Here is a 72,089-nt window from a genome sequence, read left to right as displayed (position 1 = left end):
GAACAAAATAAACAGAGACGGATGGGAGCAGAGGGTTTCCAGTGGAATCATTTTGCAAAGCTGCCTTTTTCTGCAAGCTGCCCCTCTTAGGAGCTTCAAAGAGAAACCTGCTTCCAAGCAGGATCATTTGCCTGAGCCAAAAGCCATTTATCTGGAATATTAATATGCCAGCAGCTGCCTGTGACCGTGCCTGCTGCTGATCACACACTCCCAGCGATGATCCCTCCTGGGAATGCTCCGGGAGGCTCCAGGAAGCTAATGGGCCCCCTGTGGCACATTCTAGTTACCTTTTGTTTGGCTTTCCCAGAGCTTCCTGCAGACTGCCAGCCAAGCGTGCCTCAGACCTTAGATAGGGGCCTCTGGGGTAGGAGGGAGCAACTGACAGCCCAGCCATGTCCACCCACCACAGGGGACTGACCCTCCTTACTCAGGCCATGATGCTTGGAAGAGAAAACGATGAAGACCTTCAAGATCTAACCCACACACCACATCGAGCAGCAGAATCACGCTGGGGACTCAGCCACATCTTGATAAAGGGCATCGAATTTAGGGGAGGAGACCCAGGTTCCAGAAGTAGCTCAGCCACAATGCTGTACAACCTGGAGACAACGCAGGCCCCCTTAGACCTCAATCTTCTCTCTGTAGATCAGTCTGGTTGGGTTTGATGCTCTTCAAGCGTCCTCCAGATGGGACACACAACAGTAATACAGTAGGAACACCGCACAGAGAGTCTGAGGCCTTGGTTCAAGTACTGACTCCGCCATAAGACAATCTTTGTCAATTTGCTGAGGCTCTTATGTCAGCAGATTTGTTGGGACACAAACTGAAATTAGATCATTGCTACAAGCGCCTTGTCTGTGGATCCAAAGAGCATTTGCTGAATTTGAGATTTCATTCGCTACCTGAGGCCAATGCAGAAAATCCAGCTAGAGATGGTCCTACTTCCTCTAAGCTCCTCCTCTCACAAGGCTGGTGGTTCACAATTAATCACCATAAACCGTACTAAAAAAGATGTTTCTTGGAATGTCGCAGGGCAGAACATCCTCTTGCTCAGGAATGTCTTGTGTGCTTTAAGGTCAGAGATCACATGTCACAATGTTATGACACCAACATGCCCTCTCCTGCCCAACCTTAGCCCAACCCCATCACATCGTAGGTCAATACCTGTTACCCTACTCTACCCATACAGTGGAAATTTAGAGAACAATTCGATAATGACAATAATAACTACTTACTGGTAATTAACACCTCACAGTTACTGTTCCAGGTGCCTCATATATTTTAATTCACTTAGTGTTTGGGATAACCTCATGAGATGGGTACTAACTCATGGAGAGAGTTTTAAAAACTCGCCCAAGATCACCAAGGTGTTAAGCAGAAGAGCTGAAATGTGGCTTGAGTTTGTTTCCTAACCACCCGGTTCTCAAACTTAACCGTCCATCAGAACCACCTGTTGGATGGTTGAAACGCAGAGTGCTAGACCCTAGCCCTGGGGTATCTGATTCACTGGGAGTGAGTGGGGCCTGAGAATTTGCATTTCCCAAAAGTTGCCAGGTGATACCAGTCTGGGGACATGCTCTGAGAGCTGCTGCTGTAGGCCTTATTTCCTCAGAGTTAAAGGGAAAATGAACTCCTTATGAAACCCAAGGTCCCTTCAGAATCCTGGATCCCAGTCAGTCCCAAAGGGTGATCCACAGGAAGTACTCCCACAGATTGCTGAATGACATTATATGATAAAAGGGGGATGAAGTCCACAGTCAAGTGTGTCTGAGAAATTTGAGTTTGTTGGATTTAAACTGGTTTCTTTACTGGTTTTCTGCTTTGTGTTTGTTTATGCAATGTTCAAATGTACTCTATGACATGATCTGGCAAGTGTTCTAAGTATCTTTTTTTTTTTTTTTCACAAGTATCTTTATTTCACAAAGTAACTCATGGAAAAAATGCTCCCTAGAACACCCTCAGAGAAACAATGGCCCAGGTCAGGGCTCTCTATCCCATTGTGGGAAGGCCATAGAGGCTTTCTGTGGGTAGCCTAGAGTCCAAACTCACTCTTTTGGGTTTACTAAGACAGCCTCTCATGGTAGACTACAAGACGTGTGTCAGAACCCATATGGGTTGCACAAAACAAAGATTCTATCTATCTTCTCCAGCCCAATGGATCACAGATCACACCTTCTGCCATTCCCTGAAGCAAATGCTGTAATAGCAAAAGAATTCAGGCAAGATATTAGGTATATTTAGGTATAACCCCATCCCAACTTCCAACTATTCCAGTACATATGTCTTGAGGTCCCTCAGTGGGCACACCAGTACCTTCTCTATGAAAGGGGAAGGCCAGTGTTTAATCAAGCCACCAAGGAAAAAAGATGAGTTCTAACTCACAAGTCTCCAACCCGCATTTGTGCTGCTCCAGACACTGGGATAACAAGGGAGAGTGAAGTATTATCACTGACTTCAAGGTGCTCACGGTGCAGTGGAGGAGGCCACTCCAGGCCCAAATAACCTATGTCAAGGTAGGATGTTATTAGAGACAATGAACATTTGCAGGACAGGGGAGTCACCTCTCTCCAGGGTCAAGGAATTGTCAAGAGATAGATGGTATTCTGGGAAGGAAATGGCTTCTCTCCACATCTAATCCAACCACAGTTCCTTTTCCAGAGGTCACGAGTGCTGGGGTCAGTGAGAAGCAGATCTGCCAATTGTGAGCAATCCCCCCAGTCTGACAGAGAATGCAGAATTTCATTTCCTTTCTGATCCTGGCAAGAGTTGGGGTCTCAGCAGCTGAGGGCACCAAGGACATCAGAACAATAAAGAATTCTGGAGAGATCTCAGCCTTGGAGAAACCAGGAGAAGAACCTCATACATAGGCCAGGTGTATTCCTGAGACAATCACTTGGTGTTCCTGGCCACATGATCAGGTTGGCTGAACAGGTAGGTTGGGTCCTCACCATCCTTGTAGCCAAGGAGGTAATGAGAAGATGAAGATGTTTCATCTGGGTGTCTCAACATGGGGTCTGACAATGTGACAGCTGTAGTCATCTGAAGATCTGACTGGAACCAATTGGAGACCTGCTTCCAAGATGACTCACTCCCATGGCTGATGGTATGAGGCCTCCACTTCTAACCACACAGATGTCTCCATAGAGCTGTTCGAGTGCTCTGAATATGGTAACTTGCTTCTTACATAGCTAGTTATCCAAAAAAGACAGCAAGAAGGAAGCCACAGTGCTTTTTATGGCCTAGTCTCAGAAGCCACATGTTGTTGCTTCTACATTCTACTTGTTGGAAGCACATCCAGCCACACACAGGGGAGAGAATGAAGCACTACCTCATGAAGAAAGGAGTAGTGAAGAATTTTTGGACTTATTATAAAACCACCACACAATCCTAGGACAGCAATAAAGGAAGGATTCAGACCATAAAATTGAATCAGAACAGAGACTGTGGAATACAGGAAAAAAGAAGAAGAGAGAAAGAGAGGAACAGCAGTGAGTAATTAACCTATATATAGTTAAACTTAAGTGGATAATTATAGAGTTCCTTGGAATGTGTAATGAAAGTGCTAAATAATGATCTTAAAATAGAAATGACACAATATTATAGGAAAACCTAATAACAGTCTGAAACTAATTATAATAAAACTATCTTGGGAAAAACTGGGATTTGGGTGGGGGGCAAAGGAAGAGAAGTAAAAATAAAAGGGTTCTAAAGGTCTCATCTAGAATAAGAGTGGGGAATTTAAAAGGATTTTAAAGGCCATACAATTTTGAAGTGAGGGGGGGAGCAGTAGAAAAAATATTTGGCATTTTTTTTCCATAGGAGAGTGAAGCATGTATTTAATTATGAGTGTGGGGAAACAGAAGGAAGATATTAGTGTAATAAAAAAATTGAGTCAAAATTATGAATACAAAGAAGAAAGAAGAATAACAAAAACTGTCAAATAAAGCAGAGGAAAAGAAGAAACAAAATAAAATAAAGAGTAAGTATAAAGACAACTGAAGAAATAAAACTGTGTAAAAGTGTTGCTACACTAAATGTAAATGGATTAAATTTTCCTATTAAAATATAGGGACTCTCCATTTGGTTTTAAAAAATTAACGGAAGGAAACAAAAAGGTTCTATGAAAAGACTATGACAGAAAGACTGAATAAAGGTAAAAATAAAGGAAGAGGTGGGGGGAGCCTCTATGACACATTTTGGACCTGAAATCCTGTCACTCCTTTTGTTAGTACTGCCCTTTCAGTGGTTTCTGGTCCCATTGCTGCCATTAGTATCAAAAGTGAACAAGTAACTGGGAAAGAATTCTAACCACTCAAATGAATGTTCACGGTTATTAAATACACTCCCAGAAATCATTACCACAGAAGAGGTGCAGAGAAGTGCTTATTTCATCTCTTTTAATCACAGCTTCAGAGAGCCTAGTGAATATTCTCTTTGAGCTTCACTGCTGTGTAACTTGCTAAGCTTGATGTATCTCTTCAACTGGGAGAGAGTCTGAACTAGGAGTCTCCTCTGGACACCAAACAGTTGCCATAAAATTCATCTTGTATTATCCCTTTTCTATAGCCCAGCAGTAGAGGGAGTGATGGTTGTTTTCAGGGACATGACATGCTGGCATTTGATATCATGACAGGGTACAGGTCATATTTCAAGCATTATCTTGAGAAATAAACTCCTGAAGTTGAGCATTGTCTCATTTCCAAGTTTTCTAGCTCAACAAAAAGAAGTGGAAGTTCAATATCACAGAGTATATTTATTCATTCAGATATTAACTTTGCAACTGCACATTCTAAGTTCTATACCAGGCTCTATGGACACAGAAGTCAACAAAACAGAGAAAGCCACTTCCTTTGTGAAGCTTATGGTATAATGGAGGCAACAGATAACAAGTAATAATATAATAATGAAATACTGTTATTTGTCAGTGCTATAAAGAAAAGTAAAGCAGGGCAGCAGGCCAGGAACTGTGTGTTATTTTAACCCAACAGACCGTAGGCTCATTAAGGGTACAGTCGATGGTTGGTTCATCTCTGTGCCTTTAGGGCCTCCATCCAGACACGGATGGTATGTGATAATTGTGCAGAAACGCAAATGCAGATAAAGAGCAAAGATAGTTGTAGATGTGCACTTCTTCTTTATGTGGAAGATACCAGGTAATGGGAATCAATAAAGGTGTTGAACTGATGGGACCAAATTTGTCTTTTCAAGAGGTTTGATTCAACCTTGGTGTATAAGACGAGTGATAGAGGAATGGGGTGGGGGGTGGGGGTGGAGATCCACAGCAGAAGTAGGGACACCAGCCTTCTTGAGCAGTTTTTTATAGAAAGTTACATCTCTGCTGTCTCTCATATGTGCGTGTGTGTGTGTGTGTGTGTGTGTGTGTGTACATGAAGGGAGAGAAAGAGAGGGTGTGTGTTAAAAAGTCCATGGTCTTTGACATAATAAGTCACTTTCTTTAAATACATCCTGAAGAGAGGTTCCTGGGTGACTCAGTGGGTTAAGCACCTGACTCTTGATTTCAGCTCAGGTCACTTTCTCACAGTTGGTGGGTTCATGCCCTCCATCAGGCTCTGTGCAGACAGAGTGGATCCTGCTTGGGATTCTCTCTCTCTCTCCCCCCCTCTCTCTCTCTCTCTGCTCCTTGCTCTCTAGCTCTCTCTCTCTCTCTCTGTCACAAAAATAAATAGATACACATTATATAGATAGGTAGATACAGATACAGATATAGATATAGATATAGATATAGATATAGATATAGATATAGATACAGATATAGATATAGAGACATATATATGTACGTATATATCCAGAAGAAACAACTGGAAATTTGGGCAAGCATGTAAGCAAAACGATATGTATTAAAATATTATTCATGGTAGCGAAGTTAGATACAAACTAAATTACCTCAACACAGAAAGCCTCACCCATGGATTCGAATACATACACTAATAAGATGGTGATATCAAATACTCTTTAATAAAGTGCTTGCAGTCTATTACTGCTAATTATACAGCTCCACGCACTGACAAAAAACTGAAAAGAAAACCTTCCGATTGCTAGCGGTGGTTATCATGAGGTGATGTGATTATAATTCATGTTTTATTTTATCTTGCATCTTTTTATATTTTTCAAGTTCTCGGTGATGAGCTTGCATTGTTTTCTTTTGTAGTGAAGTAGCGGGGGTGGGAAAAAATTATTTTTAAAAGAGAAAAGGCTACATTTGATTTTTAGCACGACATTCTTTTTGAAAGAAATAGCATGACCCAGAGCTCCCAGATCTTGACATCAGGGAGAAGGCGACTTTCCTGAGCTACAGACCAAGGGGTCTGAAAATCTCTGTGGGCCACAGAGGTTCACAAATGTATTGAGGCGGGCATCCTGGCATGTCATGGCACTTCCCTCCCTCCTCGGGGCTGGGCTAGCCACCGGGCCTTCCAGGCAGGGAGCTGTCCACAGGCCCCTGGGCGGGCTAAGGGGGCGCGTGAGTGATGCTGGGAGCCAGGCGCCAATCTCTGAGTGCCCATTTCCACCTTTCTTCAGCCACCGCCCCCTTGGACTTCCTGTCCTTGTGCCTCACTCTCCTGATCTCCCTCCACCTCTTGCCCCATCTCTCAGTCTCTGCCCCCCTCTAACTCTGCCTCTCCCCAGGCAGCCTCTGCCTCCCTACTCTCCACCCCCTCCTGCCGAGGGCTGCTGCTGAACTTGGCAGGGTGCTGAAGGTTCTGGGCTGGGGCCTGTCGAAGGCCCGGGAGCTGTTACTATTACTAGGAGCTGCTTCTGTCAAAAGAACGTTCTCACATGTCATGCATCAGAAGAGAGTGTCTTTGCTTCCTTCTGCCTGATCTCAACAAATTCCACATATAGTCCCCCGCACCGCTCCCCCCACCCGTTCCCAAGTGCAAGGAGCAAGGCAGGAGGCATTCTGAAAGCTGTCCTCGAACATGTAAAGTCACCGAGGGGGCAGAGTGGGGAAGTCACGCTCTGAATGCTGATGAGTGGAGAGGTCTGCCCTCACCCACTCCTCGCCCACCCCTGCAGAGACGTCTGCACGTCTGCACGGAGCATTCCAGGCTGAAAACATCTCGCCTCCGGCCAAGAACAGCCGGCCTTGGTCTGGAAGCTGAGACACCCGCTAAGCACTACCCAGAAGGCCCGAAACTGGGAAGAAAGCTGCCGGGGCACAGGGCACAGGGCTTGGAGGGAGAGGGACCGCACCTCCGGACTCGGCTGCCTCCTCTCCTGCTGGTATAAACCCAAAGCCACCTAACCACCTAGGACCCCCCAGGAACACGCCTACAGCTCCCCTGCTCCCCCCAGCAGCAGGCTGGCAGAGGCCAGGGTGAAGCCCCCAAGGCTGTAGTTGGCAACTCTGAAAAAGGAGAAAGTCTGTGAAACAGGGGAGGGGCTGGTTCAGGGAGGCGGCCCAGCCAGGAGACCCAGGCCCAGGAATGATGCTCAGGGCTAACAGAGACGCCAGGTGGAGTCCGTGTCTTCGGTGCCAACACCAGGGATCTTCAGAGAATGGCTGCCCGGTGGAATGCAGTGTCACATTCTCTTTTGTGGGGCTTTATTTTGCTTTTTCTTTCCCGCACTATCCCCCCAACCCTCCCTCTTGCCCAAGACTTGCTACGACCCTGGACAAAGAGCTCCCTTCCTCTGGACCCTTTAGTTTCCCCACCTGTAAGGTGACAGAGGGGTAGCTTTCTAGTCCCCACCGCAGGGGTGAGGGCACTTCCCTGCCCCAGCCCCCAGCCTTGTGCTGTGCTTCCGCTCTACCGGGCTTCTGCACTTTGTTGAGGAAACTCCACCGCTGGAGTATCCAACGCGAGGGTTCCTCAGCCTCCACAGCTTCACCTCGCCTTTCTTCTGCTGGGTGTCCTTGTGTCTCGCCACAAGAGCGTCCTGGGGGCAAAGGACCCGCTCTCTGGAAATGGCTGTCATCTGCTTTAACCTTTGTTACTTCAGCTGTGAAAGGAAAGCGGCTGGGCTAAAGGATGGAAGTGGGACCAAAGCTGAGGGTTTACCCCAAAGGCCGGAGGTCAGGGAATGGTGGTCCATTAGCGTTAAAAAGCATGGCGGTCAGAGAGGGCTCAGTTTCCCCCACAAACAAGAGAGTGGTCCTGAAGGTGGGTGGGGGCCACACAAAACACGCAACAGGTGACTCCTTTGGAGGGCTGAGAAGCGAAATGAGATGGGCAAAACCAGCATTTAAGTTATTAAGTGGGTACTTTAAACACTTACTCCTCGGAGACCTGAGTGCAATAGATAGCAGACCCAGAGAAGTCATTTGTTGGAGGGACTGAATGAATGAAACAAGCAGTGAATCAGTGAATGCACAAGCAGTGGGAGGCATGGGGCTATTACCTCAGACCATCCAGGGCTCAGCACGAATTTTGAGGTGTTAGAACATCTGGATGTGGCCCAACACAATTCCCCTTTCACACACCAGCAGCCTGTGGCTACATGAAGTGAAACCCCTCGTCCAGGGGCTAAACACCTAGCAGATACCAGCACTCAAATATGAGGCCAGTGGCTGCTCTCCTCCCTGCCGTCTTCTGAAGACAGCACGTCGACCAAACTCGTTGTGTTGAATTTTTCCACATTTGCCTTACAAGTGCCAGGACAAATGTCTGGGAGACAGTCTTATGCCCCAGGAAGTTAATAGCACCCTGGCATGGGATAGAGGGTTCTAGAAGTGTTCTCTGGTCACTTAGACTCACAGAACCCATCAACAAGGTCTTTGGAACCAGACCCCTCGGGTGAGTCTAGGCATTAGCCCTTAGAAACTGTGTGACTACGGAGAGGTTCAGAAACCCGAGTCTCCAATTTCTTATCCAAAAATGGAGAAAAATGGTTCACTGAGCTGTTGTGAAGATTAGCTAATGGGATGTGAAACACCTAGAATAGTCCCTGAGCTGGGGAAGTCCTCAATTAGTATTGGCCGCTGGTAGTGATCTTGCTCTAAACTCTCACAGTGGACTCTTGTGTGGAGCCCTCAATGTTAGTATGCTCAGAATCACCTGGGGAGCATGTTCAAATCAGCTCCCTAGGTCTCTGCAGGGAAAGATGGGGCCAAGCTTCTGGATTTTTAATAAACACCTGTGTCTAGGTGTCTAAACATCTCGTGTCTAACACAAATTTAATGTAGGCAGTTCTCTAATCACATCTGAAAAATTCAGGTCCACACTTAACACTTTGTACTGTTATGCGTGTTGCCTTTCTTGCAAGCCCGGCTGACAGGAGGGCAGGGGCCACGTGCCTGGCTAAATGGCTCCCACAGTACGTGATGCTGCTACATTATATGATCAGCAGTCAGTTGAAGGGCAAAATTTGATTCTAAGAGCTGTCACTAATTTCGGGGACCAGAGCTCCCGGACAAAGTTTTCAGCTTTCAGAATCAAGAAGGATAGGGGCACCTGGCTGGCTCAGTCAGAAAAGCATGCGACTCTTGGGAAGCCTGGGTGGCTCCGTGGGTTGAGCGTCCAACTTCGGCTCAGGTCAAGATCTTGCAGTTCTTGAGTTCGAGCCCTGCACTGGGCTCTGTGCTGATGGCTCGAGACTGGAGCCTGCTTCGGGTTCTGCGTGTGTGTGTCTCTCGCTCTGCCCCTCCCCTGTTCATGCTCTGTGTCTCTCTGTCTCTCAAAAAATGAACAAACGTTAAAAAAATTTTTTTTTTTTAAAAGAGAAAGAAAAACACCATGCACCTCTTGGTCTCGGGGTTGTGAGTTTGAGTCCCATAGTGGGTGTAGAGATTACTTAAATAAACAAAAACTAAAGAAAAAAGAAAAAAAAGAAAAAAAGAAGAGGCATATAAAATCCTGAGCTCTTTCTGCATCTTCTTTTTTTTTTTTTTTAACGTTTTTATATTTATTTTTGAGACAGAGAGAGACAGAGCATGAACGGGGGAGGGTCAGAGAGAGGGAGACACAGAATCTGAAACAGGCTCCAGGCTCTGAGCTGTCAGCGCGGAGCCCGACGCGGGCTCGAACTCACGGACCGCGAGATCATGACCTGAGCCGAAGTCGGCCGCTTAACCGACTGAGCCACCCAGGCGCCCCTCTGCATCTTCTTCAAACTGGCTTTTATGACATTGTCAGTGTGCGATGACTGTTCTCTAGAAAAGATGCCACATAATTCATCTTACAGGTTCAGGGCTAGAAAAATGTCATTCCTCCTGACAAATGTATAGGCTTCCTTTTATCCTGTTGTAGCAGATTATTTTCCAGGCATGATCACAACAATACCCCTCATTCCACATGCTCTTCTGCAAGGTGACCTTGTCCTCCACCTCAGTCAGGAGTGGGCGTCTATTTCTCCAGCACCTCAAATGCCGGCAGACGCTCTAACTGCTTCGATCGAGAGAATCTGGTGGAATTGATGCTGTGCCAGTTCTGAGCATGGACCTTAACTTGTCTTACAGAGTCTATTCCTATCTCTGAGAAACCAGTTGCCATGTAAAAAGTGCAAATATTGTAAGACCATCATGCGGTAAGAAATCCGAGCCCCGGGGAGAGGCCCTGGAGGATGAGGTGCTGCCCGGGGAGAGAAGCCAAGAGCAGGTATGCACCAGATATAAGACTATAGCAGCCATTCTCGGAAATCATTCCTGCACACCAGAGATAAACTGCCCAACCAGCTCTCTCCAAATCCCTAATCCATAAAATCTTGAGCAAAAGAAAATGATTATTTCAAGCCACTAACTTTTGAGACAGCTTGTTATGCAGCGATAGGTACTCAAAACACATACTATGAGAATATGTAAGCATCATGTTTTCCTTTTTTCCTTTGCTGCCAGGAAACTCAGAGCTAGACTTCTGACTTAAATGGAGTAACCTTCTTTAACTTATCCCTTCTCCCTTGCTTTATGTATATAACATTTGATCTTTTAATCCCATGTTAAGGAGATTAGATCTGTGTCTTTTGTTACAAACTTTCCCACATTCTTTTGATAAAGAAAGAGGGGGACGTTGGGAATCTGATTTCTTCCTCTACCCTTTGTGTACAACTAAAACTTCCCATGTGTCAAAGTTCTACTTAACTTCCAGAGCTGGCTCTGGGTGTAGAACTAGTATCATTGCCCTATGGGTCACATGTTCTCCTCGATGACTCGATGTCTTGCTCTTCTCTGGTCCTGGTTTATGAGTACTTCTCACTCTCAATTCTCACTCAATGGATTTTCAACTTTCATCTTTACAAGTGATCTCTCAATGACCAAAAAAGCTTGAAATATCTAAAGAAGTGGATTTCTATGGGAGGAAGTTCAAGTTGAACATCAAGGAGATATCTTTGGTCAAGGTCATAGTTGTGGAGTAAATAACACGTGAGGACAGTCTCATATGCAAGCAAGTCTCTGGGTGTCCTTGGGAAACCCCCTGAAGCAGAACTGACAATAGTTCTCAGGTACTGAGTAGTCAACATGGCCAGGTACTCTACGGTCTACAATCTTTGTGGGACATCTTCGGAGCCATGAGTATTTTGGAAATCAAACCATTCTAGACTTTAGAAAGGTAATATGGTGCATACAGCATGTGGCTTGTGTTACCTAACACTCCTGGTGGATACTGAGGTATTACCCTATAATCAAACACATCAATATTTCTGCATCAAAACACATGGAGAGTCACAAAAACAGTTCTGAATAATTCTATGTGAGTTCAAGTCAGATTTTGTTGCCAAGTGAGTTCAAGTAAGATCAGATTTTACTGCCAAATGAGTTATGAAAAATGCTTTCAGTTTTCAGAACTTCTTAATCTGGAGTAGTGGATGGGGTTTGTCATCCCATACTAAATACCTTGTTTGTACCTATCTCACTATGTCATAAAATTGCCACGTGATTAATACTACTGTTGTTCCCGATGTATAGATAAGAAAACAGAGATTAAGTCACTTGGAAAGGTCACATGGCTCATCAGTGGTAAAGCTGAGTTTAAGCCCACATGTGTTTGACTTCCAAATCTGGATTCTTAACCATCATTCATCCTGTTTCTTCAGCTCTGTGTTCTGGGTCGTGTGAGAAGAAACCTTTCGACACAGCTCCCTGGGAAGTGACTTGGTTAGGGTGAGAGATTGCTTGGGAAAAAGAAGGGAGGGAGGGATACCTTCTTTTACTTTTTATTTTTACTTTTTTTTTGTACATTTATTTTTGAGAGAGAGAGCATGAGCAGGGAACGGGAGGAGAGAAGGAAAGACATAAGATCTGAAGCAGGCTCTGTACTGACAGCAGAGAGCCCGATGAGGGGTTCGAACTCACAAGCTGTGAGATCACAATCTGAGCTGAAGTCAGACACTTAACCGACTGAGCCATCCAGGTGCACTGAGACATCTTCTTTTAGAAGTAAATAAAGTAGAACTCTTCTTCTCCAACCTTGGACCTTGAGAGAACAGCTGAGCACCCTAGACCAAAGTGGCTTAGAAAAAAGGAGAACCTTCCGGCAATGCCTCGATTTCCCCCCAGTTACTTTCACATGTGGACATTGGACTTTTATCCCACTGCTGCCACCACAAGTAAAGAAATGGATATTTTTAAGTAGGCTTTGCTTAAAAAAGAAAAAAATTCCCCAGCTTTTTTCAGAGCATGATGCTCAGAAAACACCCAGGTTTAAGGCCTATAGGGGGTGGGTTCTGATCTCAGTTACATATTATTTGCTGGCTGTAAAAATTGAAAATGTCTTCTCCTCTCTAAAGGGCCTGTTGAGAGAACCCTTCTTTGCCTCTATCTCTTGATACAGATAAAAGGCTGGGCTTGGGAGCAGCCTTCTAGGCCCTCAGACAGCCCACAGACAAGAAAAGCTGTGCACACTGGCTGAGAGAGTGGGGCCCTCACACTTCCCTATGGTCATTCATCCATAGCAATCTTCTGATAGAAGTCCCTCTCTGCACCTATCACGGCAGGTCCCACAACCACGAGACGAGTCTCACCTCCTCGTCTGGTGTCACACCTCTCCAGAGCTAACTTGAGCTGTAGGCACCTTTGGGCTTCAGGTTATCAAGCAGTCTGTTCTAATGAGCTTTCACTCTCCAGACTATTGAAAATGGAAACATCTCCATTCATCCTCGCATTCACTTTGAACCAACATTGGTTATTCATCGTGCACCAGACACCATCTTAAGCACAGGGAATTTATTTCATCATTCTTTCAAAGGGCATTTACTGAGGATCTGTTGTGTGTCAGGCGATGTACAAGACGCTCTTAATACAGCTATCGACGATACAGAAAACAGTCCCTGTCCTCACGGAGCTTAGATGTTTAGTATGCCAGGCATGGTCTCAGACAACCCAGAGTTCACTGTGTTGTGAGGAAACTCTTCAAATTCCGTGTGATAGCTCATATACCTGACATAGCACAGGACTCTACAGAAATGTGGGCACTCAGCCGGAACATGGGGACATGATATATGGGGACATAAACGTGGGGGACACTGTATCTTTCTGGGGGGAGACGATATAGACAGTAAAATCTGAAGGATGAGTAAGGATTACAGTCAAGAGCAGAGAAGAGTGTTTTGAGCAGAAGCAGCGTGTGCAAAGAGAAGAAAGTACATGTTTTCATCTGTTGATAGAAACAAGAAGCTACAGGGAACCAAGTATAGCCCTCTGGGGTCAGGGCAGAGGGTTTGACGTAGACATTAATGGGGACGTGACTGGAGAATTATGAGGAGCACATCCTGCACAGCTCTCTCTTGTCAGCAGTGGAGAACTTGGAACAGGTTCCAAGCAGAGGCATGAGAGAAAGAAACCGAGCTGTCTGTTATGGTTACAAGGCTTCGCTAATGACGCATCTGGAAAATGACCTCACACTCGTGTGCAATGGGCAAGGGGGACTTACCTGGACTCCTAATGCCTTGGGGACCTTCTGCTGGAATCCGAGGCTCTGAAACAAAGGCTGCAGAGGTGGTGGCGGTGCCGGAAGGCATGGCATGTACGTTCCTATAATCATTAAGACAAGTTCCCGGGCTGCTGGGTAGCTAACTCTAGTCAGTGTCAGGGTAATTAACCAAGCTGCCTGAACTTTATTCACAGCCTGACAAGGTGCACTCTTGGGACTTGTCACTGTGGTTAGTCGGGGGGCGGGGGACTTGACATAAGGCTGATTAGGGAGTGTTTTACACAGCAAGAAACTCTCTGATCTTCAGCTGAGTGGGGCTCCCCCTCCCATCTCATATCAGAGATGCCTGTGAGGCTAGAGAAAAAAGATCATCCAGTCCAACCCCCTCGTTTTCAGATGAGAGAGCTGCTGTTCTGAGCATGGCCATGGTTTTCCCAAGGCCACGCGGTGAGTTTGTTCTGGAGATGGGATTACCACCCCACCCTCATGGCTCTGCTCAAGGTCTTTTCTCCATTACATCCTTTATTCTTTTAAAAGACTATTTCCTAAACCACTGCTTCTCAAACTTAATGCACATAGGAATCACTGGGGAGCTGTGACCATGTAGATTCTGATTCAGGAGGACTGGGTGGGGCCAAGTTTCCACGTCTCCAGCAAGCTCCCTGGTGATGTTGATGCTGTTTGTCTGTGGACCATATTATGAGCCCCGAGGAGTTCAGGGACTCTTTCCCAGAGACCACCCACAGTCTCAGTGGAGCTCCAGTAGCCCTGAAACCCAAGACTCCTGACACCAGAGTGCCTCCAGCTGAAGGGCCCTTGGAGGTCACTTAGTCCAGTTGCTCTGCACACCCGATACCTCTTGTTCTGGCCACAGCTCTTCTGCATGTCAATGAACCAACTTAGTTCATTCCACTAAAGTAGCATTTCAAGGGTTGCAGGGAAGCCAGGGCAGGAAAAGGCCTCCCTGCTCAATGGTTCCACTCCCCACTCTCTGAAGACTGATGTGTTCAACAGCTTACTCATCCCAGCAAACGTGAACAAACAAACAAAACCTGCCTCCCATGTTCTCAAGGCTGTGTGACCTTCAAACCCCAGTGCCTGTGATAGCTGGAAACTCTTCTCTCCACTCCTTGTCTCCTTTCTGTAGAGGAGAATCTAATGGGCACAGATCAAGTGCTTAAGTCTCTTTTTCACTCTGGGCCTCAAACCCCTGTAACAAAATGGCAAGACTTGACTAGGTGGTCTTGTGGGCACTCCCAAGTACTGACTCCCCATGATTCTAAGGCCCTTTGCAACCTTTAGAAAACACCTGTACCCCGATCGCTGGGGAAGACATTTACTCAAAGGGATTGCATTTGGGGCAATTGTCTCCAATTGGTGCAGTAGCAACAAAACAGATCCAAGAAAATGAAAGTTTCATGTTTTACTTATGTGACTAATTCTGTGATACCTTTCCCGAGTCATGACCATCCCACAAGAATACAAAGACATTTCATTCTCAAGACTCACTTCCCCGGGATTCTTTGTGGGCATTTGACTGAGGGCCAAAGGGTTGGGCTTTGATATTACCTCTGTGGGTAAGACCTCACTAGGTTACTAAGGACATGCTCACACAAGTCTCATGTCACAGCTGAGAAAACTAAAGTTCTTAGAGCTGGTATTCAATGATTCCAACTTTATTATTTCATTTTTGTCCCTAAGTCCTTTCTTAACTGGAGGAAGCTTGGAAGGAGGTCAACATATTGGTAGTCTTACCATCTCTCTGCACACCTAAGGCTCAGGCCATATCGGGTTCCCCAGACTACAGTTGCCAGGGGACGTTTGTATATGTTACACATGAAGTGTCATGGCGTTCCCCAACGGGGGATCATTTTTCAAGTTGCACGTCAGAAGAAAGGCTTCTTTATACCACAGAGACTTTACATGCCCCCTCCCAGAAACCCCTACCCTCAGAGTGACTGTCCTACAGAAAGAATACAGTTACTAGAAAAATGATGTGGCATTTCCAGCAGCCTGGGTCACCCAGTCATGACCAAGACTTTCCACACATAAGGTTTTGAAGCCAGAAGAGGATGTTCCAGCTTAGACTGGGCTCTATGCAACCAAACGCCATGAGACGCCTGAGGACGCTGCAGACAGGGCTGGGAGATGCCTTCCAATGGCCACGTTATGGCTTCTTAAACTTTCCAGGATTCAGAATTGAGTGCTTAATGCAAGCTAGGGGCTTCCTAGGCAGACGCCCAGGCACGCAAACATGGAGAAAGAGCTGCCCGTCGTTTCAGCAACTCCGTGCCCATCCTAATCCAACTCAAGAATCCACCTGCCTCAGGATTGCCACTTCTTGTATCCATGCCAGCCCTGAGGGACCCGACCTGACTTTCAGAGGCAGATCAGCAGCTGTCCCCCAGGACCGTCCCGGGGCAGCGCTCACCTTACGTTCACACCTAAAGCCCTCGGTCTCCAGAACCAAGCAGGCATCGACTAGCAGGGAGAACGTGTGGCTGACTTGCGTGAAGGGAGCCACGCCGAGCAGGGTCTGCTTCTCACATGCTGTCCTAGCTTTTAAACAAACATCACCCGCAGCTCTAGCCAGACACTTGCGTGAGAGCATCAGTTGACGGCCAGGAACAGCGCTCAGTGGGCTCACAAAAGGAGTGTGAAGGAGACCAGAGGTAGGTGTGCTGTGGCTGTGGCCGTGGCCTGGGTGCGACATGGTGACAAAGGGCTGGGGGCTTCGATTTCTCTTTCTCTTCCCGGCCCAGGTGAACGGTGGGGAATCTGGAGACCTGGCTCTGAGTCCCATGTCTGATGCTCTCTCTTGCCCAGAGACAAGTGTCCTGATGCTGCCGGGGCGCAGCTTCCTGTCCTTGAAGCAGAGGGAGAAAGTGGATTGCACGGTCTCTGCCTCTGGCCTGAGCGTGTCCTGCTCCTGTGTGAAGAAGGAGGGTACAAGACAAGATAAGAGGTCTCACTACAGCGGACTCCTCCTTCAGGGTTGGGGCTGGTCGGGGACCCCCGATACCCAACACCAGTGGTCCGCTTCCCCTCCCCTAGGCATGAAAGCTGGGGCTTTGTGGCAGGTAACACAACTTGCCTTGTGTTCTGCACTTGAGTGCTCTTGAGTTTCTGCTCCCCAGAAAGATCAGTTTCTTGCCAATGTCATCACTTCTAGCCAGCAGGGACCTATCAGTGGCTCCATCAGGCACTGGGGGCCCCAGCCCCCCTTGGCTCTAAGTCTGAGTCCTGGGAACACTGGGGAAACTTAATTCTCGAACACCTTCCACTCAAAGAGCCACTGTTCTGCAAGACCGATGCCGGCCCCTGCATTTCAACAGCTTTCGGGTGGGTTTCCCACCCCAGACGTCGATAGGGCCCAAAACGCCTGTGAATGTGTTGACCTGACTTCAACCGCAGGCTCAGTTTCAAAGAGTTGGCTGAAATCTTAGCCCGCCCTCATTCCATGTGTGGCTCTGCTCCTGGAAGCCTCAGGCTGGCTCTCGGTTACTGGGAAGGCTTTCCCTGAATGTGGGTTTTCACCCAGTGGCTCCCGATGAGCCATTTCTTGTGGCAGGATGCCCACCTCGTAGGGGAAGCAGACTCGGTTCTGGGAATTTCCTGCCTCAGCCCTCCTTTGTTCTATGCCACAGCTTGATACGAAGGGACACCGGACGTGCTTCCAGGAGACCCCGGGTGCAGACCCACCTGCCCTGCTCACTCATCATGCGGCCTCGGGCAAGTCATTTCTCCTCTATGGGTCTCAGTTTCCCCTCTGGGCTAATAGCAGCGGGTCCGCCTCCCTCACGAGGAGGAATAAAAGCACTTTGTACATAGGAAGCACTGCAGTGCGATCAGGGAACCCACTCAACAAGGAGTATTTTGGACTTTTTGCTATTGCCCTTCCCGCGACTGAGAAATTAGCAGGCACAGATCGTGAAAAACCAGCCCCGTCTTTGTAATTACAAATGTGCACACATCCCACTGAGCATCATTTTCAAAAGGCATATTAAGCAGCAGAGACCGCAGGGGGGACCCGTGTAAACAGGCCTCCTCAGATCCTGGCAAAAAGGACTCAGAGAATGCGGTCGTCCCCACTAGTTACTGGCTGTTCCTGCCAGCCCACCCCACCCCCGCCCAGCAGCCCTGGCGGCTGAATGTTCATCTCTCCAGAACAGGGTTCCGGTTCACGGTGAGGGGGCAGGATCCTGGCACCCTGCCCCCAAGCCTGCAACAGCCCTTCAAGACCCAGATCCCCTCGGGTTTGAAGCTTTCTGCAAGCCCGCTCCCCAGAAAAATCTCCCCAAGGCATGGCCCGCACCTCCCTGCAGGACAGGTCACTCATCACTTTGAATTCGAAGGTTTCATGCCCGCGTGCCACTTCTTACACTAGACTGTGAGCTCTTGAGGGCAGGCTGTGTCTTTCTCATGCTTCTTCCTCGTGGGGCCCAGCATGCGGTTGGCATTTAGCACATTTTTGAATGCCGGGACGGAGAGAGGAAGGACGGAGTTAAGGCTGCATTATGTCCTCCAGGAGTTATCTCGTGTGGCCCTCACACCAGCCCATTGGGATGCTGTCTCCACCTGACCAGTCAGCCACTGACGCTCCACGAGTGTATGTTACTGGCTGAAAACCACACTCCTCGCCGTGGTGTTGGGATTGGATGCCACGTCTGCTCACAGCCCTTGCTGTCCCTTGAATTCTCTCCTCCAGCTGTCCAGAGGCGTGAGCAGTAAGGAGCCTTAGCCACTGAAGAGGCAGCCAAGCATCAGCCAAACCCGGGGGTCCTGTGCTGACAAAGGGCAGAGTCTCCTATTGGCCTGACCACCTCTGTTTCTCAGCAAGGGTTTCAGGAGCTATCGCCATGCGCTCCCATGGACCGCATGCAGGACATGTCATGGACCGCATGCAGGACCGCATGCAGGACCGCATGCAGGACATGTCATGGACTGCATGCAGGACATGTCATGCAGGACAGAAGGCACATCCTGTGTCACCTGAGTTGCAGAAGCCTGTCCTCCCTCCCCTGGCGACATTCCATGTGACTAAGCTTCACAAGCCAGCTCTCCTGAATACGGGTGAGGACACTCACCCAAAGTGGGACCACAGCCTGGAACGTCCAGGAAGCAGCCCAGAGTCAAGGCACGGCACCACCGTCGTCTCCTAGCTGCAGAAGGAAGAAAGGGAGAATGTAATTCAGCTTGGGGGTGGTTAATGGAAGATTGCCCAGGTGATGGTGGGGGGTGAGGGTTAATTCTGAAGCAGAAATAGATGCTATTTAGGAAGAGGAGGGCATTTGAGGCAGACAAGAGGTAAAAGACGGCATCAATCATTCACCGACTACAAATAGTTGAATCTGAGTGCAGCAGAAATGAAAGACAGCAGGCTGGAGGCGAGGGGACAGGAAGCAGCAGGGGAGCAGGCAGAGGCCAGACTGTGGCCAGTGCTTGTGATTCAGGCTGAGGAGTCTGAGCTCGGTCCTGAAGGCAGGGAGGTGTAAAAAGAGTTTTGAGCAAAGAGTGGTGTGCTCAAAAGTGGGTTCTAGAAAGATCACTCTGTAAATGGGTAGGAAATATTGATCCTTGTCGTCAGAGGAGTCCCTATCTGGGCTCTGGGAACTAGCTTTGCTTCTGTGGACAAAGGGTGTCCCTCTAATGAAGTGTTAATTGCACACTGATCAATCACACTCTGGGATGCTCTGGCCCCAAGACCCCAAGTTCAGCTCTGCTCGTATGAGTGTGGGTGTCTACCAGGAAGCAGGGCCAGTCTGTCTTCTCGGAAAGGAACCATAATTAAAATGCATCCCTGAGACATCAAGGGCCCCCTGAGCTCTGTTTATTGTTTTGTGCTGATGAAAATTCTCAAAAAGAGAAGCCAAAGCTTTCGGAGCGTCTGTTCCCGCCTGCCTGGAGTGCTGCGGGTCTGCGGGAAGTGGCTGACGAACGGGGATGTGCGGAGGTGACGATTTCAGAGGGGATGGAATATGAGCTAGCCTGAGGAAGCAGGCACATGGGGTCGAGGGCATTCGGAGCATGACTGCCTCACCCGGGCTCCCCAGAGCTGTGGTTGCAGCCCACCGCAACTCCACCAAAACGGAGGACAGCACCTCCTGTGCACAGACACCTTTAGACAAACTGCTTGCAGACCCAGGGATCCCTGGAGCAGAGGAAAGGGCCAGTCTGTGGCCAGTGATATTTGGAAGGGAAGAGCTGAGCTTCTCACTGGGGGTCAAACTGGGCTTCCCTACATATATGTTATAATAAAACTCTGCCCCTGACGTTCCTACTAGAGGAGCCCATGCATCAGGTCCCCCACCCCACCCCCCTTGCCCATTTCCTTCTGGGACAAAAAGTCCCAATAATTTAGGGTGCCATGTGTAGTAGGCAGCCTCTGAGATGACTTCTCAGATCCCTGCCTCATGGTATTTGCACGTACGTGCAGTCCCCTCCACGTGCTGGCAGAGGATTTGGCTGGGTGAGAATCTCATCCAATGGGAGGGACAGCATGTCACTTTCAAGGCAGGTTATAAAAGACACTTGTGCCTTGTCATGCTCTCTCTTTCTTGGATCAATTGTTCTGGGGAAACAAGCCATCCCATCACGAGCAGCCCTGTGGAGAGTCCACATCATAAGGAACTGAAGCCTGCGGCCAACAGCCACGTGACCCTCAGAAAGTTTGGGGCTAATTTGTTACACAGCAATAGGTAACTAATACACCTTGAAAGACATTTTAATGTCTTGCGCATGGGTTTAGAGAGAGACCTGGGTCTGAGTGCACACCAACCCTGGGACCTTGGTCCAGTTACGTAACCTCGGTATCTGATCTTCTCCCTAACGTGTGCTGATAACAGTGCTTGCCTCCAAGTATTGTGATGAGTAAGTCAGTTAATAGGAGGCATAGTATCGTTAGTCCAGGGCCTCCATACTGAACGTTCGGTGGCCAGGACCCCACACCATCACCGCTCTTTATCCAGCCTCTCCTCCCTGCCACCACAAGCTTGTTTGCTGATTCTCTGTGTGGCTGCTTCTGCCGGAGACTCTTTCCTCCCCCTCTCTCTGTCCCCTCACCCATCCTGGCTTACTTCCTCACGTGTCTCCTTGGCTCCGTCCCCACGTCTTGTAGGCAGATGATCAGTCCTTCTTCTGGGCTCCCAGCATGTGTTGAAGATTGTCACGGTGTTTCTTTATGACATTTATTATCGCTTTTCCGGGACTGTAAGACTCCTCGCGTCCTCGGGGACGTGTGCATAGTAGGCTTTCCGGAGAAGTGTGTTAAATGAATGGCGCTCTTTGCTTTTTGCAGGGGTGCCTAGGAGGGGAGAAGGCCCGCCTTGCTGCTGACACAAACATTGGCTTGCAGCCTCTGGCGGCTATAATTAGGGTTGTGCTTTTTACTCTTGTGTGATTCCTTTGACCCCACAGATGGCTCTTACTCTTTCATGCAGGTCCTTTTTGAATATTACTTTCTTTTTGCTTTCATTTTATCTCTTTTCATAATTTCATCTCCCCTTTAGCCTTATCTTTTAAATAGGAGACAGAAAGTGCCCATATCATTGAGACTATGTAAGCACATCTTGATTGAAGGAGTTGACCCAACTTTGTTCCTTCCATTTGGGGTCCCAGCCTGGCCCTGGTTAATCCGTTCACTCTTTAAGTCCAGCAAAGGTGGAGACTCTTTCTCCCAAACCCTAGTGTCACCTCTCCCATACTTGTCCCCGTGCAAAGAACCACCCAGCGGTGGCATGCATCACAGGGCTTCTTAACCCCAAGGCTCTGCTTCTAAGAGAGAAAGCCTGAGCCCCAAAGGGCATGGCCTCAAACATACCCCATTCTCCTGGTCTATGAAGGACTCAAGCTCCACAGCAAGTAGGAATGCCAGCAGACACCGCCTCTAACTCACTGGGGACACAGGACACATCACCTGGCTTCTGTGACCCTCAGTTTCTTTGTACCATAGGGACACTGACACCACCTTCGCAGGATTTGCTCACCCAGTACTTCCTGGGTGCAGACTCTGAGCCATGTTCTGTGCTGGGTCCTGCTCACAGGGACCCCTCAATCTAGAGACGAGCAAGGTCTGTCGTCAGACCCCCTGCAAGAAGATAGCCATTGAATGCACTGAGAGGTTATAGAGGACACCGGAGTACAGGGAAAGGGGACAGTCCCCAAGGCCAGGAGCACTCAAGGCAGGGCGGTGGCTCCAGAACTGAAGGAAATCCTAAAGCACGAGGAGAGGAAGCCACGGAGACAAAAATGGAGGTGATCCAGCAGCGGGGCTGTGGAACAGCAGGGTAGGTTAGTGTGCAGACGTCTGTCTACAGACGGAAATGCCAGGACCAGGGCCTGTGACAACCAGGGTGCCGTTCCAAGTACGTGAAGCCTGGAGCAGGCACGAGGAGGGCGAGAGGAGCTGGGGGCCTGTCCGAACCAGAACAAGGAGGATAAAGAGCACACGTGGGAAAAGGCTTTGTGAGCCCTAAGGACCTTGCACAAAAATGAGGGCCGTCCTTTGTTCCAGGACACTTTCCTTTCCAGCCACCACAGCCCCTTCTCAACAAAAAAACATGCTGAAACCAGCGCCTTTTTTTTTTTTTTTAATAATCATCTTTTCTACAGACTTGCAGAGGACAATCAAGTGTGTGAATGTTCATGGCTTGTCGTATAATCAGATGATGGGTGATTTTCTTTCTAATTTCCCTTTCTTTACCTAGTGGTGTTTCTACTGATTTCATGTTTCGGGAACATAAACACCGCTTCTCCGTGTTTTTAGGAATCAATCGGGAGGCACCCACTTAATTCCATTATCCAAGAAACAAAATCGCTTCTCCCTCCATACGGTCCTGCAATATAATCACCTGCATGGGAGATGAAAAAGAAAATTACTCTGTATTTCCTTTGCTTTTTTCCTAACTAGTGTGTTTGAGAAGATTACATACACTGCTTGATATTCAGAGCCCAGATCCTCAGACAGAGTCGGGGATTGAAATGGGAGAATGTTACAGAAGCAAATGTTTCATGGCATCCTTCAGCCCCTATGAATGTCTTTGTAGATAAAATAAAACACTTTGTTTTGACACTACCTTAAATATTTTCATTAAAGCAAGACTGAGCGCACTGTGAGTAGTCCCTGCTTATGGCACCCGTGGAAATTTCTTGCTAGTATGGAAGCATTTATTTATTGCTAGTAGGGAGCCTAGGCCCCAGTGGTCCAATACTGCTGGCCTGAGTCCTTGGCTTTGCACGTGGTGTGACGTTGGACATAGACATCCACATGGAATGGGTGGGGGGTGGGGGGCAGCTTCAGGGAAGTGGAAAGAGCACTGGACCTGGAAGTAAAGAGGCTGGATTAGAACCACAACTCTTCTGATCACCAGCTATGTGGCTTGAGGCAATCCACTTGATTTTCTTTTTTTAGCCTAAGTTTTTTCATTTTGTTAAATAGGGATAATAACACCCCCCCGGGTCCCCGTTGAAAGTACAAGAATGAGATGGCACGTGCAAGGTGATACGGTAGCATCCAACACGTAGGGCAGCTCCATACAACTGCATGGTTTCCGCACTGCACCAGGATACCTGGCCGAGAGGCACACGCAGCTGACATTCTGCTTCAGCTTTTTTCAACTTGTTGGTCGGTCTTATGAGGCTGGTTAAAAAAATTCATCCCCCCCCCCCCCAAGAACTTTCGGATGATTCGTCCCCACCAGCTCCCCATCCCCCGGGAGCCTGTTTGCACTTTGCACAAAGGTGCATGGCTTGGGCGAAGGATCTGCGAGAATGAGCAGGTGACTCTTCACACAACTCCGCTGGTTTCGGCTCCCCATCCTCCTGCCAGAGACCATCCGGCCTCGGCTACTCATTAGTGCAAAAGCAGAGATCACACCACGCCCTGAAGCAGCCCAGCTCGTTTGCAGATGTCTCTGTTACAAAGCATAACCTTAGAGTTTCAGTTTTGCAAATGAAGAGCTCTTGGAAATGGTTTCACAGCGAAGATGGTAGATGTTATAATGCGTGTATTTTACCACAACTTAAAAGAATAAAAATTTAAATTAAAAAAAGTTCTTAATGCTTATTTCTTTTTTTTTTTTTTTTCCGATGCAAAAGCAAAGAGCCTTTATTCAAGCTAGCTCCAGCTCAATCCCCTACCTGCACTGACGCAGCGGTGAGATGCCGGAGAGAGCCAATGCTTATTTCTTTTTGAGAGACAGACAGAGAGAGAGAGACAGAGTGTGAGTGGGGGAGGGGCAGAGAGAGAGGGAGACACAGAATCCGAAGCAGCTCCAGGCCCTGAGCTGTCGACACAGAGCCCGACGGGGCTCGAACCCACAAACCGTGAGATCATGACTTGTGCCGAAGTCGGAAGCTTAACTGACTGAGCCACCCAGCCGCCCCCCAAAAATTTTAACTAAAAAAAAAAAAAAAAAAAGTCAAATATTTGTTTAAAGAGTCCCGCTCCATTTGGTGCGGAGAGGCAACACATTGGTAGCTGGCGCAGCAGGGGAGTGGGGACCTGCCCTCTGACTGTCAGAACTGAGACCCGTGCATGAAAAAGTATTGTCTTATGTTTGAGCTGAAACCTCCCTTGATGTAACTTTTCTCCTGGGTGGTCTTTGGGGCCCTGAGGAACAAGTGAATTGGTAAATAGCGTAGGCTCATTGAGCTAATTCAGCGTATTGGTTAGGTCAGGTTAGGTCAGGTTAGGTTAGGGTGACGTATGCCGCAGAAAAAAAATCTTTGTAGATCAATGCAACGACAATGTATTTCTCTTGCACACTAACAGTCCTGCGCGCGTTTGTGTGTGTGTGGAGTGAGATGGAGAGGTACCATTTGCAAGAGCCAGTTAACATCTATTTATTTTTGAGACAGAGAGAGAGCATGAACAGGGGAGGGTCAGAGAAAGAGGGAGACACAGAATCCGAAACAGGCTCCAGACTCTGAGCTGTCAGCACAGAGCCCGACGCGGGGCTCGAACCCACGGACCGTAAGATCATGACCTGAGCCGAAGTCGGACGCTTAACCGCCTGAGCCACCCAGGCGCCCCTTGCAAGAGCCAGCTAATAATGGCCCTCATGGAGGCTTCACCTGTGGGCAACTCTTATCACCCGGCAGTGGGAGAGAAAGACTACAGTCCTCCACAGGCCTTTCCCGGCTGCAACCAGAAGGGACAGATTTCCCACCAGGGGACTTTCATAGGCCAGTCACATGACCCTGCCCACCTACAAGGGGTCCAGGAAACGTGGGTAAGCACTGCTCTCTCTGGGACTTTCGTAACTGTGGGTGATCTGGTTGGGATCACAAACAGGGTGGCCTCCTCCGGCCCTGGTGCTGGCTTGGGTCCTGCCCCCTATATGCTGGGTGACTACAGGCAGCCCCCTTCCCACGGCCAGGGCTCGGTTTGCCCATCAACAAGACAAAGTTATTAATTGCCTTGCTGGCTCCAGAGAGAGAAGAGGGCCCGGGTGTTTCACCGCTCACGGTGCTCTAACACGTGGCCCTGGGGCCTTGAGGCAGTTGAACGCACAGCTGTGAAAGACCCTAAAGAATTTGGGAACATGTGAAAAAGAGAAACCTGTCCAAGAAGCCAGAGCCCCTCTTCAAATGTTTGAAAATCCTAGATCCCTCCGCAGCAAATTATGAATGCGGGCTGGCGGGGCGGGGGCAGGGGTGGGGGGAGCATTTCCGCTCCTATTTCCCCGGGGGGCTGTGATACCTACAGAGTTGCCTGTCCGCTTTTAATAGTACCTGGGGTGGGAGGAAAGGCCTGGTCTGTGGCCACAGAGAGAACTTTTGTCTCCAGGGGTGTCTGACCTGCCTCCATCCTGAGGATTACCGTAACTTTTTAATTAAGGCGGAGTTTGTAGGGAATTTGGCTCTTTGATGTGGCAGCTGTAGCTGGAAAACAGGCCTACGTTTAAGACTTTACTGCCTGCCGATGGCTCAGCAGCCTGCCACCCACATATCAGAGCCCACACCCCATAAACAGCCAAGATCATGTTTCTTTAGAGCAGGGTGTGGGAGAGGGGCCTGGACCACCATGACGTGAAAGGACCACCTTTGCTAACAGTCTCATGGGGCCTGGACCACCCAAGGGACCCCCAAGGAGTGCAGTGGTGTTCAAAGATGGCAGATCAGTGGATAAGGTGGTCTTGGGAGAACCACGGCAAGGTTTTTACGCTTGGCCTTGATGTTCTACCATACCCAGGCAGGAACAGAGCAAGAAGAAGCATGGAACCAGAAACATGCATCATGGCACCAGGGCATACATTTCTGCCTCTGATGCACAGGGGAAGGCAGGGGCCTGCCTCGGTTGTCATGGTGTCCCGGAGTCCCACAGAGAGTAGGTCCTTATGTGTTAACAGAACTGAAAGCTCTATCTTTGGGGAAAGTGAGGGACAGAGTAAATGTTGAGCATGTCACTCTATTGACATTGAACATGTATCCAACCCCTATTATGTACCAGGTATTTGTCATAGGTGCTGAAGACTCACCAGCAGACAGTAACCCTGCCCTCGTGGAGTTTATATTCTGGCAGATGTGAAGGTCATGAAGACCCTGGGATGCACCCAGGTCGCACTGTTCCCCGGTGGCAGTGCTGAGACAACGATGAGGGTTTCCTAACTCCCCTGAAAGCAATGCTTTCCAAACTTCCTCTTGAGGAACCCTTCCCAGGGTGCCTGGAGGCAGAACCCAGAGCAGCCAGATACAAGTGGGAAACTTCCATGATATCCCAATGCTTGACTTTAAAACTTCACGCAAATGTTGGATTCTATGCCGTATCACATCTGCATTCGTTTTACCGTTAAGTAATGGTGTAAGTTACTATCTATCTACCCATCCATCTATCCGTCTGTATTTTAAACTTCAACCTCCTTGATCCTGAATCTCTGCCTTGATCTTCCAAATATATACCCTGTAAATCAGTGAGGAAACAAGACAATGAACTCAATACCGTCTATCACCGTGTACATAGAAGGATACACAAATGGCTCTTAACATAGGAAACTGAGCTTAACCTAATTCACAATAAAATAAATGCAAATTTCAGTTATGTTGGGATACTCGTTTTTAGCTATCAGATTGGCAAAAATCCAAACAATGGCTAATATACCGTATTGGCGTAAGTGTGCGGAAATAGGAGGGCTCGCTCGCTGCTGTTGGGGTGCAGAATGGCATAGGCCCTGTGGGGGGGGAGGCAATTTGGCAATATTGTGGAGAAAGCACATTCATGAACGAGGTTCTCTTATGAGGTCGGCCACTTGGTTTGAGTGTCAGTTATATATTCAGCTCTGGCTAGAAGCTATGGGAATAATGAGGTAGGTGCACAGAGCCTGTCCCCAAGGAGCTTGTGATCCTACTTAGAGGCATTGGGCAGAATAAAAACAACAACATTTTCACTCTTTGTATCGAGAACTTTGAAATGTAATAGGTCACTGAGCATCACAGCAAGCCTGCGAGGTAAGGATTTTTATTTCCGTTTTCCAGTTCAGAAAGCTGAAGCAGCACGTAATTTGCCCAAGGCCACAATAAAGTACCCTAGAGCTAGAAGGAGATGCTAGAATTCCCATGCACCATCCACCGGGGCCAAGCAGCCTGCCCACGGTGCCATGTGGCCGCTCACAGCACCAGCGTGTGACGAGTCCAGAGAAGTGATGGGAAGTGTGAGCCAGCGTCGGGGAAGGTCACAGAGGAGAGCCTGGAGGTTCAGAGATGACTACCCCACTCTTACCTGGGTCTGAGGCTCCCCTCTGTGAGTTGCCACCAGTGTGACCCTGGATGAACTGCGAAACGTCTCTGAACCCTAGAATTTTTCTCCGTAGAGTACAAGTGATAATAAGATTTTCGTGGGGATGAATTGAGAACATGCCTTTAAAGTACTTAGCCTATCACCTGGCACACAGTTGGCACTCAATAAATCGTGGAGATGGGGGAGGAGGAGTTAGTGGTGGTGACCATAGGCCTCATGGGCCCAGGCAAAGCTGACATCTGAAGGGTGGGTGGAATTCAAGTGCGTGTGCTCAGACCTTCTGGGAAGGTCATAGTAGTTGGTTCATAAGGCCAATGAATGGTGGTCTTTCCAACTTGGGAGGACCGAGGTAGTCGGGGCTGGTCTGGCCAGACCCCTGCTCTTCACAGAGGGAGGGTGGGAGTGTTTGCACCCAGCGCTGTTGTCCTCAGCTGCCCCAGGGTCCCTGGGTCTGGGGGAGGGGGGGGAGGGTGGCCTGCAGGTGACCTCGAGGCTGAAGGGACAGCTTGGCATTTTGGAAAACAGACTCCCCTTTTCTCTCAGGTCTCCTGGAGTCCAACCGTTGAGCTATTTGGAGGGGAAATGGCATCACCGTTAGGAGGAAAGGGGAAATCTATTTCTTTGTGACTTCCCGCAGAGGGGTAAGTGCCAACCGGGATTCTGGTGGAGTCCCTGGACTCCTGCTAAAGTTTCTGAACCTCTATCTCAAGGTGAACTTTTCACTCCCAGAATGATCCCTGAAAGCCCTTTTCCCCTCCCTCTCTCGGCTGCCAAACTGACTCCCCAAGTCTACCCTCCGTGTAAAAACACAATAAAACCTTATACGATCAGAAAGGTATTCAAGGCTCATAATAAATAATTGGCCTGTGACCGGTGGATTGGATCCCCTCGTGCGCCCTCAATGGGCCTTTTTCTTTAACAGAACAAATAAAAGAAACAGATGCGGGGTCTCTTGTGCCAACGCCACAGTGGCCTCTCAGGGGACCCGAGCAGGGTCACGGGATAGGCGGCATTCCCACACTTAACCAGCACACATGGGCAACAGGGGGCCAACACCCCCCTTCCCAGAATACCGCTCCGGGGACACCAAGATGTCTTTAGCCAAAGGCAACACTTTCTTCCTGGGTGTTCCCGGCCTGTCCTTCCCCATCGCTACTGATGGAGAGGCACCTTGGCGCGAGTGGAATCTCAGTATTCTGTCACTCGCTGACTTACTTGCTGCCTAGCTCCACTCCCTCCAGCTGGCACCACCGCTGTCCTTAGCTTTTACTCTGTCCGCTTCTCCCTCCTCTCCCGATCCCCAGCTCCCACGGCTCTCTCACCCGCAGCAGACTAGAAGCTCTTCCCGGGCGAGGCCCACACCTGGTTACGTTCAGCATCCTGGCATAGCGCCCAGAAACAGTAGGCACCCAGGAAATGTTTGTCAAATCACTACGTGAAATGGAAAACACGGCGCCTGTTGAAAAACAAAATAGGGAATCCGAGGCCTCCCTACCCGACACCTGTGTATTCTTTTCAAGATTGATCCCGGTGCGCTTTGTGGCTTTGGGTGTCTCTGCCTCCGATCCCCAAGTGTTCATGACGATGTCAGCCACGCCTGGCTCTTCTGAGCGAGTCCTGTGAGACAGAGCCCAAGGCGTTTCTTACAGTGCCGTCAACAGCCTGTGATTGCTGTGACGGGCATCTGTGGGGTCTGCCCACCCAGCACACAGCCCCCTTCTGCTCAGGATGCCTCCGTTTTCCTGACGTTAGCCTCCTGCTCCTCACAGGCAGGTCTGCAGGTTCCCAAGCTCTGGCCAGTGTGGGCCCAGCACCAGGACAACCAGTCCGGCCCTCCCGCCCAGGAATGTACATTCCCCTGCTAATGATGAAAGGGCGGGACCCTGCAGTGACACCTGCAGGAGACCACCCTTAGGTCCCGCATGCTCCTCGCCGGAGAGGTTCCCGTTCCTGCTCCTTCTGGGACCTGCTGCTTCTCGCTCTTCTGTCTGCTACCCTGTTGCCTTCCAAGTTCCTTTAACACTTAGGTCGGCTGGGCTGCTTTCTCTTGCTTAGAACCCGAGCACCTGAAATTAAGCTTTCTCAACCTCAACATAGGGACATTTGGGACTAGACAGCTCTTTGCTGGAGGCATCTCATTTGCGGCCAGTGTGGCAGATTACCAGTGAATGGTGGGCCATGTTGAAGCCCTGATACAGCCTACGCCTCTGCACGAGGCTTCCCAACCTCAGGGCTATTGATATCGTTGACTGGATAATTCTTTGCTGTGGGGACTGTCCTGACCATTGTAGGATATTTACCAGCGTTCCTGGCCTCTACCCACCAGACAGCAGGTGCAGCCCCCCATTTATGACACATGTCTCCAAATGCAACAAAACTGTCCCTCGAAAGTAAAACCACCCCTATAAACTGATTTAGTGATGGAGACCCAGTGGCCACAGACAGATTGGTGGTTGAGCCTGTATTGTCCGGTGAGGCATAAAGTCAGAAGTCAGAGGGTCCGGGACCCATCATCCTGACCCCTCCTGCACTTTGCCCTGAGCTGTAAGAGCCCCCACCCCCACCCCATCCCATGCCATCTTCCTCCCAGGTCCCAACCCCGTGGGAAGAAGCTTGAAGAAATCCAAAGAGTTGAACCAACATGACGTTGGAAGACCTGTTCCCACCTCACAGCGCGTCTCTCCTCGTCAAAGAAGTTAAAACCTGCTGCTTGGCCAGCTGGGTAAACTTGACGATAAGCAACGAAAGTGAATAAATGTCCAGACCAGTGGAGTCTGTCTGAAGTATCGACATTTCACTTATCATATTGGGTGGCATCCTACAGACAACAGAGAAATTGTTCTTGCGGAGACAAACCTGTCTTTCTTCTATCAAGTGCTCTTTCTGCTATAATGACCGGCTTGGCTGGGGTGGGAGGTGAAACAAGGTGAAATTATAAACCTCTGAGATATGAAGGCTCAGAAGCTGCCCTTTCAGACAAAGCCAAGCTCCGACCCTTTCTCACACTTCAAATTGAAACCTCTTTGAGCTTTGATAAAACCCCAATGCACTGACATTTTGTTTCTCCCTTCTTGGTCAGATTTTGCTCACTTTGGGGCTCTCTCTGAGACCACTTAGGCCTAAGTCCACCAAGGACAGCCTGGCCAGTGCAGTTCCAAATAGATAATGCTGGCCTTTAACCTCTGTGCTTTGCCAGTGCTGGAGGAACAGCTTGGGTTGCAGGATGCGGGGGGCACTATGTAGTGTACCCTGGGAGCCACAGGGCTGGAGACAGGACCAAGCTGTGCCACTAACAGATGAAGCTTAGGAACACCTTCTCCCTCCTTGGAGTCACTCGCCCCGTTGACAAACTGGTATTGGAGTTGATCCGTGAGTCTTAAACTTGTGTTAATCTGAACCCATCCCAAAGAATATGCCTTTGGCCACACACATAATTTCATAAAAGGCATGAAGGTTCTTTCTTTTTTTTTTTTTTTTTAAGAGAGACAGGGAGAGGGGCAGAGTGAGGGGGAGAGAGAACCTTAAGCAAGCTCCACACCAAGCGTGGAGGCTGATGAGGAGCTCGATCTCACGAACTGTGACATCATGACTGAGCTGAAATCAAGAGTCAGACGCTCAACCAACTGAACCACCCAGATGCCTGAGACGCATGAAGGTTCTTGAAACCCTCCATATCCATGGACTCCAACGCAAGGCCACAGGACCAGATGGCCTAAAGAGTCATCCTACTTCGTGGTAGCCCAAGTTCACAGTATAGTTGCATGCTATGACAGGACATGAATTCTAAACACATCCAGTTTAAAGCCCCAGCTCCTTCTCTCACTGGTTCCATGACATTCAGTGAGTTTTCTAACCTTTCCAAGCCTTGTTTTCTTTGTTTATGAAACAGTGAGCTAATATTCATGCAACGTTAGTTCTAGGCATTAAATAACATATTGTATGACATCTAGAAAATGCCTGATTCATTTTTGCTTTCCTACCCTCTCCTTCTTCCTCCCATGACCTCTTATGGGTGTTAAGTTCCTCTAAACCAGGAGCAGGAAAGCATTTAGGACATCAGATTATTTAGGTATCTGGGCAGGTCTGCGGGACAGGAGGATTACATGACAACGTGCCTGCAGAGAAAAGAGCACTAGAAATGGCCACCAAGAGATGAATTTACACTGCAAGAAACAATTCTTCACAAGCTGTGTGACTTTGGTTAATTAGCCTGACCTCTCTGGGCTCTCCATCTGCTAGCAAAGACGATGGCACCTCCTCAGAGAGTTCCACCTTGCGGCCAGGAACTGCAGTGAATACTAAGCATGTGGTCCATCGTGAACGGCAGCTCTTTGGGGAGAATGATAGGAAATAAGCTATTCAGAAGGCCTTTTTATTTTATTTTTCTTTTTTATTTTTTTTATTTATTTTTTTTTCAACGGTTTTTTTTTTATTTATTTTTGGGACAGAGAGAGACAGAGCATGAACGGGGGAGGGTCAGAGAGAGAGGGAGACACAGAATCTGAAACAGGCTCCAGGCTCTGAGCTGTCAGCCCAGAGCCCGACGCGGGGCTCGAACTCACGGACAGCGAGATCGTGACCTGGCTGAAGTCGGACGCCCAACCGACTGCGCCACCCAGGCGCCCCTATTTTTCTTTTTTAAAAAAATATTTATTTATTTTGAGAGACAGAGATAGAGAGTGAGTTTGGGGGGGGAGGGGGAGGCAGAGAGAGAGGGAGACAGAGAATCCCAAGCAGGCTCTGCACGGTCAGCATGGAGCCTGATGTGGCACTCGAACCCGCGACCTGTGAGATTGGGGCCTGAGCCGAAAACGAGAGTCCACACTTAACTGATGGAGCCACCCAGGCGCCCCAGTGAAAGGCCTTTTTAAACCGTGAAACACGAGGCAGACATTTGAATCCCACCATTATCGGGGGGTCTCCAGAACTTGTCTTCCCCCCTGTGAAAACAGGAGGGGCTTTTCCAACCGGAAGGTCAAACACAGAGGCCTGAAAGTAATGACGAGTGACACTACATCAAGGGCCATCTCAGAAACAAAAGGTGAATGCTAGTTTTAAGCTTCCTTTCCAAGAAAAACAAGGAGGACAGAGGCAATTTCTTCTCCTGTGTGTTTCCCATGATGTACGTCTCTCCTCAGTGACGGTCCAATTTACCCATATCTCATTTAGCACTCGATTTATAGGATGCTGCAGCACAACAGCCCAAATGCTGGCTGAAATGGTAAATTTAGTAATAAAATATCTAAATGGTTTATAAATACGGTGTTAGGGAGGCTTCGGTAGGTAAGGAGGCACACGGCTAGTCTAACGAAATCCCTGTGCTTCAGAAACTCTCCCCCAGACACCAACATCCAACACGTAGACCTTTTTGTCTTTATTGAGCTGAGCTGCCAACTGCAACATGTGTAAATACAGATTTAACAGGCAAACGTGCAGCCAAGCCCAGGACTGTAAGTGTTGGAAAAGGCAAATCTGTTTGATGAGCAAATAATGCGTGATCAATAAAGACTTGTTGAAATGAACAGAGAGCAGCTGCTTGCTGAACATCTAGCCTGGAGTACAGAGTGTGTGGGCTGAACGAGGAAAACACCGGGCAGGTGGGGGGCGGGGAGGGTTGAGGGTCAGGCCCAAGCAGGGTGTTTTAGAGAGATGATGCTGGTATTCTTAACCAAGGTGGGCGATTTGGACGGAGAGTGCGGCAGGCTGTTCTCAAAGAAGGCCCTACCTGGGAGCATTCGGTATCTTATGACCAAAAAAGGAAAGAGAATCACGGACTGATTAAAAACAAGACCACACTTTGCAAAAATTCACATCTTTATTCACAGTGACCCAAAGATGGAAGCAATGGACGCACCGATAAAAACAAGATGCAGTATATCCATACAGTGGAATATCATTCAGCCCTAGAAAGAAAAGAAATTCTGGCAGGTGCTGTAGCATGGTTGATCCTCAAAAACATTCACAGTGAAGGAAGCCAGTCACAAAAGGCCATGTATCACATGATACCACATATGAGAGGTGTCAAATCCACAAGGTAGTCAAATCCATAGAGGCAGAAAGCAGAATGATGGCTACCAGGAGTGTAGGTAGGGGAAATGGGGAGTTACTGTTTAATGAGTACAGACTTTCAATTTGGAAAAAAGAAACAGTCCTGGAGATGGATGGTGGAGATGTTTCTACAACACTGTGAATGTACTTAATGCTACTGACCACTTAAAAATGGTTCAGGGGCACCTGGGTGGCTCAGTCCGATCAGCATCCAACTTCGGCTCAGGTCATGATCTCACAGTTCGTGGGTTCGAGCCCATGTCGGGCTCTGACAGTTCAGAACCTGGAGACTGCTTGGGATCCTGTGTCTCCCTCCCTCTCCACCCTTCCCCCACTCGTGCGCACGCTCTCCCTCTCTCGCTGTCTCTCAGAAATGAACAAACATTAAAAAAATAGTTCAAATGATAAATTTTATGTTATGCGCACTCTACCACAATAAAAGTAAATTAATATCTTTTAGCGTTTGTCCTATTCCAACTTGGATTTTAGCTGCCAGTGTGTTGATCTCAGTAGATCATCATTAGATGATGAGTAACTTGATATCAAGAACTGGGTCTTATTTATCTATGAATCCTTCTCTGCATCTAATGTAATGGTTCTCAAAACATGGTCTGTCAGCCGCTGGGGTCTCCAAAACCCTTACAGGATGTTCACAAAAATCAAACGCTTTTCATGATGTTACCAAGCCGTGATTTGCCATTTGCTATGAAAGAGTTATGACCTACACTGATCCTACAAAAACCCATGGTAGGTAACATTGCTGGGGCCTTACCACAAGTCAGGCTGTGGCACCAAACCAGACTCATTTTATTCCGATGCACTTAGAACTAAAGGGAAAAAAAAAAGTTGTACTTAAGAACGTCCTTGGAGGTGTCTGTGTGGCTTAGACTCTTGATTTCGGCTCAGGTCATGATCTCAGGGTCGTATATCAAGGTCACTGATACAGTTTCAGATTCCACATCACCACGAAATTGTAAGAGACTAGGACTTGTTGAGTTTTGGTGTAGTATAAAAGAAGAATATTTGCAATTATCTGAAGAGGCAATGCTCTTGTTTTTTTCCATCTACAAAACTGAGTGAGACAGGACTCTCTTCATATACTCCAATCAAAATAATATATCACAGCAGACTGAGTGCAGGAACACCTATAGGAATCCATCTGTTTCCTATTAAGCCAGAAAGCAAAAGAGATTTGCCAGGGCATCAATGGCATTCTTCTCATTGTTTTCTGTTTTGGAAAATAGTTATTTTTAATAAAAAATACTTATGTAAACATGAAGCTGATTTCTGTTGCTATTGTTAAATGCATTGTTAAGTATTACTAACATTTTATGGTATTAATTTTTCATATTAACGGATGTAGCTCACAAAAGCAAAAGGCCTTCGGTCTTGGTCAATTTGGGGAATGAAAATGAATCCTATGATCAGAAAGTCTGAGATCCTCTGATCTAACACAAAGTCTTTAATACATGTCTTAATAAGTAAATGAATGAATGAACGTACAAATGGATGAATGAATGAATGAATGAATGAAGATGTTGCTGGCAAAAACATACAGTTATGTGTGGTAAAAAAAAAAAAAAAAAAAAAAAAGACAGGTTGATGTGGAAGGCTTCCAGGGGGTCATCCAAGGTAGGAGAGTTATTGGTTCCTCATTTGAGGATTTCACAGATGAACAAAATTTTCAAGCTATTTTGGGAGCTCACATAGAGTGGCCAACTTTATATTTGGTCAAGTAAGGACATTGAAAAACTAACTACAAGTCTACCTTTGCCGCTATTTTGTCAAGACATTTTAACATAAAAAAGGATACAATCTTGGTATAAAGGACAGGCTCTAACTTGAAAAAAAAATAGCTTTTTTGGAAGCTTTCCTTCTGGTCCTCGTTTTTCCTGCTTTGCCATGAGCTAGTGGACCCTCTCCCCCACGCCAGCCTTCATGACCATCAACCCACAGAAGAGGCCAGCAAGCTTCTCTACGAAGGACAAGATAGTAAAGACTCTGGGCTTTGCAGGCCACGTTGTCTCCGCAGCAGCTCCTCAGCTCTGCCGACCTAGCGTGAAAGCGACACTGGGGCAGCGGGCGGGGGGCGGTGCCTAAATGAATAAGCATGCCTGTGTGCCAATACAATGTTATTCACAAGACACCCGTGGAAGCCAGATGTGCTGACCCCTTATCTAGAGAGCTGGGTAGAGGTACGGGGGGATCCGGGGTCACCACGGGCTCTGGAATTGCAGACATGGGAAACATGACCATTTCTCTGACCAGTAGCCCAGGAGAATCTGCTCGAGAAGCTGGCTCTCCTGCAGGGATACATCAGGCCTGTCCTTTCATGCACCTGAGGAGTACGAGAGTTGAGAAATCATCAGACGCCCCCCCCCCAGAAGGGCAGTATGGAAGCACAGTGACCAGACCCCAGCTCTCCTGGCATCAAAGGACAGTGGCCAGATAAAGAAATGGAAGAAGGGCAGATAAGAAACAAGCAAAAAACCCCAGAAGAACCTCATCTGTGACTTTCTTTCAGAACGAAAGCATGCATTTTTAGAAAGGGAGTCTCCACTGCCATCTCCCCCCCACCCCCAGGATGCCAAGATTTGCCAGGCAGGCCTCTGCCAGCACAGGCACATCCTCCCCCCAGCTGCCGATCTGCCCAGCAGATTAGGGACGCGCGCATATGGCGGCAAAGGCAGGGGAGAATGAGCCACATCGGTTCTGACATGTGAGGGAGCACCGGAGTTGCGACCATATGGCCTGAAAGAGTCTCTAGGCATTTCACGGGACATTTCATGCAAGTTGAGACTGAGGCATTCAGGAACCTGCATCCGGAGAGAGAAAAAGAGAAGCTGCAGAAAATATCTTCCTTTAAAATATTCACAACAAGCGGGAGAGAGAAGAGTTCATATCTGAAGAGTAAGGAACTCATTCAAATCCTTGAAGAAAAAAAAGGTGAAAACCCCAAAAGAAAAGCAGAAAAGAACACGGACCCAATAGCTCGTAAAAGAACCACACGCGGTCACTACCCTAAAAATGACATGTGTCTTTACTGTTAATAAGCAAATGCAAATTACCATATGACACATCTTTACCCATGTTTTGAAAGAATACTACTTAATGCTGGTGTGAGTGCAGTGGGAGGGGGCACTCTGCATATTGCTGGTGGGCACGTGAATGGGTCCACACCAGCTGGAAATCAATCTGGTAACACATACGGAGAATTATACACATAGTCATAATCTTCAACTCAGTAATCCCACTTCTATGAATATGCGGAATAAACTAACACCATCACCTCCCTCTGATGGCACATCTACCTCTATTGATACAATCCGCGCTGCTAATCCACATCAGCTTTTTCTGAGAGTTTCACAAGGCAATCATGGCAAACTGCAAATTGAAACCTGAACGTGTCCTTTTCTCCCTCCACCAGTGATGCTGTAAACTCACATACCCCTCGCCTCCTTCCTACACGTGGCTAAGTTTTGGGGATCCCTGAGCAGAACTCAGCATCTATTCTTGGTTGAATCAGCTCATCACTCAATCATTTAGATTCTAACCCTGTCATTCAAAACAGCCCCAGCTACTCTCAGCCTAGTGTAATCTGTGAATGACATCAGTCAACCTGCCTCCGGCACGGTCATCGTCCACATTCCCAGGACGCTGTTAAGGACGGAGCCCAATGGCTGGCCAATGGACACCTTCTTCCACAGTATTGCTAGCCCATTAAAAAGCAGTCAGAGTTGTTCGACGTGGTGCTTATTTAACTTATTTGGACCCGTTCCTCCGTCTTGTCCACCCGGTGACTGTGAAAGATGTTGTCAAATATCTTGCAGAAGTCCCCCAGGACAACTAGAGAGGGCAGTGGGTGACAGTGTTTCTCTGGGAGAAAGAGAGTTTCTCCACTCCGCCTAGCACTGAAGCATGGGTTTTCCTGTGTACCCCTGCCCAGAACCCCGCTTCCTCTCTCCCCAACTAGCATCTTCCAGGGCCTTGCTCATAGCAACCTTTGACCTAATTTTAAGTGCATGTTAGCTAACGTAACCTTGGCTACAAGGTAGAGACACCAGGTCGGAACTGACATTCAAGGTCAAGGATTAGAGTCCTCGCTTTACCATTTACTACCCGCATGACCTTAAACAGGTCCCTTAATCCTTCAAATCTTGAAATCCCTCACCGTAAAGTGGACATAATACACCCCGTTCGCCACCCCTAGGGTGTTTGTAAAGCTCAGTGAGACGGGATGGCAACATGCCTTGTACACCCAAGAGCTGCATAAGCAGCGCTAACTTGTTCGTGTTACCATTATCGCCGCTAATAAATCGTGTCCTTCCTATTTGGTGTAGTAGCGGGTAGTCTTTCTAGAGTGGTTACAAACATATGACGTGTGAAAAGATCTAGCCAGTGGTGCAGCAGCCTGGAACAAAAGGCACTTGTTCTTAGAATCCTTGAATTTGCCCCCCTTGAGAGCCAGCTGAGCCCCCAGGCCCTGGAGGTGAGAAAGCCTGCGTCCCAAGGGACAGGCACGTGTCGAGAAGCACACCGTGAGCAGATGGAAGATGACGCCGTGGCCTTCTCACGTGGCCCCCCAAACTATTCTCCCTGTCACGTGCCTTCAAAATCACTCACTTCAGGGGCTCCTGGGTGGCTTAGCTGGTTAAGCATCGGACTGCAGCTCAGGTCCTGATCTCGTGGTCTGTGAGTTCGGGCCCCGCATCGGGCTCTGTGCTGATGGCTCAGAGCCTGGAGCCTGCTTCGGATCCTGTGTCTCCTCCTCTCTCTGCCCCTCCCCTGCTCATGCTCTCTTATCTCTCTCTTAAAAATAAATAATCACTAACAAATTTGATGAAAAATATATATTCAAATACAATCCAAGGGAACAGAGCCAGTCTTGAAGGGTCCACGCAAGGCTCATTAACATTCACCTGAGTGTCTTGTCATAGGCGGTTACCATCTTGAGGGGCGGTAGGTGCAGAAAGGGGCGGTAGGAAGCCCATATCACACCTGGTCTCCACTGAGCCTGCCCCCATGGTGACTCCGCCTGGGAGGCCTCCAGCCCACAGTCCTGCTTCCAGGTAAGGAAGCTTGGTCCTTAAGTCCTCTCTCTCTCTTACATCACAAGGCAGGGACTTTCAACTCTGGTTCCCTGGTGACTTCGAGAGCCCGGAACTGTGTCTGGCTCACAGTGGCGCTCCGATAAATTCTGCAACTGAGTAAATGCGTTTGTTGAATGAACGGATGAGTCCGGGGGTGGGGGGCGGCGGGTGGGGGGAGGGTGAACTGACTTCCCCAAGAACCCCGGGTACCAGATGGCAAGAACTCTGAGATGGAACTGCCTCTTCCTCCCTCCCACATCCAGTACTCACTTTACAGAATCGCAGGATCCGAAAGACAAACAGACCTGCCCAGAGCACATTTTTCCCAACAGCCTTTGAAGTCCTTGCCTTTCCACGTTTACTTTTCTTGGCACCCACACACACCATTTTCAGTCACCCATCATTCAACAAAGATTTGAGGACTGCTTATTTTATAAAAAGCAGAAAGTTAAGTAATGCAACATCTCTGACCTCCTAATCCCTTCCCACCTCCGGTTCTGAGATGGAAATCCCACTGGGGTTTGGCAACCTGCCCGTAGCTCTACCAGGCTCGACACAGGAGTCCCAGCAGGCAGTGGCTGCTCTGTCCCTTCTCAGGCTCTCATTTTCCAGGGAGGATATTTTGACCAAGAAACTCTATCTGGCCCCAGGTGCCAAATCACACATAGGGACAAGGGTGAAACTGTGTCACAGCTGTTGGAATTCTGCAAGGAGAAGGTACGCACAAATGCCAGGGTGGTGATGGCTCTGCAGGGGGTCAGCCCGTTATACAGGATTCCTTGGGACTTGGGGTTATATCAACATAGATCCACTGAACTCACCTCCTCCCTGTGACCTGGCTGGGAAGCCAAGGTTTAGCTATCAGCTTACTTTAGGTGGAAAGAACTTCAGGCGCGCCAGCGTGGCTCAGTCGATTAAGCGTCCAACTTCTGCCTAGGTCATGATCTCACGGTCCGTGGGTTCGAACCCCGCATCGGGCTCTGTGCTGACAGCTCGGAGCCTGGAGCCTGCTTCCGATTCTGTGTCTCCCTCTCTCTCTGTCCCTCCCCCGCCTGCTCTCTGTCTTTCTCTCAAAAATAAATAAACATTAAAAAAAATTTTTAAAAAAAAGAGCTTCAGCAAGCCTTCTTGTCTTACAGAGAAGGAAACTGATGCTCGGCGGGATGAAACCGCACCCCCAGGGCACCTCTGGAACAGCAGAAGTAACAAGAACTTAGACCTTGGTCATTGGTCCACTGCTGCCTCAAAGGCCACCCGGACACATAGACGCGCCCTATGTAGGAGTTCATCCGCTGCACAGTTTCACTGCAAGTTAAGCAAATAATTTCCCTCGCCTCTGTGTGGCTGAGAAATTGTGTTTTTCAGCAGGGAAAGGATTGAGTCCATTGGGGGACAACCCTAATATGGAATATTATGTAGCCAATAAAGCTCATATGTTCAGATCATATTTCAAGGCATGTGGCAATGTTCATGAGGTAACGTCAAGTGAAAGGAGCAGGAGACCTCTTCATACACGCACAATGAACCCTAATACTGTGCCTATATGCAGTATGTCCTCTCTAATGGCAGTGATTTTCGGATGCACCACTGGCGTAATAATATTTCCACAGAAAGGAAACGTTAAAGCAACTCTAAGAAGCATACTGGTTTCAGAAACATTAAAGATGAAAAGTGAGCGGAAATGTGACATAAATTTATCACACAAATGTCTGGTGTGTGTGCGCGTGCGTGCATGTGGGTGCGTGTGCGGAAACATTAGACCGACAAGAAGTACATTAAATATTTAATAGTGGTTATCTCCGAGGAAAGGCTTTTATTTTTATTTTATCTGTTCTTTTAAGGATTTTTTTTTTAATTTTGTCTCTGGTGCGTACATCAGAATAACAAACTGCAGGTAGAACGTGAAAAGCAAAGGTAAGAAAAACGCACGCGACTTTTTGACTCACGCAGGACTGCGATTTCCATTTCCCAGTCTTGCTGCTTTTTTAACTCTTCTTTATTTTGTTATGTTTCTCCCCTCTGGTTTCTAAGCACAGTTTAACATTCCATCTTCCATGAACTATTAGAAGGTTGTTATAATGCTTTCTCCACTCTGCTGCCTTTTAGTGGTATGTCCTTGGTTTTCAGCCAACGTCTCTTAGGAAAGTCAGGTACAATTTCTTGGTGCAGGTGTCACAGGCACATTTAAGGTGCCACCCTGCTCTGCAAGCAGAGGCCTATGTAAAAAGTACCCCTGGGAAAAATTGTTTTGACTCCAGTGCTAAGAGCATCTTAGCATGTTTGGGTTTTTTACTCTAAAAAAATCACAAATATTCTCTTTATTATATATTATTTCCCCTTTTCTCTACCTGCTAAGGAACTCAGTCAATTTTGAAGCTCAAATATGATAACTCTGTTGGTCCCTGGGGTGGGGCTATTGGTGTGCTCCCCCCCCCACCTTGGTTCTGATTCTTGAAATAAAATATTCGATTTTACTGATTTCCTGTGTTCTTTTGTAAGAAGTTGCAAATCATCGGTGGGAAAGGCATGGAGTAAGTAAATACATATACCCAGTGAGCTTTTTCCCTGACTTCACTGTTCACACCTGCCCTTCCCCACACCTGCTGTAGATCCATCCATCAACGATCCTGTCGGTTATGATTCTGAAAACACGTTCGCCGTCTCCACAGTCACCCTCCTGGCCCGGGCCACTGGACAGGGACCAGCCTCCTCGCCAGCCTTTCTGCCTCTTCCCCTTCCCTCCTCTGTTCCACTTACTTCCTCAGAGAGTTCCTTCCACCGCCACATCAAAGCAGGCCCGCTCCCCTCTATCCACCCCAGTGCCCTCTTTACCTCCTCCGTGGCACCTCCGATGCTTGAAATAACCTTCATTTCTTCCCCAGGCTGTTTTCCTCACTCCTCTTGCCCGACCCTCAGGTGAAAGCCCCATCTTGTTCCCTGCTGCCTCTTCAGTGCCCAGGACCGCCTGGCACATTGTGTGGAGAGTGAAAGCCTGGCTCACCTCCAGCACCCACCTCGTACAGGGCGACAGCTCCCCGTGCACGCGGTTGTGTCTTCCAACAATGAGCAAAGCGCCATCCTGCTGGCCTTCAGCTCTCGGCATGGGGCTCTCCGGACCTGTGTGTGGTGGGGGACGGTTGCCACAGTCCCACCTGCCTCCTGGGAGGTGGGAAGGAAGGGCTGAGAGGAATTAGACTATAGTGTGAGGACCCACCCAGGCCAATCGGCAGCAGGATCAGGGCCACTGCCCCAAGTCCAGAAAGTCCTATGGCTCCACAGATTGCCCCAAGGGTGACTCTCTGTCCCTTCAGGGGACTTCATTTGCCAGACATTCAAATGCCATATTAAAATTCTTCTCCCTGTGGGCGCCTGGGTGCTCAGTCAGTGGAGGGTCTGACTTTTGATTTCGGCTCAGGTCATGATCCCAGGGTTGTGAGATTGAATCCCATCTCAGACTCCACAGTGGGTATGGAGCCTGCTTAAGATACTCTCTCTCCCTCTGCCTCTCTCTCTCTCTCATAAATATATACATATATACATACATACATACATAAACAAATAAATAAAAATTTCTAAGATTAAATTAAATTTAAAAATAAAATAACAATTCTCCCTGAAGGGGCAAGGATCCCCAAAGAGAGCTCACACACTCTAAGAAACTTGCTCATGAAGATGACTTTTTTCCCTCTAATGTAATAAGAAACCATGTCCTTGGGGCATCTTGGTGGCTCAGTCAGTTGAGCATCTGATTGTTGGTTTTGGCTCAGGTCATGATCTCAAGGTTCATAAGATCGAGCCCCACGTCAGAGTCTGCACTGATGGTTCAGGAGCCTGCTTGGGATTCTCTGTCTCCTCTCTGTCTCTCTCTCTGCCCCTACCCTGCTCATGCTCTCTCTCTCTTTCTCTCTCTCTGCCTCAAAATAAATAAACATAAGAAGAAAGAAAGAAAAAGAAAGAAAGAAAGAAAGAAAGAAAGAAAGAAAGAAAGAAAGAAAGAAAGAAAGAGGAAGGAAGGAAGGAAGGTGGGAAGGAAGGAAGGAAGGAAGGAAGGAAGGAAGGAAGGAAGGAACTGGGACCTTCTTTTCCCTGGAGGTGTCCTCCCTGTGAATTGGGCACATACGTCCAGCGGAGGCCAGAACTCTTGCCCTCACCTGCCCTTTTTGCTCAGAAGTCTTGCCGGCTCCGCACCCTGCAGGAAGCCCTCTCTGCTCTTCACTGGCTCGGCTCCAGGAAGTTCTTACTGGCCCCAGGAAGACATTCACTCCCCCACCTCGTTCAGAAGAGAGTCTACCCACGTATTCTAGGAACTGGTGACAACCCCCAATCCCTTTTGTTACCACCTTGTCTTAGAGTCACCAGTGCAAATCAAGGCCAAGGTAGAGCCCCGGGGAACCTGTGGTTTCCAAGCTCAATATGCAAATCCCTCTGGCTTCCCCCAGGTAAGCAACTTCACTGGAAGGTTATTGGGGCGCTGGTAAGCTTGGGGCACAGGCCCTGAAAAAAATCCCCCAACCTTTGTGGCCCGGGAATATCGGTACTTGGAGAAGAGCCAGAGCATCTGGAAGGGGAAGAAAGTGCCACATAGTAGTCCCATGAGGGTGTAGCAGAGGTGGGGTAGAAAAAGAGGCAAGACTTCATCCTGATGACGCTTGTGGCTTGGAGAAACTGGGCCTCAGAGAATCTGGTTTGTGAATCCCAGGCAGCTTTAGTACCCGCTTAGACCCCGCTGTGCCTTCAGCCCCCAGAGCCTGCCCAGAACCCCTGGGAATCTGGGAAAAAATTCCAGGAGGTTACACATAAATATACTTTGTTCCCACTTTCCAGCTAAGGAAGTTGAGGCGGAGGGGGTTATGCAGCAGCATGTAAGGCCAGCCCAAGTCCTCTGGCTTCCATCCGCCACATCCCACGGCTGCACCCAACGTAGATATAAGATTTCCATTTCCTTCCCTCTTCCTGCGGGCCCCAGCTGAAATCTATGTCATACACATGTATGAAATATTTAAGCCTCTCCTGAGGAGCCTGGTGTCACTTCTAAATCAATTTATTCTAATCTAATCTTCATCTGCCATGGTTTCCTGGGCCAGCGCCATCAAGGAAACCTCTTGGCAGGTGAGAGAAACTGAAAACACAGAACATTTGTTTTTAATGGTTCCTCCACAGCCGGCAGTTTCCAATATGGCAAAGTCCACGCAAACCATGAAATATGACTGGTCTCTGGAAATGACCCCCGATACACTCTGATATCCGTGCAGATAGATGGGTGCTCGCCAAACTGCGCGCATAAAGTTGTCAGGAGCCCCCTAAAACTGTAACGCGCGCCGAGGCTAAGTCAGAAGGCCGGCGTGCCTGGCCAACAGCAGAGGGAAGGCCATGAGAGATCCTGGCAGGAGCGCAAGGCGCGGCCAGTCATCATGTTCCTAAGTGGACTTTTCATAGCTGCAGCCATAAAAGGCACAGTTTTCTCCATCTCTGCCTGGGATTTAATGGTATTCGCTTTTATTCCAGCTCCTTTTATTTTGATAGGAATGCTCCAAAATGCAGAAACTGGCCTCACCTTGCTTTTCCATCAGGCTCAGCTGTGGAACACCAGAAGGAAACCCCAGAAGAGGTTGGGCCCCGGGTCCAGGAAGCCTCAGGGGGCCTCCAGGTGACTGAAGGGCCCAGAGGGTGACGTGCCAGGGAAGGGGACAATGGAAGCCTCTCTCACTGGACCTGGGATTCTCCAAACCTCCACCTAGAGGTTTCCTGCCATGCTGAACTATCCGCTTCCTGCCTTGTCGCCAGCCCGTCCCAGCCAGAATGCCCACCGGGCCCCCGTGTCCGGGCAAGCCATCCACAGCTTGGACCGGCAGCACATCCACAGCTCTGCCCCCGCAGGCCTTGACCGCAAACCTTGACAGCCTGGCAGGACTGGGATAAGCTGGGACTTCGCAGTCTCACTTTAGACCCAGAGTCAGCATCCCCCCCACCCCCGCCCCAATAAGCAGTGGGGCTTCTCTATATTCTGTATCTCTGGGTTAGGGAGTGAGGTCCCACCTTGAGCCCAACCTGAATGAGTTGCTGTGTCTCTGCCATCCACTGTGGCAGGGTCAGGAGCTGTCCCAAACTTTCAGGAACCCGACGCCTCCCCTACCTGACTGGGAATTTAATGTTCGAGAACTCGGGCTCGACCAGAATGGAGTTCACGTCTCATCTCTGGCATCTCCTAGCTGTGTGATATCGGGACATCACTCCACTTCTCTGTGCCTCAGTTTGCCTATCTGGGAAATGGGTATAATGACCCTAATCCCCATCCGAGAAGTGAATGACATTGTTCACGCAGAGCATGCTGTGCACCGTCTGGCGATAAGAAACCTCCACTCGTGACAGCCATTGTGGGTGTCTCTCAGTGGCACTAAACCTTGTTCTCTTCCCCCTTACAGAGACAAAGAGGGCATTCCTGTCCCCTGTGGTCGGTGGTTCTTGGCCAGCTGGTAGTGAGCAGAAGTGACCCTTGTCACCTTTAGTATAGGATATGTGGGAACAGTCTTGCTTTGAGCACAGCCTCTGCCCTCCATTGGTGAGCACTGAAGCTACTGTCCTGAGTCCTCACTAGATGATGGCCCTTCACCAGCCTGGGTCTCTAAGAGAGTCTGTGGAGCATAGCCCTTTACCAGCCCCCGCTGGGCCTGACATGTGAGCCAGAAATAAATCTTGAGGCCACTGAGACCCGCTACCTCATTGTTAACTCCTGAAAAACACCCCATCCAACGCCCCCTTCCCCCAAGTGAGCACCAGGCGCATGGCGTTTGTTCTGCATTTTGGACGTGGGGTTTGGGCTTTGAATGTCCTGCGCTTTCTCCTTTCTCATCTCCTGACAGTGAGCTGCGGCCCTCAGCTGCCCCCTGCTCCCTGCCGACCCACACTGCTGAGAGCTGAGCCTTGGCCCGGACCAGGGCAGCAGCAGCAGGAGAAGCCAGGGAGGGAGAGAGTTGTCTGGAGCTCCAGATGGATCTTCCTCCTCCGGGCCTGAAGCACTGGGTTGGATTCCCAGCCCAGGACGGCAGAGGCGCCTGGCACAGGCTGGCAGCAGCCGCGGCTCCCTTGCCCGTTCCCTCAGTTCCACAGCCGGAAACCCTTTCCAGGGAGATGCAGTGAAAGGTCGCTCTAACATCGTGCTTCCTCTGAATCAGCCGGGCTTTCATTACTCTGATGGGACCTGGAAGCTAAAACAGGCAGACTTTTCCACAGGGTTGTGGCAAATCAGAGCTAGAGGAACCACCCACATCAACTGCATCGTGCGGAGTAGGCAACTGCGGACCAGAGAAAGGATGGGGCTCGCCCAGGGGTACGGCAAGGCAGGGACCACCGTGAAACAGAATCTTGCTGTCAGTTTAGACACTGAACACAAACAGGACAGGACTCTCATCCAAGGAGGCAGCCTCCACCCGATCGGGGATGTCCATTCTCTAAGATCACGGTTTCCTCTAAGACAGAGAATCCGGAGGGGCTCCCTGCGTGGCTGTGCCTGCCTGGGCCCACAGCTTTCCATGTAGGCGTGAGCTTTCCAAGTGCCCAGGAGGATACATGGCCGGTCCACTGCCCTCACCTCCCATAGGTCTCACCCAGGCGCTGAGCTCAGGGTAGCCATGAGACAACCCAAACATGAGAGTCTGAGGCCAGAAGGCAAGCTGAAGTCTGTGGCTGGATGAGTGCCACTGGGCCACTCTTCACAGCCCACTCTCCCAGAGGTCATCTGGCCCCGGCCAGATCCCCGTTGCCATGGGTGGCACACTACCTCCCACGCTGCTGTTCCCCTCTTGGATATGTCTCCATATCTGATGGGATGTCTCCCTCTGCTCCAGATCGACCCTGTGGGACCGTGCCGAACCTCTAGCCTACGACAGCCCTTCTAGAATGACAAGGCTCTTGTGAATCCTCTCTCTGGTGTGAACAGTCCAAGGCTATCATGGAACTGGGAGCCCTATCTCCTCTCCCTCAGCCCCGTGGCAGCTCAAAGTATGCTCCAGTAGCCTGGTGTCCCCAGTACCTGGGAGCTGGGTGCCAAGTATCAGTCCCACTCCAGACCTACTGAGTTAGAACTCACATTTTAACAAGATCTCCAGGTGCTTCCGGGGTTAGCTTCACTTTGGAAAGCTCTGGCTTACACACACCTCACACTGTCCATTGAGGACCCAGAATTCAAGTGCACAGGACAGGGCTCTCATCTCTCTCCTTCCGAGGCTTCTTTACAGCTGCAGGACCCTAACAACACAAAGGATCCTGGGTCCACTTAGACCCTTGAGTCTCCTTCAAGAAACTGCTCCCAAACTGCATCCTGGGTGGGAAGAAGTTGACATATGTCAATTCAGGTGCGGAACCTTAACGTTTAGCCAAATTAAACATCATTCTTCTTTCAGTGGTGTCTGATCTACTATTTAACCCATCCGTTTTTAAATCTGCCTGCATGTTAGGATCACCTGGTGGACTTTGTAAAAACTCTGATGCCAAGACCCCGTCCCAGAAGAAGTCAACAGACTCTCTGAAGAGCGCTGTGGGTGTCTGCTTCTGTTTATTACGCTCTCCATGCAATTCTAATTGCAATCGGGATAGAGAGCCAGTGGTTTAACACATCTATTAAAAAGTGGATTTTTTTTTCCTTAAGAGGGGTGTCAACTTCAGACTCCAGGGTACATTGGTGTGAGCAACTCCTCACAGTGACTCTGAGCTCATGGCGATGTATCTGTCAGCTACTGCCATAATATTGCTGTGTAACAAACAACCACCAAATCAGAGACAATGCAATAAGAAGCACTCAAGTCGATGACACATCTGTGGGTCAGCTGGGACAGCTCTGTCTGTCCGTGTGTTGCCTAATCTAGGCTGTAGTGACATGGTGGCTCTCTTCAGACTGTAGAGCTGGGTTGGCCACACTTCTGTTTGCAAGTGTGTGGATCGGGTAAACAGCTTGTCCTGATCTTCCCACGACATTCTTGATCTTAGCACTGCAAGTCTTATGTCCCAGTGAACCTCACAGTCCAGGGAAAACGGGGATGGCTGCATACCCTACCTGCGGTCAACTTGGGTACCTCTGCTCCTTGTTCTCTCCTCCTCCTTAGACCAGCGGGGCAGCCAGGGCAGGTACCTTTCGGGACATGGGCAGAGACTCGAGAGACCTAGCAAAACAGAGACCCAGGCCCAGGCTGCCATGCTGTCACTTTCCATCGCACATCAGCTTTGTCAGCCATGTTGGCCAGAAGTCGCCGGTCCCAATTAAACTTCATCCTATTAGATTTAGCCTCACTGCAGGCTGTCACCATCTTTCAGGATCTTTATTCAGGCATCTGGTACATTGGCCAAAGCAAGCTGCACAGCTGAGCCCAAAGCTAAGGGGCATGAAAAAAGGCCCTTCCCCTGATGAGGCGGTAGCTGGCGTGTGGATTCAGAGAAGGGCGTGTAATTGGGCCAGTCATCCACCTCCTACAGGCAGCGAGATTCTGGCTCCCAAACACAGATGACCTCATTCCTTCCTGGCTACCGACTGTCCCCAGGGAGCCAGGTTCCAGAGCCTGAGACCATCTCCACTCCAGTCTCCATCTAGCTCCTAAAGCACATGTCTGCTCAGGTGCCCCATTGTCTCTGTCACTCTGTGACTCCTTCCCCTCCTTCTCTTCCTCCTTCTTCATCAAACATCTTGAAAGATAGGGATCATCTCACATCAGCCTCGTCAGCCATCCTGATGAGAAATCTCTTGCGCCAATAAACTTAGTCTGGTTTCAGCCTGGCAGGATCTCTTGGATCCTGATTCCCCAACCAGTACGTTCCCCCCAGCCTTCAGCTCTGCATCCTGGGCCATATTTTTTGCACATCCATAACCCAGATGTCAGCAATCTCCTCCAGGCCCTCAAATCTAGGCACTCTTGGCTGGAGCCCCTCAACCTCACAGGCTTTGAGCCCACAGATCCCTGCCCTTGACTTGTTCCCACTCCCAGTGGCCTCATACAAACATCTGCAAAACAGCCTGGTGCCCACGGTTCATACACAGCCAGCATGTCATAAGTCGGTGACTTTGATGAGGGCATCGTGGGGCAGGTGGCGCATATCACAGGCCAGGGCCCCTGTACGTGCTCTCCCTGCCGTCCCCTACCCTCTGCACAAAACTCCACCCTGCACTTCCTGTTCGGTCCTTCTACCTCCATGGTGGGGGGACGGTCTGTGGGGATCTTAGCTTTTGCCTCAAGAGGCACATGAGGGAATGTTCCCCCCATCTCATTATATGTCAATTACTTCTGACTGGGTTTTAGGTCCCCAGGATCCTCTATCTTTCCCCAGCCACCAATCAAGTGTCTGGGCTCTGATCCCACTTAAGTGCAGTAAAGCACAAAGAATGAGTATGCCTTCAAGGCAAGAAATCTGAAAGGTCTTCACTGCTTTAAAAATTATATGGGCTGACTCACCCCGCATCCCTAAATGTATCAGGCTCCACAAAACAGGCGAAAAGGACTCCCGAACTCGCATCCTGACTTTGCACCCTATTGGAGATACTCTCCAACCTGGCTCCATGGCCTACCCACAGGTTGGCCAGCCAGTTAGCCAGGACAAGACCACAGTATCCAGGGGCCAGCTGGAGCACAGCACCTGCAAGTCAGTTTCAAATCCTGGCATTGACACTTACCCTCCTGGGGCCCCACTTTCCGCTGCACTGACTCCTGACGGGCAGGAATGTTATGGAAAGGGCATTAGACAAATAACTTCGGGGAGGTTCCTCAAACCCAGGAAAGCTCTGCCTAATGTGTGGTGCTCTTCTCATTCGTGGAGCTCAGGAAATGCCGTTGATTTCAACGCACGCCTCAGTAAGTCCCTAATTAGGAAGGAGATCCACTGTCACAAAAACCACATGTCTCAGCCCCAACCCAAATGGGATGGGTTTCTGGATGGGCCCCACTGGTGGAAGATGAGGGGTTGCTTCCCTCCCTGGCAGAGCTGACCAAGGAGGTCAGGCTTTGCCACCCGCTCTCCAGGCTACGAGTCTCAGAGCAGGAAAGGGTCTGGCTGCTGCAGGTGATAAAAAAAAAAAAACAAAAACAAAAAACAAAAAACCAGAGAACTGGAGCAGCTGGGCTCAGGTCAGGCACAAGGGGTGTCTCTGCCTGGGCTCAGCAGAGACAGCCAAATGCCCAGCCCAGCTGCCACGGCCCCATGCTGGGCCCTACACTGGGGCCAGAGCCTTGCCGCCAGGCTGGCAGGCTCCCCGCTGCAGCTGCGAGGCCGCTCTGACCTGAGGAGGTCTGCCTCCTCCAGCTTGTGTTTCCCTTCCCTCCCCCTGCTGCCTCGGCCTTGCCTCCGCCTGCCTGTGTCTCTCTCCCTCTCTGTCTCTCTCTCCCCTTCTCCCACTCCCTCTCTGTCTCTCTCTGTTGTTCCTTCTCTCCCTGTCTCTTTGTGTCCCACGTGCGTCTGTCTCGGCCTCAGCATACAGCTCTCTTTTGTGTGTGTTTTTCTCTTCCTCTCTGTGTTTCCGGCCCTCTCTCTGCCTCTGAAGTGAAGGGTAGGGAAGAGGAGAAGAGGCAGGGCCCAAGAGGAATCCCAGACAAAACTGAGCAGGGATCGCATTCCATCCCATTCAGGGCTCAGAGGCCGGGAGTTGGGACACTGCGAGCAGGTTGAACTTGCAGCTGGGAGGACCACGGGTCCAGGGAGCTGCACGGTGCTTCCGGCATGAGGGAGGGCCAACAGTCAGTTCTCACAGATACCACAAGGATCCCAGGCTCAGCAAATGTGTTTCGGGTCTTCCCTTAGATCCAGAGCTTGGACTGGGGCTGAGGACCAGGAGGAACAAGGCAGTGACCTTGCTGTGACAGAGCTCCATGGGCACGTGGGGAGAGGATTACATAGGCTACTACACAATCCCAAGGATCCTGTAGGCAAGGGGCGCCCAAAGGAGAAGGCCAAGACAGTGGGCCCAGAAACCAGTGCTCACTGGAGAGGCTACTCAGAGTGAAGCTTAGAATGACTTACAGTTTTCCGGGCTCAGAAGAAGGGACCGTATTCTAGAGGGTGCATCTGGGGAGCAGCAGCCTTGCTCCAGCCTCAGTACAGGGGGACTGCAGGTTCGTGGCAGGGTCCGGGCTAGGAAGAGGGTAAAGTCATGTCACACATTCAAGTTTCCCATGCCAGAGGCAGTGGGCGACCCTTGAATGCCATGAGCCACACGACTGCGGTGGGGAGGCCCTTGTCCTGTGAGATTGGGAAAGCCATCCTTTCCTCTGCCTTGTCTTCTGTGGAGAAGGGGAAATGAGGGAGAGGCCATGTTGCATTGCTATTATCCAAGGTTGGGGGGTAGGGGGGGTGCCTCTGCTTGGCTCTCAGTATTGGGAAAGGACGTCATGATTAGCCAGTTGCATTCATAAGGGAGGTGATGGTGGACCACACACTGGGGCTTAGCAGCTCAGCTGAGAGCAGAACCTTATTTTAATATGGCTTCTTCTGTAACTGGGCAGAGGAGGCTGCAGCCGTGAGGCCGAGGGACAGACTCTCAGTGAAGAATGAGATAAAAATGGTGCCTTTGGTCGTCTGGATTCACATCCACTTCAGGGTCATCAGCCTGCCCTGCCACACCTTTTCTTGCCCAGTCACACACCCAGTGTTTCTCTCCCTCCCTGGGCCCAAAGCTCTCTGAGACACGAAGAATGAATAAATAGCCAAAGCTGTCATTATACAAGTGGAGAAACCGAGGACAAGATGGAGGAAACTGCTCACCAATGGTCACAGAATACGCTAAAGCTGAGTCGGGGCTCTCAGCTCTGAGACGTCTATGTGCAACCGTCCACTTCGGGGAGAAGACTGCTCCTGACTTCCTGGGGGGACTGGAGGTGTCTGGCCGGCAGGTGGATCCTGAGCAGGAGCTGGAGATCTGAATGTCATCCGTGCACGGGCAGGGGGAGGGGGTGGGCCTGGGAAACTCAATCGCAGAAGCAGAACAGTGTCCGAAGATCAGTCCTCATGCCTCTAGCAGGCCCCCTTCCCCATCACTCTCATTGACACTTCGGTCTCTAAGGACAGTCACCATGCCTGCATCCCAGATGAGGAAACCCGAGGCTCCAGGAGGGCAGAGGTCCTACTGAATGCTGAGACCCAAACCACAGCCTCCAAGTTGTAAGGCTTATGCCTCTTCTCCATCGTGTCAGACACATGTAGATATTTGCACTTGAACATTGCCACATGATGGGGGAATGGATAGTGGTTATGTATGTGTAGCATACAAACACACGCATATGCACACACACATGCACAGTTGCACGCCCACACATACACGCGTGCATGCACACTTGCACGCATGCACAGTTTTTCGAAATCTCCACTGGCTCTCCTTGCCCTGTGCTGTGTGGAAAATTAGTATATTGGTGCAGTCACTAATCCCTTTCATTTGGATCCAAGCAAATGACAGGATCAGTCTCCATCACTGCCATGGCTAAACCCCAGGGCTCTCCCTGGTGCCTTGAACAAGAGTCAAGATGACCCACTTTCTCCAGCTATTCCCTGTCTCCGGGCTGCTTCAGCTGGGAAACTGTCAGCCTGGTAAATATCATGAGCTTAGCAGGCTGGTTCCCGCTTCCAAGCCTGCCCCTTTTTGGCTGCCCAGCCTGGCTTATGGGACCGAGCCCCAGGATCCTGCCCCAAATGTCAGGGTTCAGCTGCCCATACACAGACAGAACCTGTCTGCCCAGCATGCCAGCATCCACAGAGACGCCCAAGTGCAAACCAAGGTCACTCCTTCCCTCAGCAAGCATTTCCTGGGTTCCTGGTCCACATCAGGCACAAGGATGGGAGCTTAAAAAGACACAGACTCTGCCTTTGGGAAGATCCCAGCTTGGAAGGGAGCTGGTCATGAAAACAAACCCAGAAATAAACAGCAGAACAAGCCAAGTATTCTCTGAGCTCAGAGGAGAGAACAATTACTTCTGCTGGGAGGGTCAAGGAAGGCTCTTCAGTAGTCTCTGGAGTTGAGACTAGAATGCAAATTAGAATATGCCACATCTAGATGTGAGGGAAGGGCATTCCAGATGGAAGGGACAGCGTGGAGGCAGGAAAGAGCAAGGTCAATGTAAACAAGAGTGGCTAGAAGGGCAGCTAGAGCCAGATCCGGACTAACCACGGATCCCAGAGTAGGGAACATGTTTGTCCTCCAGGTAAGGGTCAGAGTCAGAGTTTCGAGAGGAGGCCTGCCAAGTTCCAGACAGCCTGTCCATAGTCCCTGCTCTCCCCTTAGACCATCGTACCAGCCATAACTGAGCCCTTTCTACCTCCCAAGGACCTCACTCCTCACCAGTGGGGGCCCTGTGTCTCTCCTCTGTCTTTCTGGCTTTTTCCTTCCCATGGAGTGCTTCTCCAGATGCCAAATACTTCTCAGTGCAGATGTTAGGAACGCCAGCCTCCCCTCGCGGGGCATCTGCTTGAGAAAGGAAAGAAAAAGGATGCCTGGAATCCCCAAAGCCCATTGCCCCAGTGGCACAAAGCCAGCCTTGCATGTATGCTTTCAGAGTTTTGCAGGGAAACAGATCCCAAGGCTGCCCTTTGACTTGGCCTCAGACCTCCAGAAGCCAAAGTTGGTGGAGACAGTTGTGCCTGCCTCTGCATTACTGGGGCCTGCTGGGGCAAGGGCCGGCCACAGCTAAGACCCCTGGGTTACTCAGGGGATGCGTGGCCACATCAGAGCCTGGAGCCAAAGCGCTGTCTCTGAGCACGTGACACTAAGCGCTGCTCCTCTGTCCACGTTCTCTCACTAAGGTGGACAGGTGGACATGGAAGTATGTACGGGGACAGGCTGGGAAGGTAGCCCCAGGTAGGACCTCAGTCCCTCCCTGGCTCGATGATCCTCACACGGAGAGAGCCTTGCAGGTATTCTGGGTCAGGGCCCTTGGCCACCAGTTAGGCAGGTGGCCACAGGCCCCCACCATCTCCCTGGTTCTGAGGCTACAGGAGCCAGGATGAACCACAAGAGCCCTGAGAGGGAATCGGCTACTTTCTTGCATCAGCTGGATCGGGGCACAATTTCTGTATCAGAAACCACACCCACTCAAAGGTGACTCTGATGAGCTCGGGGAAGCACAACCGGCATACAATTGGGCCTCAGAGCACTTCCGGCTCCCCCCAAAGCTGCCTCAGTGCCCTCTGCAGTGCTCTCTCACCTCTTTCTCTACCTCCAGCTCCAGGCAACCAGACTCTGCTCTCTGTTGCTTTGGATTAGACTTTTCCAGAGTTTCCTATAAATGGAATCGCACGATACGGTTTCTATCCTTCTGCCTCCGGCTTCTCGTGCTCCGGAGTCTGTGTTTGTGATGCGTCCTTGATGCCTGTATTCCTTTCCTGTCTCTTTCAGTGCTGAGCATTGAATGTTCCATCCAACAGTCGTATCTGTTGATCCATTCACCTGTAAATACACGCTTGGATTGTTTATGGGTTTGGGGGCTTTTTTTTTAATAAGGTGGCGATACACATTCATGAACAAGACTTTTTGTGGACCCATTTTTATTTGTCTTGGGTGAACACTTAGGAGTGGCGTTTCTCCACAACACGGTCAACGGCTGTTTCGCGGTATAAGGAAACGCCAAGCTGTTTCCCAAAGTGGTTGTATCATCTTCAGTCCCCACCAGCAGCGCGGGGGGCTCCCATCCTTCCACGTTCCTCGCCAGCGCTTGTTGTGATCGGTCTTTTTCATTTTAGCCGAACTGTTGGGTGCATTCCGCTGTGGTTTTAATTTGCACTTCCCCCATGACCAGCGGTAACGCGCTCTGCTTCCGGGCCTGAGCACGCCCTTCTCCAGCTCCACCCCCAGGAGGCGCACTTCACCTCTCTGGATTTTAATTTTCGTGTCTGGACAAGCAGAGCACCAGTCCCTGCCCTGTCCCCGTCCCCAGGCCTTTGCAAAGATGGCATCAGAGGACATGTGTGTATACAGAAGTACACGCAAGTATTTGCAAGGCAAATAACTAAGTTGCACTTAGTTTGAAATTCTCACAGCCCTAAGTTCATCCGTCTTTCGTTTCACTTTCGTCATTTCGTTGCAGTAGCCTCCTTACTAGTTTCCCTGACTGTGGTCTCCCCTGGTCTCGTCCTCACGGGGGCAGGTTCCTTGCCTCTATCCTGAGATCTTCCTTTTTTTTTCCTTTTAATCTTTGTTAATGTTTAGTTATTTTTGAGAGAGAGAGAGAGAGAGAGGAGGGGCAGAGAGAGAGACACACACACAGAAACCAAAGCAGGCTCCAGGCTCCGAGCTGTCAGCACAGAGCCCGACATGGGGCTTGACCTCCCGAACCACGAGATCATGACCTGAGTCGAAGTCGGACGTTCAACCGACTGAGCCACTGAGGCACTCCATGAGATCTTCCTACTACTTCCAGCAGCTTCCCTGTCCTCTGTTTGCTCAGAGCCACAGTGGTCCAGAGCTAAGGGGATGCAGCCTGCAGGGGCCACCATAGAAATCCATCCCCTTCTAGGGAGCCGAGGGAGCTCTCCTGGAGCCCAAATGCCCCTTTCTTCAGAAGCCTTGTCATGAATAACTGCTTCTTGTCAGAGCCCAGACCCGGGACTAGTTGGTAAATGGTGCTGTTTGCTCCTGCCTCTTTCCCCGAGGCACCTCCTGATTTGCAGCCTGCAAGATACTCTGTCTGCTAGGAGGAGGAGCACAGCAGCAATCTCCTTAGGCTGCTCGTGGCTGTCAGTCTCCTCATAAATGGGAAAGCCGAGCACAGTGACATTTAGAGAGGACTCTGCTGTAAATCCCAGCCTGCGTTCCCATCCCCTTCGAGCTCCCGTGGTTATCCCAGGCCCGAGGCCACAGAATGCCCGAATGGAAAGCACGATCGGCCGAAGCTCACACATCCAGCAAAGAGAAGAGGCATAACGAGGGACTCAGATCTTCCACCCTGTGGCTCAGTACCTTTTTCTGCACCTCATCTGGGCTCTCAAAAGATATACTAGTGCCACGCCTACTCTCTCCCCAGGACCCCTGTCTGTCCCCCGCCCCCAGACTGGAAAGTGATCCCCGCCAACGGCTCCCCACGCGCCCCACGCCCGCCCCACCAGGCAAGTGTCGATCAGTGTGCACCAGCAGATCGATGACACCACTCAGGACGCATCAAACAGAAAATGACTCAACACGGGGAGTCGGGTGCTTACAATGTCCCTGGCGGGACTGGAGGAGGAAGCTGCAAGGTCAGCTTTGGGAAATGAGTCCCAGAACACCACAGCCAGACCACGTACTGAAGGAGCTGGTGCCTCCACTCTGATAAGAAAGTTGAAGGCCCCAGCGGCAGTCTCAAAGAGCCATACTGTCTCCATGTGACCTGGGGATCAGGGAGCTGCCGTCTCAGGTGCCCGCTCCAAGGCCCCACTGCCTCAGAGCCCAAGCCTGGGGGAGCCTGGATGGAGGCACGTGAGCCCGACTGTGACACTGGGCACCCCCCCCGGTGTTCTTGGTGGCTTTCCCTAAATAAAGTTAATCTCTTTTGCTATATTAATAAATATCTTTAATCTGTGCTCAAGCTGTGGTGTAAATCTTTATTTTATTTATCCTGAGCCTGTGTTTTGGGCTACAAGACTTGTAAAAAGAGGGCAGGTACATGGGAGAGCCTAGGACGGCGTGGGAAACCAAGATCCACACCCAAGCCCTTCCGAGAAGTGCAGCCCAGTGGTTGAGGGCACAGGCTCTGGAGAATTCCACCTGGGCATGCTTCCTGGCCACATCCTTGCACCCTTGTGGCAGTGGGTGAGTCACCGACATTTTCCTACATCTCAATTTCCACATCTATGTAATGAGATGACAACGATAGCACCCAGAAGGTACTTAGAACAATGGCTGGCACTGAGACAGCAATTGCTACGGACTGAACCGTGTCTCCCCCCAAATTCATATGTTGAAGCACTAACCCCCAATGTGACTATATTTGGACACAGAGCCTCAAGGAGATAATTAGGAGAAAATACGATCGTAACAGTGGGCCCGGGACCCAACAAGATGAGTGTCCTTATAAGAGAAGACGCCAGAGCTACCCCAGCCCTCCTCACACCCCCGCCCACCCACCACAACCACAGACTTGTAAGAAGAGGGGAGGTACATGGGAGAGCTTACGACAGAGTGGGAAACCTACGTCCACAGAAGCCTGTGAGGACACGGCAAGAAGGTGGCTGTCTGCAGGCCGGGAAAAAAAGCCCTCACCAGAGAAAGACCATGCTCGCAACTTGATCTTGGATTTCTGGCCTCCAGAACTGTGAGGAACAAAAAAAAAAAAAAAGTTTCTGTTGTTTAAGCCTCCAGTCTGTGGTATTTTGTTATGGCAGCGCCAGCAGACTGAGGCAGCTGTTAATTAACGGGAGCTATCATTGCTATTCCTGATTCTCCGGAGCTGACTTAGTGCGGGTTATTTGAGGTCTCTAAACCTCAGTTACCTGCCCTTGATCAGGCTTTCTTGACCTTGGCACCACTGACGTTTAGGGCTGGATAATTCTGTTGGACACAGAATACCATTCTGTGCATGGTCGGATGTTTGGCCCCACCCTGGCCTCTACACTCTAGATACCAACAACATCCTTCCCGGGCCCCAGTTGTGACCATCAAAAAATGCCTCTATGCATTGGCCAATGTTCCCTAGGGGCCCAAATCACCCCTGGTTGAGAACCACTGCTCCACGAGATAGGACGATTGTATTCGTTTCCAGAACAGTCAGGTCGACTAAAGAAGGCAATTGTGGCAATTATACATCACCTAGAGGTTATCTGCGTCACCCCTTGAATAGTAAGTAAAATTGACTCAAACTTTACCTCATATCTTGTAGGAGGTTCAATGTCCTCCTCAAGATTTTTGGAAGTTCTTGGGAGTCCGCACTCACAGTCACCTCTTGCTCCAATTACCTGTGACTCATGTCCCTACTTTTGTCTTTGCCTTTGGAGTAGTCCCTCGATATGGAAGATCGACACTTTTCATTTATTTCCCCAAATGATCACTCAAAGAAGGCAGCTGAGCCTATCGGGGCTGCTCGTAAAAGTTCATGGTCACCACAGCCCAGTCTGACACATCACCTGGGTTTGGGTATGAGCCGCACCCCGCTCAGCTCACGGTGGCACCTGCAGCTGCCCTGTGTTGGGAGTCTTTTCCCAGCCATCCCTTCCCAGGCTCCTCCAGGATTTCTGCATTTCGCTCTCTTTCTAGCTTCCTGGGGCCAAGTGCCAGTCTCTCCAAACAGAATCCCCATCCCCCCTGCTCTTCATGGAGGGCAAAACCATCATGCCCACTACAAACACGGGGAAGTCCTGGCTAAAACATAACACAGGTAAATCTATAACCCCATCGGTGAACTGAAAATCAGGAAGGGAATATTCTCCCACTCCAGAAACATACAAAATTTAGAGCCAGGGCAGTGAGCAGGAGCTAATGCCAAGTGGCATAAGAGTATAAGAACGGGACAAAATGTTATGTTTTAGTACTCATGAAGAATGAGGAAGTGAGGCAACGGGCCCCATGCACAAAACAGGAGTGATCTTTCTGCTTAGAGCCAGGAACCTGAGAAAGCTGTCCCTTCAGTGAAATGAAAATGAGAAAACCACCACCCCTGCCCCTCACAAAAATGGGCCAACCTCCCTGGACCATGAGTGACAAAGGAGACACCCAAGAGAAGTCAGAACTCTAAATCTACTCCACGTGCCCTAGAGAGTCCTGAAGCCATACCTCTCACCAGCTACAAGACCCAAGGAAAATAATGACAATAAGCCTGCTAAGGTCCCGGAAAATTCCTAGATCAGTAGCAAAGGTGACCATGAAACCCAAACCTGCCAGAAGGGAAACGGCACCTTCTGGAGATGAACTTGGAGTAAAAACCACAAAGCAGGTGAGGAACATGAGCCCAAGATCTCTAACCAGAGCCAACTAGAGTTCTATGAGAAGTCAGGAGGCTGGGAGGAGACCGGTGGTCCTCCAGAATTGAAGATACACATGAGTTCTTATATCAAAAATGGAGCCTAAGCTCCAAGAGCATAAATATAAGCACATACTCACATTTGGAGTAGGGGATCAACACATCAAGTGCTGATAAATCACATAATCATTGTGGAAGAATATTGTTTATAGTATAAAAGAACTAATAATAACATACCCAAACAAGACACAGGAGAAAGTGAGGTGGGAAAAAAAAACTAATTTCCTTGTTTTTTTCCTTGAAAAACTCATGAGTTATAATTCAAGAAATAAGGCATAAAAGAATACTGTATATAGTTACAAAGCAACCACTAAAGGGACTAAAAGTACTCCATAAACCTTCCAAGTTATTGAGAGAAAACCTATACACAAAGCAAACCATGAAAATACAGGCAATGAAGTAAAAGGCTTTTAAAGGAAGCATTAAAATCAGAAAGCATAATATAAAATAATACGACAGAACTGAAACCAAACGTATCCTATCGTATCATTAAATATACTAATGGGATAAATTCATCTATTATTTATTTTTAAAACTCTCATTTTGGGATCAAAGAGTGAAACAAAAAACACAGGCTTATGGAAGATACCTCTGATTCCCCAACTCAAATTTTCTCAGGCTTACTCCTGAATTCAGCCATACCGCATAGACAGTTCTATGGCTGATTTCAAACTGTCAGAATCCAGATAAAGAGAGCACGGAGAGCACATTTCCCTCTGCCCTCGGGCTCCTCCAGTGCAAGTGGGAGCTCCCCGGATCCTTACATATGAACTTTGAAAATGCAGGGAAATCAACACCTCCAGAGGAACTCCCACCCAATGTTAAGTGAAGCCCATCCATGGGAAAATGTTCAGCCCCATTAAGTTGTCACAGAAGTACAAACTAAGCTCAAGATGTGACACCAATTTACCCTCATTCTGGGGGCAAAAATTAGAGTCCATTAGTGCAAAGGAATGGGAGGGATGTGGATCAACTAAACCTTTATATGTTACCAGTGAAAATCTAAGTTTGTATAGTCACATTACAAAACAAGTTGGCATTATCTTATAAAATTGAATAGTCTCATAGCAAGTCCATGCATAGGCATGCTCCCAAGAGAAATGCTTAAAAATGTACCCTGAGGTATATTCATGAAAACACTCTTCATAACAGCAAAACCATGGAGACAATTAAAAGGTCCGTAGATAAAATAATGGCTAAATAAACTGTGGCATATTTACACCATGGAATATTATGTAGCAGTCAAAATAAATAAATCACAGCATATGCAACCATATTGCCATGTCTACAAAATATCATCTAGAGTGAGAAAAGAAGTACCAGAAGACGATAGGTTGTCTGATACCTTTCTTAATAAAGTTGTTAAGCAAATGCTAAACAATGCAATGTTAGAAGTGTAACGGTAGATCAACCAAACTATATTGAAAATAGTAGTGAGACAGCTAAAATCATATTTAAGGTGAAAGATTACTTTCCCCTAAGATCAGAAACAAGACAAGGACTCTGCTTTCAACACTTCAACTCAACATTGTACAGGTGGTTCCCGCTAGAGGAATTAAGCAAGAAAAAGAAATAAATGGCATTCGTTTTGGAAGGGAAGAAGTAAAATGGTCTATATTTGCAAATACCTTGATCTCGTATATATAAAATCCTAAAGAATTCACTCAAAACCTACTAGAATTAAGAGAGGAATTCACGAACATTGCAAAATACAAATCAATATAAAAATCACTCATATTCCTAGAAACTAGCAATAAACAAAACAAAAATGAAATTAGGAAAGCAATTCCATTTGCAATAGCACCAAAAAGAAGAAACCGTTTAAGAACAAATTAAACCGGGGCACCTGGGTGGCTCAGGTGGTTAAGTGTCCGACTTCAGCTCAGGTCACGATCTCATGGTCTGTGAGTTCCAGCCCCGCGTCGGGCTCTGTGCTGACAGCTCAGAGCCTGGAGCCTGCTTCGGATTCTGTGTCTCCCTCTCTCTCTCTGCTCCTCCCCGTTCATGCTCTGTCTCTCTCTGTCTCAAAAATAAATAAACATTTAAAAAAAAAAAAAGAACAAATTAAACAAAAGAAGTGTAAGACTTATACACGCTTCAAAATATTGTTGAAAGAAAGTAAAGATCTAAATGAATGGAGAGACATCCTATGTTCAGGGATTGGAAGACTTAATATAGATAAGATAGCAATATTCCTCAAATCGATCTACTGAATCAACACAATGTTTATAAAAAAAAACCCAACTTCATTTTTGGCAAGAGACTAAGAATAATTAAAGTAATCTTGATTAACTGTTTGTTTCTAGACTCTCAATTCTATTCCATTGATCAAGATTGCTTTGACTATTTTTTTTTAATTTTTTTAACGTTTATTTATTTTTGAGACAGAGAGAGACAGAGCATGAACGGGGGAGGGTCAGAGAGAGAGGGAGACACAGAATCTGAAACAGGCTCCAGGCTTGGGGCTGCCAGCACAGAGCCCGACGTGGGGCTCAAACTCACAGACTGCGAGATCATGATCTGAGCCAAAGCCAGACACTTAACTGACTGAGCCACCCAGGCACCCCTGCTTTGACTATTCTTAATCCCTTGTATTTCCATGTGAATTTTAGGATCAACTTTTCAACTGATTCTTAATAAGAGTGTCAAGACAATAAAGTAGAGAAAAAATAGTCTTTTCAACAAGTAGCCCTGAGACAACTAGATATTTACATGCAAAATAATGAAATTAAACCCTTTCCTCACACCATACAGAAACACTAACTCAAAATGGATCACAGATTTAGACGTAAGAGTTAAAATTATTAAACTCTTAGAAGAAAGCATAAGAGTAAGTCATGACCTTGGGTTAGGCAATGATTTCTCAAGTAGAATACTAAAAACACAATCAACAAAAGAAAAAAGTAGATAAATAGAACTTTACCAAAATTAAAAGCTGCTGTGTGCTGTGATGCAGATGATAGCATTAAGAAAGTAAAAAGACAACCCACAGAATAGGAGAAAATATTTTCAAATCCTATACTTGAGAAAGGACTTGTATCCAGACAGGTTGAATTCTTACAAGTCAATAATAAATAATAACAGTAATAATAAATTAAGTAACCCAACTAAAAAATGAGCAAAAGGTCTTAACAGAAGGAAGATAAGCATATGACAAAATGTTCAGTACCATCAGTCATTAAGAAAATGCAAATGAAAAGCACAGTAAAGTACTTCGTATCTACTCAGATGGCTACAATAAAAAGACTTTTGCCCTGTTGGCAAAAATATGGAAAAATTAGAACCTTCATACGTTACAAGAGGGAATGTGAAACAGTGCTGCCACTACGGGACAGTTTGGAGTTCCTAAAATGTTGGATGTAGGGCTGCTCGATGAATCAACAATTCCTCGCTTAGATATATACCCAAGCAAAAAAAACTTGTATATGAATGGCCATGACAGCATTATTCACAATAGCAAGAGAGTAGAAGCAACTCAAACTCCCATCAACTTATGAATTGACATTAAAATGTCATATATCCATACAGTGGAATATTATCTGGCCATAAAAAGAAAGAAAGTACGTATGACACATGCAATACTAGGGCTGATCCTTGAAAACATGCTAAGTCGCAGAAGCCAGTTATAAAAGGCCACCTTCTGTATGATCCCATTTACATGAAATGTTCAAAATAGGCAAATCCTTAGAGACGGAAGGAAATTAGTTGTTGCCAGAGCACAGAAGGAGGGGAGGGCCGGGGGCGGCTGCCGACGAGTATGAGTATTCTTTCTGGGTTGACAAAAATACTCCAAAATATTGGTTGTGATTACACAATTCCTAATATATAAAAAGCATTGAACAGTGCACTTGAAATTGGTGAACTGTATAGTATGTGAATTACATCTTTAAAAAGCTGTTTTCAAAAACAAGTGAGGAAGCAAAAAACCAGCAGCACAGGATTTACAATGATGCCTAATCAAAGTGAAAGGAAGTTAAGAGGATGAATGTGATGGGATCCTAAATGTGGATACGAGTTATTGTTATTTTTAATGTTTATTTATTTATTTTTGAGAGAGAGAGAGAGAGAGAGAGAGAGAGAGAAAGAGAGAGAAGGGTAGTGGCAAAGACAGGGAAAGAGAGGAATCCGAAGCAGGCTCCTCACTGTCAGTGCAGAGCCCGATGTAGGGCTCCAACTCATGAACCTGTGAAATCACAACCTGAGCTGACGTCAGGAGTAGGATGCTTAACTGAGTGAGCTGCCCAGATGCCCCTAGATATGAGTTTTCATTGTGTCACAGCCTAAAAGATCTTTATTATTAAAAGGAAACAAATACCTAACAGGTAAATACAGAAAAGAAGAGGGCCATGCATGGACCACTAAAAGTGTGTCATAAACCAAGGATGTGACTGATCCTCTTCTGAACATCTGTGGCCCAAGCAGAAACAGTTAAAATGAGTATCTAGGAAAGACCAATAATAGACAGACTGCCAATGATAATCCATGGGTACAATTAAAATAGAGTCCAGAAGAAACTTTACAGCCTTGAGTTATTTTACTAAGTGAGAACAAATGAAAATAACTCAATTTAAACGTTACACAAAGCACAAAATATTAGGCATTAAGGAAAGCAGAAGAAAGGAATTAGTAAGGATAAAAGCACAAATTAATCAATTATGAAATAAGAGACAGAGGGATTAGTGCATTCAAAAGCAGGTCCTTAGAAAAAAATCAGAACCTAGTTTTCTTGAAAACGAAAAGCTCGCCAAAACTAATAAAGGAAGAAAGGGGTGAAATCACACACACACAAAGTGGAAATAAAAACGGAGACACAATCACAGATACAAAGAAAAGTAAACAAAACATAGAGATTAATAAGTCAATCTTGCAAATAAATTCGAAGAGCCGTGTTCACGAATAATTTGCTATAGAAAATATAATTTATGTAGTCATAGAGTCTATGATGAGAACAATTATCAGGGAATAAATTGGGCTAAATGTCAAAGAACTGTCACTTCATTCTTCAACACTAGAAGTTTCCCAAGAAAATTTTTTTCACTTTTTAACACAGTCTTAGTTTCTGTGTTATCCCTTATTTTTAGATTAAATTTTTATGAGATCATTGTAGATTCACAAATTGTAAGAAATAATACAGGGGCACCTGGGTGGCTCAGTCAGTTAAGCGTCCGACTTCAGCTCAGGTCACGATCTCACGGTCTGTGAGTTCGAGCCCCGCGTCAGGCTCTGGGCTGATGGCTCAGAGCCTGGAGCCTGTTTCAGATTCTGTGTCTCCCTCTCTCTCTGACCCTCCCCTGTTCATGCTCTGTCTCTCTCTCTCTCTGTCTCAAAAATAAATAATAAAACTTAAAAAAAAAAAAAAGAAAAAAAAGAAATAATATAGGAAGATGCCATGTGCCCTTTGCCCCGTTTCCCCCAGTGGCAACATCTTACAAAATCATAGTATGATATCACAACCAGGATATTGACCTTGATACCATCCATACAGAGCATGCAATCAAGATATGTAACATTTCCATCACCAGAAAGATCCCTCATGTTGCCCTTTTGTGAACAGACCCCCTAGTCCCTCCTTAACTCCTGACAACCACTAATCTCTTCTCCGTTTCTATAATTTTGTCATTTCAAGAATGTTACATAAATGGAATCATGCAGTATATAACTTTTTTTTTAAGTTTATTTCTTTATTTTCAGAGAGAGCGAGAGCGAGAGCAAGGGAGGGACAGAGAGAAAGAGAGAGGGAGAGAGAGAATCCCAAGCAGGCTCCACACTGTCAGCACAGAGCCTGATGTGGGGCTCAAACTCATGAACTGTGAGATTATGAACTGAGCCAAAACGAGGAGTCTTAACTGACTGAGCTACCCAGCCAGGTACCACCTTATAACCTTTCATATTGTCTTTCTCTACTCAGGATAGTTCCCTGGAGATTCCTCCAAATTGTTGCCATGTGTTAATTACTTGTTTCTTTATGTTTCCAATTGTACCGGTATACCAAACCTCTTTTAGCCATTCATCCATTAAAGAATTTCTGGATTACTTTCAGTATTTGGCAATTATGAATAAATCTGCTATGAACATGTGTGTGCCGATCTTGTGCGCACGTTTTTCTCTCTCTGGAATAAACGCTTGCGAGTACAATTGTTTCGTGTACGGTCACTGGATGTTTAGTTTTATAAGAAATTGTCAAGATGCTTTCCAGAGTGGCTGTACCATTTTTGCCTTCCCAGCAGCAATGGATGAGTGATCAAGGTCCTCCTCATCCTCACAAGTATTTGGTGTCATTACCATGATTCATTGTAGTTTTCTGATAGGTGTGTAGCGATACCTCATTTGCATTCCCCAATGGCCAGTGACATTGAGTATCTTCCCCTATACTTCATTTGCGATCTGTCTTCCTCTTCAGTGAAATGTCTGTGCATGTCTTTTACCCATTTTCTAATTGGATTCGGATCATAAGAATTCTCCAAATATTCTAGAAATGAGGCCTCAGAGAAGTGATCTGAAGATCCTTTCTCCAGGTCTTTAACTTTTCTTTTCACATGCATAATGGGGTCTTTCACAAACCAAACGTTTTCATTTTGATAAGGTTCAATTTATGGATTTTTCCTTTTACGACTCATGCCTTGGGTGTCAAGTCTAGGACCTCTTTGCCTAGCCCTAGATCCTGAAGATCTCCCTCATGTTTTTCTGTAAGTTTTTATAGTTTATCTTTTACATTTAAGTCCATATCTATTTGAGTTAAGTTTTGTGTAAGGTATGAGATTTGGGGTGAGATTCTTTTTTTTGCTGTTTTTGTTATTGAAATGACTATACTTCATTGAATTGCTTCTTCACCTTTGTTAATAATCAATTGTATATATTTGTGTGTCTATTTCTGGGTCTTCTATTCTATTCCGTTAATCTATACGTCTATTCCTCCAACAATATCACACTGTCTTGATTACTGTAGTTATATGTTAGACCTTAATATCAGGTTGGTCCATGTGTTCCTGGAAGAAAACAGAACTGGAATCCTTCAAGACCTGTCCTTTTCCTTTAAGTCTCTTGGAGACCAAAGCAAGACCCAAAAGCAGAGAGAGGCTACTGTTGCTGCAAGATTCATACTAAATATGATTTACATTGCTGACTTCAAACCCAGAGAAGCATCTTTCTTCTTCTATGTGGAAATATGTATTTATTTTTTATAAGTCATACCATTTTTTACATCAGGTCAACCAAGTTTCTTTTGCAATATTTTTGTAATGACTTACACTGGAAAAGTAAAGATTTGCAAATAACTTGTAGTAAAAAAAAATGTCTTTCGTTTCTAATAAGATTCCATTCTTCTGGTCAGAGATCATATTCTATGACTTCAATGATTTTAAATGTGTTGAAATTTGCTTTATGTCCCAGGATACGGTGTATCTTTGTGAATTCCATGCATGCTTGAAAAAAATGTGCTTTCTTCTGTTTTGGGGTGGAGCATTCTACATATGTCATTTAGATCCTATTGGTTATGTGGTTGACTTTCTATATATTCTTGCTTATTTGTTTTCTAGTAGTTCTAAAAGTTTCTGAGAGTAAGCTGTTGGAGTCCCAACTATAATTGTGGATTTGTCTATTTCTCATTTCAGCTCTTAGCTTCTCCTGTATTTTGAGGCTCACTTGTTTGGTGTATACACCTTGAGGATTGTTATACTGTATCGGTGGACTGATCCTTTTATCATTATTTAATGTCTGTCTTTGTAATAATTTAAATTGCTCTAAAATCCACTTTATCTGATACTGATATAACCAAAACTGTTTTTTAAAAATAATGTTTGTATTATTTTTATGGCATAACTTTTTCTTTATTTTCAGCCTATTTGATCATGTTTTTTAACATTTTTAAAAATATTTATTTATTTTGAGAGAGAGAGCACGCATGAGATGGAGAGGGACAGAGAGAGAAGGAGAGAGAGAATCCCAAATAGGCTCTGCATTGACAGACACGGGGCTCAATCTCCCAAACCCGTGAGATCATGACCTGAGCCAAAATCAAGAGTTGGGTGCTTAACCGACTGAGCCACCCAGGCACCCGATCATGTTTTTTAATCCACTCTGCCAATCTCTGTCTTTAATCAGTATATTTAGACCATTTATATTTAAGATAATTATTAATATAACAGAGTCCAAGTTGGCTATTTTGTTAATTTGTTTTGTTTGTTTCTTCAGTTTCTCATGTCTCTGTTTTACTTTTATTACCTTCCTGTAGATTATTTTTAAAAATTTTAAATTCCATCTTGATCGATTTATAATTATTTTAGCATACGATTTTTATAGTTATTTTAGTGGTTGCTGTAGGTATTGAAATATACATGCATAGCTTATCACATTCTATTTGTATTGACCTTATACTAGTTGGAATGAAATTTAGAAAACTTACTTCCATTTAGGTCCACTTACCTTCCCTACTTTTAAAGATATTTTTGTAAGTATTTCCTCTGCATAGATTGAGCATCACATCAGATGGCATCATAATTTTTGCTTCAAACATCAAATATGATTTAAGAAACTCATGAGAAGTGGGAAAATCTATTATATTTCCTCCTATTTTTACCGATTACAATGTTCTTTTTTCTTTTCTGAAGTTCCAAGACTTCTATTTTTACTTCCATTCTGTTTAGAAAAGTTCTTTTACCCATTCTTTAAGGGTAGGCTTGTTAGCAAAATTTCTCATAGCTTTCCTTCATCTGAGAATCTCTTTACTTCCCCCATTCATTACTAGAGGACACTTTCTCTGGATATACAAGCTACTGATGACAATTCTTTTCTTTTAGTACTTGAAAAATGTTGTACCTCCTAGCCTACATGATTTCAGATGAGAAATCCTCTGTTGTTCAAATCCATGTGCCCCTATAGAATGTTTCTTTCTTTCTGGGGGCACCTGGGTGGCTCAGTTGGTTGAGCGTTAGACTTAGGCACAGGTCATGACCTCACAGCTCATAGGTTCAAGCCCCACATCAGGCTCTGTGCTGACAGCTCAGAGCCTGGAGCCTGCTTCAGATTCTCTGTTTGCCTCTCTCTCTCTCTCTCTCTCTGCCCTTTCCCCACTCATGTGCACGCGCCCTCTCTCTCTCTCTCAAAAATAAACATTAAAAAAAGAAGAAGAGAATGTTTCTTTATGGATGTTTTTGAGCTTTTTTTCTTTGTCTTTAGTTTTCAGAAGTTTAGTTATGATGTAACTTGTTATGTACTTCTTCAGGCTTCTCCTGTTTGGGAATCACTCTGCTTCTTGAATCCAATGTTTATGTTTTTCACCAAATTTTGGAAGCTTTCAGCCTTTACTTCTTTGGGTTTTTTCCAGGCCTTGTCTCTCTCTCACTCTCTCTCTTTTCTAAAACTCCAGAGATACAAACATTAGTTCTTCTGATATTGTCATCCAAGTTCCTGAGATTCTGTTACCTTTTTTTCCTATTTTCTCTCTATTGATCAGATTAGGTAAATTCTATTAAATTATTCTCAAGTTCTCTGATTCTATCCTCTGTGATTTCCATTCCACTATTGAGCCCACCCTGTGAGTTTTTATTTATTATTGTATTTTTCATTTTTATAATTTCCATTTAGTTCTTTTATATAAGTTCTATTTTTTTTTTTTGCTAAGATTTTCTAGTTTTTCATTTGCTTTAAGGGAATTCATAATTGTCTGTTTAAGCGTTTTTATGATGGCTGCTTCAAAATCCTTGTAGGATAATTCCTACATCTTGGCGTTGATTGCTTATTCATTCACAGAGTGTTTTTTCCGGTTATTGTAATATGAGTGATTTTTTTTTTATTGCATCCTGAACATTTTGGACGCTGTGTTATGAGTCTCTTTATCCTATTAATCTTTTTTCAGCAAGCATTTTCCCTGTTGAGGTGCAGCAGAGGGATGGGTGGGCATGTGTGTTCAGCTTCCTGCTGGGTCCTGTTGCCACCAAAGATCAGGAAAAGGACAGCTGACTCAGACCGGGTTGTTGCGGCAGGCTAGGGGAGGAAGCTTAGCTACCCTACCTGCAGGGCCCTGCTGATGCCATAACACCAGGGGAGGGGAGGGAGAAAATGGAGGTGTGAACTGGCCTGCCTACCACTTCCTCATTCCCCATAATGCTGCTGAGCAGAGGTAGAGGCTCAGCTCCTCACTAGACCTCACTGATACTCTTATGGTGAGGGATCGGATTATTGAGTCCTTCCACCAGTCAGGATGTGGAGAATCAGCTCCCTGCTCATCCGGTCAACACCATCCCAGCAGGGGAATGGGAGGACCAGCTGAATCTGCTGGAGAGAAATGGAAGGTTACCTCTCTCTCTTGTTCCACCAGAGTGGGATCAGAATGTTGTCCGCTTCAGTGAAGTCCTTTGGGTAGAGGTAACCATTTGCTTTGGAGCGTTTTTCTTTAGGTGCTTTTTGTTGTTTTGTTTTTGTCTACACCTATGGGTGGTTTAGGCTCCTGTGAAGGCTCCACAGGTGAAGGCTCCTGTGGCACTCTGATTGGGATATATAGCAGGCAACAAGGAAACCCAAGGAACCCTCTGCCATATTGTTCCTCAAGTCCCATGGATCCTTCCCTCTTCCACCAGCCAGAGTAATTCCATGCTGGTTTCTTGTGTTATGGGAATGACATTTTAATTTTAAGAGGAAGGATCTGGGAGGAATGAGACTAGTTTATCTTGGCAGAACTGAGACTCAGGAATTTTTTTTAATAGGCACTTTTTTTTTTTTTTTTGAGGAATCCTATACTTATGGACAAAGGTACAAATGTTAACTGTCCAACGTGATGATTTTGTACCCTGAATACATCTGGGTAACTAGAACCCAGATGAAAAAAACATACAAGAACACAACCCCAGAAGTTCATTTGGAACCCCTTTTATATTTTTAAGATTGTATTTTTAAGTAATTTCTATACCCAATGTGGGGCTTGAACTCACAACCCCAAAATCAAGAGTCATTTTGCACCCCTTTTAATCACTATACTCCCCAGGGGTAAACCCTCTTTCTTTCTCACGTGAAAGATTAGTTTTATTTGAGACACCCCCCCTCCCCCCCCTCCTGCCTTTCTTCCAATAAGCAATAGAATAGTGACTAATTACTTACTTTAGTCCAAGGTGAAGGCTGGATTTCAGCTCCGGTCTGGTTCCATCTGCCTCTACTTTGCCCTTGTTTCTTGGGAATAGTTCCCTGTATGAGAGGTTTCTCTCCCTGATGCCAAATATGTTGTGCCTTTTCCAACACCAATGATCTGATTCTGAGTAGCCAATGATTTAATCCAATTCTGACACTAACTATCTGGAGTTGGTGCAGATCCCAGAGCATAAGAGCTCAGCCCCCACAAAATGCCCTCACTTCAGATGCCAGTAGCAACTCCCAGTACTTCTGACCAAATGTTTCTACATCTGGGGACTCCCACAGGCCCCTCTTTAAGTTGAGTAATTTGCTAGAATGACTCAGAGAACCCAGGAAAACACTTTACCTCCATTTTCCTATTTATGATAAAGGATACATCTCAGGAATGGCCAAATGGAAGAGAGGCACAGGGCAAAGTGTGGGGTGAGGGCAGTGCTGTGGAGCACTGAGGACCTCAATATGTTCATCCACCCGGATTGAGGTCTGGTGGGGGGGAAGAGGGTGGAGCTGACAGTTCTAGTCCTCCAATCAAGACACGATCTTTCTTGACCAGCCCACATTCTGAAGCTTTTCAGGGACCCACAGCCCCCAGTCATGTCATTAGGATACAAAAGCCATTATTATCTCTCAGGAAATTCCAAGGGTTTTTAAACCTCTGTGCCAGGAACTGGGGACAAAGATCAAATACATATATATTTTTTATTATACCACACCATGATTCTCAGCCAGGAACTATCTGATGGGCCTCAAACTCTCATCTTTGTGTTGCAAGACTGACAAAAGTTCTGCTGCTTTCTAGAACCTTTCCACCTAGGTTCTAAGCTGTCTTCTCCATTAAATTCCAGAGTTTAGTAAGTTGCTTGAAGTAAAAATGAGCCAGATGCCTGAGCCTCCTCCAAAGTCTCTGCCCAAAGATTTCCTGCTGTCTTTGCTTTCAGCAGTGTCCTGCTACCTGTAGAAAGCCCAGATTACCAGCCTCCAGTCCATATCCAGGATCAACAAATGCCCCTGCTGTAGAAAGAGCTGAAAAGAGCTCACTTTTGCAAAATTATCCCTTCTCTGGGTTTTGTTGTCTCTGTGTCCTCTCATACCTTCAAATAAATGATTTCTCTATTTTTCATCCATTTGTGTTGTTCTCGATGTAACTGTGGCTTGCCACGGGCTATTCCGTCTTGCCTGGAAGATGATCTCACTGCTACTTCAACTGCTCCAAAATTCTTCACCCATTAGAATAATATGTAATCAAAGCGGCACAAAAATAAATAAATAAATAAAAATACCAGATCAAACCTATTTATGAATTATGTCGTAAAATTACTAATATCTTTTTCAAATAAGATCTAGCAGCACACTAAAAGTATAAGACAACATGGCAAAACAATAATTATGGCAGGAATGCCAGGATTGTTCAAATTTGCCGTAATAACAAATAACTTAAGGGGGAGAAAAACATGTTTATGTTTACATATGGAACAATAAGGACTATTACAAAGGCAGCATCCAAGTGTTTAAAACAAGTCTTGAGGGGCGCCTGGGTGGCTCAGTCGGTTAAGCGTCCGACTTCGGCTCAGGTCATGATCTCGCGGTATGTGGGTTCGGGCCCCGCGTCGGGCTCTGTACTGACCGCTCAGAGCCTGGAGCCTGTTTCGGATTCTGTGTCTCCCTCTCTCTCTGACCCTCCCCCGTTCATGCTCTGTCTCTCTCTGTCTCAAAAATAAATAAACGTTAAAAATAAATAAATAAATAAATAAATAAATAAATAAAACAAGTCTTGATAAAATAAGAATATTTTGACGCTTCTTCTATGTAAGAGCCAAAATTCAGCCCCATACTAAATGTGGAAAATTGTAGAGAAGGCAAAGATTCCCAGGGTGATGATATTACTTAATCTTCCTCCAGAAGGAATTTTGTGTTGCAACTTTATTATAGAAGTATATAGGATATAAGAATTGGACAGAAGAGGTAAACAACTTCACCTTCTTGACAATTTCATTTTTAACCTGGAGATCTCCAAACGAACTGAAAAGCTATGAGAATGAGAGAATCTGGAAAATGGCTGGTTACAAAGTTGATATGCCAAATTAGCAGCCATCATATATCACAGATCCCATTCACAAAACAGTAAAAATTAACATGTGAAGGAATAAACATAACAAGCAATGTTGAAGATCCGTATAGAGTTAGCTTTTAAAATAGCACTGGTTGTTGTGTGGAAGCCAATTTGATGATAAATTTCATATTAAAATAAATAAATAAATAAATAAACATTAAAAATAATAAAATAGCAAAAAAAATGAAAGAAGATGTGATAAATGGAAATATT

This window comes from Neofelis nebulosa, chromosome 13 (genome assembly GCF_028018385.1).
Source record: "Neofelis nebulosa isolate mNeoNeb1 chromosome 13, mNeoNeb1.pri, whole genome shotgun sequence".
Taxonomy (NCBI): Eukaryota; Metazoa; Chordata; class Mammalia; order Carnivora; family Felidae; genus Neofelis; species Neofelis nebulosa.
Note: the sequence above shows the minus strand (reverse complement) of the source record.